This window comes from Salvelinus namaycush, chromosome 12 (genome assembly GCF_016432855.1).
Source record: "Salvelinus namaycush isolate Seneca chromosome 12, SaNama_1.0, whole genome shotgun sequence".
Taxonomy (NCBI): domain Eukaryota; kingdom Metazoa; phylum Chordata; class Actinopteri; order Salmoniformes; family Salmonidae; genus Salvelinus; species Salvelinus namaycush.
The window spans coordinates 31,104,310-31,174,298 of NC_052318.1; the positions used below are offsets into that span (position 1 = coordinate 31,104,310).

The window sequence follows — 69,989 nt, forward strand, 5'->3', positions numbered from 1 at the left end:
ACCCTAAAAATGATTATTCTTCAGCCTTCAGCCTTGCAGTAGGGCTATAGTAAATAATGTTGCATGGTCTAAAACTGTGTACAGTATATTCAATTAGCATCATTTTAGAATACAGAACTATGAACTTTACAGAAACTCTGCCAGATGTCTGTCTACAGTGTGAATGAGCGCTCAGTGTGTCTCAGGCTTTAGGACCTGGAGGGGGAAAGTCCCTCTTGCATAGCTGCTCCACAGTAATGGGATACAGTGGGAGGGCCCAGCTCAGCTCACTGTGCATGGAAAATCACTGCACCTCATTGAAATACTTATTTTCCCAACTTCCAGAAATTCATTTCCCACGGTTTATAGACCAGCTGAAGATCTGTTCGTGTGGAAGCTGAGAGAGAAACTAGAGTAAAACTGCTGAAAGAGCCTGGTAAGTTAAAGGGGGATGAGATGGGAGTGAGAGTGGGGGAGGGATATTCACTGAACTGTGTTAACTGAAGGAAAATGTCTGACCAGGAATGTGAAAGGTCCCTCCATTTTGGGTTTAGGGTTATAAAATGCCTTTAGAGAATGTAGTGCTGCATTAGAATACAGCTTCATGTCGTTGAGCATTTTGAAGGCCAGTTGAATGGAAAAGATGCATGCGAAAAGTTGCCAGGCTAAAACATACTTCTTCCTCCATCTTCAGTGTTCACGCTTAGTTAATGGATCACATAACAGTGAAAATGTTGTGATGATCAATTAAAAGTGATTATCATTTGAGTGGCAATGCTGCTTTGAACTGTGACTTGTCTGTAGAGTAGGCCTATCTTATTAGTAACGGCCCCACCCAGCAACAGACTATTTGTGCTCTGATCTAACGCACAATTTGCTCTGCCATGGGGCATCTCTCTTTACATGGTGGTAGAGAGTGTCGAGACTCGAGAAAGCATCCGATCGATTACGCAGAGGGAAATGAGCTGTGTAATTTATAAACATATGTTCAGACAGATATTAATGATGATGATGATGTAAACTTGAATATCCCTCCTCCTATAGACTTTCTCTCACACTGTGGCAGTGCTGATTGGTCAGTTTTTTGAAATGATGAATCCAAACGATAGATATAATGCAAACTGAGAATGTATTGAAATCATCTGTACTTCTAACAAAACTTTGAAAACATCATCCCTATAGTACAGAAATGACAGCCTGAGTAAGCTGAAAGATCAAACTTTCTGTTAAGACAGTGAAACATTTGAAACCCCGTACTTGCTTAAAAGGTCACTCATTCCAGGCCTCAGAGGATATATACAATCTTTTTGTTTAGATTCTGCAGCTAAATCTGATCCTGTTGCACACTTGTCTGTGTAGTCTTCCTGCAGGGCAACACTCCTTCTCAGAGTAGCAAGAGAAAAACAAAGTGATTGGTCCACCAGATGAAGCGAGAGCTTAATTGAAATATCATAGGTGTTCTACAGCTGCAGTATAAACATGGCTCTTGAGTCTTGCCTTGAACTTGGCATGGGCAAACCTGCTCTCAGATTCTCCACCAATGAATTACATTACAGACCGCATAATGAAAGCTTAGTATACCACACAGCATGTCTATTCTGCATCATCCAGGATGAATAAAGGACGAGTGGTATTCCACTTGAATCTCAGCAACGGGTTGGAGAAGTGGGTTATCTCCTTAACTCGTGCTATCACTGGCGAGAGTAAGGAGAGAAGTCCTACAAAAGGTTTTCTGTTCTCAAAATCCAGAGCAAATTTCATTTAATTTTCCTCTGACACTAAGGATTTGAGACTCTGTTGCTCTGTAATTGCTCTGATGCTCTATCATGTCCCCTCTCAGGTCTTTAATGATCGTTCTGACACTATGTGGGTGACTAACCTGGTAGCCATGGCCCTACTGGCCACCGCAGCCTCTGCTGCTACTGCCGCCTTGGCAGACAAGGTCCTAAGTAACCACGCCACCCTGCTGGCCAACAACAGCGCCAGCCTGGCCTTCAGCCTCTACCAGAACATGGTCAAGGAGAAGGACCTGGAGAACATCCTCATCTCCCCCGTGGTGGTGGCCTCTTCCCTGGGCCTGGTGGCCCTCGGGGGCAAGGCCTCCACCGCCTCCCAGGTAAAGATGGTGCTGAGTGCTGACAAGGTGAAGGACGAGCAGCTTCACGCCGGCCTGGCCGAGCTCCTAGAGGAGGTCAGCGACTCCAAGACCCGCAACGTCACCTGGAAGATAAGCAACCGCATCTACAGCCCCAGCTCGGTCAACTTCGCAGATGCCTTTGTCAAGAGCAGCAAGAAGCACTACAACTATGACCACACTAAGATCAACTTTAAGGACAAGAAGAGCGCTGTGAAGTCCATCAACGATTGGGCGGCCAAGTCCACCGACGGCAAGCTGCCCGAGGTCACCAAGGACGTGGAGAGGACCGATGGGGCCATGATCATCAACGCAATGTTCTTCAAACGTGAGTTCGATCTTACAAAGCACCAGCACTTGGTAGATACTCTTCTCTCTTTTGCCTTGTTTTTTCATCCATTCACATATTTACTAATTTACTGTAAATTGTATTTTACTTTCAATCTGAACAGCCCATTGGGATGAACAGTTCCACCAAAAGATGGTGGACAACCGTGGCTTCCTGGTGTCCCGCTCTCACACTGTTGGTGTACCCATGATGCACCGCACAGGTTAATCAATTACAACATGTCCCTCAACATAATAATAAACAGTATATTTAAACTGAACTGGGGTGTTTTCATTTCAGTGTGAAGGATGATGTACAGAAATGCTCTAGAAATGTCTCTGAGTCTGTACTCATACTGGCTGTACCTGCAGGTCTCTATGGTTTCCACGAGGATACAGTGAATAAGCTTTTAATCCTGAGCATACCCCTGGCCCATAAAAAATCCAGCCTGTTGTTCTTCATGCCCTACCACGTGGAGTCCCTGGAGAGGCTGGAGAAGCTGCTGACCTGCAAGCAGCTGGATGATTGGATGGGCAAGCTGAAGGAGACGGCTGTGGCTGTGTCTCTGCCAAAAGTCAGCATGGAAGTCAGCCACAACATCCAGGTACTGGAAAATCCTAGACATGGCACAAGTCATTGGTGAACACCACATTTATTAAGCATTTATTAAATGTTTATGAGATGCAAGTTTGAATAACATGTTAGTATATACTAACTATACAGTACACATCCCCGATGCTCTTAGGTGGCTGAACTCCTTTACAACTCTCTCTCTCTCTCTCGCTCTCTCGCACTCACACTCACACTCACACACACACACACACACACACACACACACACACACACACACACACACACACACACACACACACACACACACAAACACACACACACACAAACACACACACACAGAAACACCTTGGGGAGCTGGGTCTGACAGAGGCTGTGGATAAGACCAAGGCGGACCTGTCCAACATCTCTGGGAAGAAGGACCTGTACCTGTCCAACGTCTTCCATGCCTCTGCCATGGAGTGGGACACTGATGGGAACCCCATCAATACCAGCATCTTTGGCACCGATAAACTGAAAAACCCCAAGTTGTTCTACGCTGACCATCCCTTCATCTTCCTTGTGAAGGACACCAAGACCAACTCCATCCTCTTCCTCGGCAGACTGGTCCGACCTAAGGGCGAGAAGATGAGAGATGAATTATAACAACTTTGAGTCTTAGGTGAAGTGTTTTTGTATGCACAGGCATTTGTATGTGTGTGTATGTGTTTGTATTTTCCTATGCAAAAGAGAGGAGAGGGAGAAAATGAATTGTACATCTTATACCTCAAGAGTACATTCCCATTTCATCCTCTATGTGCCAACATTCGTATCTGTTGTTCACAATGCATGATTCAGAAATATATTTTGGTGTATTTTGTCCTGTGTTGTAAGAAACAAAGCATTGTGTACTCCAAAAAAACATTAACTTCACCTTAACATGGTATCATCATCAAGCCTGCAATCCAAACTGAATAGAGAGCGATATTCAGTTTGGATTCCAGGCTAGTTAGTAATCACCATCACCACGTGGCATGTTTGAGTATTTTAATTAAGGGCAGATCCCAGGATGGATACTTACATTAAGTATGATCTCCCAGACTATTGCCTTAAATATAAAATCAGCGTTACTCTCAGGGTTTCCTCTCCTGTCTCTCTGTCTGTCAGTCTGGGATCCCAACTGAATGCACGCTCTGTTTCATTATTGTTTCACTTCACTTTGAATTCCAGACTATTCGTTTCTACCAGTTTACTTGAGATTAAGTCAACATCAAATTACTATTGTCGGGGTATTCATACTCTTTATTCCAAAAATAACTAATTGTGTGATAATGTCATTCAAATGTGCTGAGCAAGTAAACTGTTTCTGTTTTCTTTACAGGTTTTGCTATGATTACCGTGTACCCGTCACCAAATATCACATTTTTAGTTTGTGAAATTCGTGTGGGTTCCAATATCTTTAATGTAAAAAGAAAAACATTTATTCACAAGCTTTTTCACAATCTTACTACCTGGTGCTAGCCTGTTGTTCACTCCCCCAAAGCACATTAATCTATGACCCGGGGGACGCGCCTCTGTTTGTTACTCTGTTTGGCTTTTTACTGATCTGCACTGAAAGCACTGCTCTGTACTCTTTAGCTAACTAACCTCTGAGTGAAAGAAAGGTAATATCTGTGGAAGGCTTTTGATTAATCAGCCTAGCCCTGTCTCAACACTGTCATGTTTTGCCACAAAAAAAATGCTTTTTTGGAACAATGGAATGGTATGAGATAGTTAGAAGTTTTCTCTTTTTCCAATAAAATGGTAAAACAAAATAATGTTGTAATGTGACTTGGTTCGAGGTCGAACTTATGGTGACAACTAGGATGGAATGGCAGGGTTTGTGAGGTCAAGTGCAGGAGCCAATAGGTGTTTCCAACTGATTGGCCAAAAGGAATTCCAGCTATAGGACTTCAGAAAATTCACAAGGTTGTGCTACCAAAGGAAATTCATACCTTTCAAATGTTATGCTAAAACACCATCTACTGTATGTATTGTGAGTGGCTTTGCATAACAGTGCATGTCATACTCTCCAGTGCCACATCTCCAAACCGTGACAACCTATGCAGATGTCTATAGCAGCTACTATGTCCAGATCATAGCCTTATATAATTATTGGTCAGATGGAGTGGGATGCCATAGGCAAAGAAGCCCACAGGATTCCCACCACGGGCCAATTGAGTGTTATGGGACCATTCACATATTATTGAATCCAAGATAGGTTTGCATCCCAGCAGCATACCACCCTGCATCCCACTGCTGGCTTGCTTCTGAAGCTAAGCAGGGTTGGTCCTGGTCATTCCCTGGATGGGAGACCAGATGCTGCTGGAAGTGGTGTTGGAGGGCCAGTAGGAGGCACTCTTTCCTCTGGTCTAAAAAATATCCCAGGGCAGTGATTGGGGACACTGCCCTGTGTAGGGTGCTGTCTTTTGGATGGGATGTTAAACAGGTGTCCTGACTCTCTGAGGTCATTGAAGATCCCATGGCACTTATTGTAAGAGTAGGGGTGTACCCTGGTGTCCTGGCTACATTCTCAAGCTGTCCTTCATATCACCTAATCATCCCCAGCTTACAATTTGCTCATTCATCCCCCTCCTCTCCCCTGTAACTATTCCCCAGGTTGTTGCTGTAAATGAGAATGTGTTCTCAGTCAACTTACATGGTAAGTTCTGTGTAAGATTATCAGGTCAGCCAGTTGTTGGGATTCAATGAGTTGCTCCTACACCTGTGTATTAACATGAAATATGTTGTGACTGTAGTAATTCATTACTGAGTTATTAAATAGGTATAAGAGCAAGTGTTTCCTAGTTGGTCAAAGGAGTAAATCGACAGCAAGTCCAAGTGTTTTATAATTCTAATAGGCTGCATGCATGCCTATCTGTAATCATGTGGCACTGGGGATCATTTAGGCATCTCTCTCCATCTAGTGGATTACATTGTAGGCAGACAATGGGCCTACTATTTCCCATGGGCTCAATGGGCCTACTATTTCTCCCTTAGATCAAGAATAAGTATTGTTTTGCTTACATTTATATTTTTTAAATTGTGGATAAAATGTGTCCAGCTTGTATTTTTTTCATACAAGTTCAAATGATGAAAAATGCTTTTGACATCTTCACTTATTAAATAGTTGGTTCTCATACAGGCTATATGAAAACATATAAAATATAAATATCTATAATGCAATTAAGATCACACATCAATCTCATGAAACGTGTTTTTTCAGGGCCTGGACTTATTTTTAGTTCATTTCTGTGTGTTGTTGAGCATCGGTCCCACAGGCTGGCTTTTGCATTAATGCACCATGGCACGAGGCCACAAAACTCTGCTCCAAAGTAATCTGACAAAAAAAAGATCTGAAAAGACAGAGGGTTGAAGCTAGACAGTACGGGTACACTGCTTGAGTCACAGTGGTTACACGGAAGGGACTGGCGAAATGTTAGGGAAGGGGGATACCTAGTCAGTTGCACAACTGAATGCATTCAACCGAAATGTGTCTTCCGCATTTAACCCAACCCCTCTGAATCAGAGAGGTGCGGAGAGGGGGCTGCCTTAATCGGCATTATTTATTGTTGCCCAGGGAGAAGTAGTTGCCGTTTAATCAATCATATTCAATCAAATGTATTTATTTATTTTTACATCAGCAGATGTCACAAAGTGCTATTCAGAAAACCAGCCTAAAACCCAAAACAGCAAGCAATGCAGATGTAGAAGCACGGTGGCTAGGAAAAACTCCCAAGAAAGGCAGGAATCTAAGAAGAAACCTAGAGAGGAACCAGGCTCTGAGGGGTGGCCAGTCCTTTTCTGGGTGGAGATTATAAGAGTACATGGCCATTAAGGCCAGATTGTTCTTCAAGATGTTCAAACATTCATAGATGACCAGCAGGGTCAAATAATAATTGCAGTGGTTGTAGAGGGTGAAACAGGTCAGTATCTCAGGAGTAAATGTCAGTTGGCATTTCATAGCCGAGCATTCAGAGAGAGTCAAAAGCAGCAGGTCCGGCACAAGGTAGCACTTCCGGTGAACAGGTGTGGGTTCCATATCCGCAGGCAGAAGAGTTGAAACTGGAGGAGCAGCACGATCAGGTGGACTAGGGACAGCCAGGAGTCATCAGGCCAGGTAGTTCTGAGGCATGGTCCTAGGGCCCACAAAGATCTCCTCCACCACACGAGTCCGAGGGGGCGCAAAACCGGACAGGAAGATCACGTCAGTGACTCAACCCACTCAAGGGACGCACCCCTCCTAGGAACGGCATGGAAGACCACTAGTAAGCCAGTGACCCAGTCCCCGTAATAGGGTCAGAGGTAGAGCATCCCAATGGAGAGAGGGGAGCCGGCCAGGCAAAGACAGCAAGGGCGGTTCGTAGCTCCAGTGACTTGCCGTTGACCTTCGCACCCCTGGGCCAGACTACACTCAATCATACTGAAGAGATGAGTCTTCAGTAAAGACTTAAAAGGTCACTCACATGGATAGGCAGACCATTCCATAAAAATGTAGCTCTATAGGAGAAAGCCCTGCCTCCAGCTGATTGCTTAGAAATTCTAGGGACAATAAGGAGACCTGCGTCTTGTGACCGTACGTGTTGGTATGTATGGTAGGTCCAAATCGGAAAGAAAGGTAAGAGCAAGCCCATGCTTTGTAGGTTAGCAGTAAAACCTTGAAATCAGCCCTAGCCTTAACAGGAAGCCAGTATAGCGAGGCTAGCACTGGAGTAATATGATCAAAAATGTTTGGTTCTAGTCAAGATTCTTGCAGCCGTGTTTAGCACTAACTGAAGTTTATTTTGTGCTTTATCCGGGTAGCCGGAAAGTAGAGCATTGCAGTAATCAAGAAGTGACAAAAGCATGGATTAGCTTTTCTGCAACATTTTTGGACAAAAAGTTTCAGATTTTTGCAATGTTACGAAGATGGAAAAAAGCTGTCCTTGAAATATTCCTGATATGTTCGTCAAAAGAGAGATCAGGGTCCAGAGTAACGCCAAGGACCTTCACAGTTTTATTTGAGATGACTGTAGATGCAACAGCAGATATCTTTGTTTCTTGGGACCTAGAACTAGCATCTCTATTTAGTCCGAGTTTAAAAATAAAACATTTGCCGCCATCCACTTCCTTATCTGGAACACAGGCTTCCAGGGTAGGCAATTTTGGGGCTTCACCATGTTTCATCGAAATGCACAACTTTGTGTCATCCGCATAGCAGTGAAAGTTGACATTGTGTTTCTGGATGACATCACCAAGAGGTAGAATATATAGTGAAAACAATAGTGGTACTAAAACAGAACCTTGAGGAACACCGAAACTTACTATTGATTTGTCAGAGGACAAACCATCCACAGATCTAAACCAGGAAAGAATGTGTCCATGTAGCCCAATTAGGGTTTCCAATCTCTCCAAAAGAATGTGAGGATCGATGGTGTAAAAAGCAGCACTAAGGTCTAGGATCACGAGGACAGATGCAGAGCCTTGGTCTGACAACATTAAAAGGTCATTAACCACCTTCACAAGTGCAGTGCTATGATGGGGTCTAAAACCAGACTGAAGCGTTTAGTATACATTATTTGTATTCAGGAAGGCAGTGAGTTGCTGCGCAAAAGCTTTTTAAATACATTGTAGAGGATATAGGCTCAAGGTTTGGCTTTTTCAAGAGAGGCCTTATTACTGCCACTTTTAGTGAGTTTGGTACACATCAGGAGGACAGGGAGCCATTTATTATTTTCAACATAGGAGGGCCAAGCACAGGAAGTAGGCCATGGCTATTTTCATAAATGAATGTGTCAAGAGATACAGCATTAAAAAACTTGAGTGTCTCCATCAATCCTAGGTCCTGGCAGTTCTGTTCAGACTCTGAGCTTTGGAGAAATATCAAATCAAATCAAATTTTATTTGTCACATACACATGGTTAGCAGATGTTAATGCGAGTGTAGCGAAATGCTTGTGCTTCTAGTACCGACAATGCAGTAATAACCAACGAGTAATCTAACCTAACAATTCCACAACTACTACCTTATACACACAAGTGTAAAGGGATAAAGAATATGTACATAAAGATATATGAATGAGTGATGGTACAGAACGGCATAGGCAAGATGCAGTAGATGGTATCGAGTACAGTATATACATATGAGATGAGTAATGTAGGGTATGTAAACATAAAAGTGCATAGTTTAAAGTGGCTAGTGATACATGTATTACATAAAGATGGCAAGATGCAGTAGATGATATAGAGTACAGTATATACAGATACATTATATTAAGTGGCATTGTTTAAAGTGGCTAGTGATACATTTTTTATCAATTTCCATCAATTTCCATTATTAAATTGAGCTGGAGTTGAGTCAGTATGTTGGCAGCAGCCACTCGATGTTAGTGGTGGCTGTTAAACAGTCTGATGGCCTTGAGATAGAAGCTGTTTTTCAGTCTCTCGGTCCCTGCTTTGATGCACCTGTACTGACCTCGCCTTCTGGATGATAGCGGGGTGAACAGGCAGTGGCTCGAGTGGTTGTCCTTGATGATCTTTATGGCCTTCCTGTGACATCGGGTGGTGTAGGTGTCCTGGAGGGCAGGTAGTTTTCCCCCAGTGATGCGTTGTGCAGACCTCACTACCCTCTGGAGAGCCTTACGGTTGTGGGTGGAGCAGTTGCCGTACCAGGCGGTGATACAGCCCGACAGGATGCTCTCGATTGTGCATCTGTAGACGTTTGTGAGTGCTTTTGGTGACAAGCCGAATTTCTTCAGCCTCCTGAGGTTGAAGAGGCGCTGCTGCGCCTTCTTCACAACGCTGTCTGTGTGGGTGGACCAATTCAGTTTGTCCGTGATGTGTACGCCGAGGAACTTAAAACTTACTACCCTCTCCACTACTGTCCCGTCGATGTGGATAGTGGGGTGCTCCCTCTGCTGTTTCCTGAAGTCCACAATCATCTCCTTTGTTTTGTTGACGTTGAGTGTGAGGTTATTTTCCTGACCCCACACTCCGAGGGCCCTCACCTCCTCCCTTTAGGCTGTCTCGTCGTTGTTGGTAATCAAGCCTACCACTGTAGTGTCGTCCGCAAACTTGATGATTGAGTTGGAGGCGTGCATGGCCACGCAGACGTGGGTGAACAGGGAGTACAGGAGAGGCCAGTTGAGAACAAGTTCTCATTTACAACTGCGACCTGGCCAAGATAAAGCAAAGCAGTGTGACAAAAACAACACAGAGTTACACATGGGATAAACAATCGTACAGTCAATAACACAATAGAAAAATCTGTATACAGTGTGTGCAAATGAAGTAAGGAGGTAAGGAGTTAAGGCAATAAATAGGCCAATAGTGGCGAAGTAATTACAATTTAGTAATTTACCCTGGAGTGATATATGTGCTGATGAAGATGTGCAGGTAGAAATACTGGTGTGCAAAAAGAGCAGAAAAACAAAAACAAATATGGGGATGAGGTAGGTAGTTGGTTGGATGGGCTATTTACAGATGGGCTGTGTACAGCTGCAGCGATAGGTAAGCTGCTCTGACAGCTGATGCTTAAAGTTAGTGAGGGAGATATGTCTCCAACTTCAGTGATTTTTGCAATTCGTTCCAGTCATTGGCAGCAGAGAACTGGAAGGAAAGGCAGGCAAAGGAGGTGTTGGCTTTGGGGATGACCAGTGAAATATACCTGCTGGAGCGCGTGCTATGGGTGGGCGTTGCTATGGTAATCAGTGAACTGCGATAAGGCTGAGCTTTACCTAGCAAGGACTTATAGATGACCTGGAGCCAGTGAGTTTGGCGACGAATATGTAGCGAGGACCAGCCAACGAGAGCATACAAGTCGCAGTGGTAGGTAGTATATGGGGCTTTGGTGACAAAACGGATGACACTGTGATAGATTGCATCCAATTTGCTGAGTAGAGTGTTGGAGGCTATTTTGTAAATGACATCGCCGAAGTCAAGGATCGGTAGGATAGTCAGTTTTACAAGGGTATGTTTGGCAGCATGAATGAAGGAGGCTTTGTTGCGAAATAGGAAGCTGATTCTAGATTTAATTTGGGATTGGAGATGCTTAATGTGAGTCTGGAAGGAGAGTTTACAGTCTAGCCAGACACCTAGGTATTTATAGTTGTCCACATATTCTAAGTCAGAACCGTCCAGAGTAGTGATGCTGGACGGGCGAGCGGGTGCGGGCAGCGATCGGTTGAAGAGCATGCATTTCGTTTTACTAGCATTTAAACAGTTGGAGGCCACGGAAGGAGTGTTGTATGGCGTTGAAGCTCGTTTGGAGGTTTGTTAACACAGAAGGGCCAGATGTATACAGAATACTTTGAGTTGCACCATCAAAAAGCCTGTGTGTGTGTGTGTGTGTGTGTTCTGTTATACATCTGTGTGATGTGATCAATCTGTTTATTCCAGTTCAGAATGAAATTATTTATTGTATTTTAACAGCAACAGTTCCAACCTAGACAGGTATGTAAGAGTGTTTTTAACGGGGAAAAATAAACATGAAAATATATTCATGGGTATTTCATTGTTATTTGTTTTTGTCTATATTGCATTTTTTTTAGGCATAATGGCAATGAAATGTACCGATATTTACTTATAGTTGCATATGTTCCTAAGCTTGGGTCCCAGGAAAACACGGAATTTCTAATTTGGGTCTCAGGCTGAAAAAGTTTAAGAACCCCAGCTGTAACGGATAGCAGTTCTCTGAAACATTTTAACGGATAGCATATCATTTCAAAAACATTGTAACGGATCGGTGATCACAAGCATACAATTTCTGTCTGTGATTCCCTGTTGTAGGCTAACGATCTGAACATGAGAGATTCCATAGCCTACATGGCTTACATTACTACTGTGTTGCAATAAAGGATTTAGTTTTTTGTCAAGTGAATCATTTAATGCAGAATCCTCAATGCAGTTCCCTTTCATTTGATGACCAAAAAGCAACATCTATCTGTGAAGATGATAATACAATGGCCCATACACAACTCTTGATCCTGAAAGAAAGGATACAGGATGTAGTTTAAATTAGTGATGCTGTGCACACATGTGAAATCAAATGGTGGTGGTGGGAGAATGGTAGAGCAGAGAAAGGAAAGGGATGAGGTAATTGTAGATGAGGTGATAACAACAGGTCTCCTCTATTGTGGTAAATTACTGGCTTACTCCACATCTATCTGTAGAGGCTGTGAAAGGAGAAATGTTGTCAGGACTGTCAAGATAATGCACTCTGTATATGCACTCATTTTAAAATAAGTCTGTTAATTAATTAAATGAATTTATACCCTTCAAAGTCAAAGATAAGGTTGCACTTAAAATTAGTGAACAAAGATACTGTGTCCATTTCCTAAATAAAAGCAAAATGCAGTTATTGTCTTAGTCATGCTGGCAACAAATCTGTCCCCCCAACATTGAGAACAACACCCTCCTGTTTTATGTTCTCTCTAGCGATTTCACTGCCAAGTGTGGTTTAAGGTTCCAAGTAGGAATATTCTATTGAAAGAGAAAAGGAAAAAGGCCTTTAGATCTATGTGTGCACTACTACAACAGTTTGAGTGTACCAACTTTTTGATCCAATATGTAACCAAATAATACACAAAGTAGTTTAATTGCTAATGCAAAAATACTAGGTGAATTTAGGAAGAGCTCATTCAAGTTCCAGAGTTCATATAGGGTTGGTTGATTTCAGTGAATAAGCTGTGCTTTGTACAGCCACACTTGGTGCCCCATGCTGCCCCCTGGGCAGGTATTTCCCCATGATGCCACAGAGCGTGCACACACACATACTGCACAGCTGATCTCTTCCAGGAACAGAGACTGGGACAGGTGTGACCACTCCGGTTGACATGATGAGACATCTGAGCAGTGTGACGTTCTCTAGAGCACAGGGCCACAAGAATGACACATGTCTAATGTGCTTTGTATTTACACTGCCCTTGCCTTTGAATGAGGACTCAACTCTTTTGCCAGTTCACTGGGTTTTTACAAAGTGCAAGCCATTCAATTAGAATGCGTTATCGGACAGCTAGATATACCTATGTTAAAATATGAGACATAATAATTGTAATCAGAAGATACTATTAACATTTACATGATTGGTAATAGAATACATAGAAATATAATAACTTCAGAATAAATAATGCTGTAATTGAAAATTGTACACCCAAAGTAGGCTACTGCCCCTTTAAGAGCTAGAATAGATTTTGTACCCTATGTTGTGAATCTCTCCAAATATGTTGTTTTCTTCTCACACTATTCAAACCCCACTATCAATAAACAGTTTATGAAGCTCTCTTAGGCTATAGATCACATATGGCAAACAAATAATCTGAACTAAAAACTCCATACATTTTGGAATTTCTGTGTATCCTTGACAATCGCTAATCAATATCTAGAAACAGCACGCATTTTTTTCAGGGAACCTGTACATCATCAACTTCTCTCTTTTTGTGGCACCGATGTGAGGGTTTATGGCAGGGGAAACAGTGTTGCGGTAGTCTAGTGTGGTACGGGAATAATGACAAGCGAACCTGGAGAGCTAAAAAAGGGAACCGACCGTGGAATTCAAACTGAACTCAGACCACCTCTGGAGATTGTCTCAGTTTGTTTTTTTTCCTCTTTGAGGGGTCTGAGTTCCATTTGGAGTGTTCACACTGCACAAAAAAGTAAGCGAACCGGACTGAGTTCAAAAATATTTACTGAAAGGGACCACGCTTGAAAACAACCTAAGATACATTGACAGCCAGCATATTAGTAAAAATATTTGCTAGTGTTAATTGATGATATTAGACTGATATGTGTTCTTTTAACAAAAAATATTTAGTGGCTCTAAATGTAATCCCTCCATGTGAGATTATGAGAGATGCATACATGGTGGATGAATGAACACAGACACTTTTTTGATTTACAACCATCAGGTTAAGCTCCTGCTTCACTCACAGACGTTATTTACTCTGACCAAATACCATATCACAATTTCTATTGAAAACCTACTTTCCTTAGCATTTCATATCTCCTTTGACAACAGAAATATAAAAACTTTTAATGTTAATTATCTCTGTGCATGTGAACATTTGATTGAACTTGACATTCAATTCATTCTAAGAGAAAAAGTGCTGATTTAAAGAGCATAATAATGTAGGTCTTCATAGACTCCTAAATAACCAAACTCTTGTGAAATACTTGAAGAAGAATGTAATGAACTAGTTAAATTAAAATAATATTTAATTAAAACATTTTGCTTCTTTGCAATGTCCAGTCTCCTGGGTGTGAGGGTTTGGTTCTTGCTCATCCTCCACTACGTGTCTGCAGTGACGGGCTGCCACCCGGGCTGTCTCTGTGAAGTGGAGAGCTTCAGTCTGTTCGACAGCTTCAGCCTGACCAGGGTGGACCGTAGTGGGGTGGGCCGAGGTCATGGTCTGGTGGTCCCCATTTCCATCCCTCTGGATTCCTTCCCCGGACCTGTCCTCCAGCGCCATCCACACCATCGTCTCTGGGCTAGGGTACACCACCCTGGTCAGCCTGGACCTCAGCAACAACCTCCTCTCCAGACTCAACAGCAGCACCTTCTTCAGGCTGCTCTATCTGGAGACCATGGACCTGAGCGACAACAACCTGGAGGAGCTGACCCCGGGCTGCTTCCCTGGCCTGCCCCTGGCTGATGTGGACCTGAGCAGCAACAGGCTCCAAGATCTCAGCTTGTCCAACAACCTGCTGACCACGGTCATGACTAGGGATCCACAGGTGCTGAGCCCTTCTAACATCCAGATCCTCAATCTGGCAGAGAATCGTTTTAGGGCCGTGCCCAAGCTGCAGGGCCTTCCATTGAGGATTATGAGCCTATGATTATGGCCCAGATTCACAAAACACTTCTTATGCAAAAACTTAAGCAACTTCTTGAGAAAAAAGAAGTTCATAAGATAGTTTGTAAGTGCAATTCCTCAACAATCTTAAGATTTCATCATTTTCTTTGGAACTTCTCAAATATCTTCTTACAAATCTTCTTAAAATGTTTGTTGCTAGGCAACCGTTTTAGCTAGTTATCTAGCTAGCAATGGCAATCATGCTAGCATATTTCTTACTGAGATTACTGTAAATAATCAATACTGAAACTTTCAGATGAAGTTTGTGTGAATTAAACATGTTCAATTGCTTTCATGAGCTTACTAAATAAAATAACAATAACGATGCTATATATAAGGGGTTCCAATACCGAGTCAATGTGCAGGGGAACAGGTTTGTTGAGGTCATTTGTACATGTAGGTAGGGGTAAAGTGACTATGCATAGATAATAAACAGCGAGTAGCAGCAGTGTAAAAACAAAGGGGGGGGGGTCAATGTAAATAGGCCTGATGGCCATTTGGTTAATTGTTCAGCAGTCTTATGGCTTGGGGATAAAAGCTGTTGAGGAGACTTTTGGGCCTAGACTTGGCGTTCTGGTACTGCTTGCCGTGCGGTAGCAGAGATAACAGTCTATGACTTGGGTGACTGGAGTCTTTGACAATTTTTTGGGCCTTCCTCTGACCCCACCTAGTATATAGGTCCTGGATGGCACGAAACTTGGCTCTAGTGATGTACTGGGCCGTACGCACTACCCTCTGTAGCGCCTTACGGTCGGAGGCAGAGAAGTTGCCATACCAGGCGGTGATGCAACCGGTCAGGATGCTTTCGATGGTGCAGCTGTATAACTTTTTGAGGATCTGGGGACCCATGACAAATCTTGGAAAATGTGTTGTTGTGCCCTCTTCACGACTGTCTTAGTGTATTTGGAACATGATAGTTTGTTGGTGATGTGGACACCAAGGAACTTGAAACTCTCGACCCGCTCCACTACAGCCCCATCGTTGTTAATGGGGGCGTGTTCGGCCCTCCTTTTCCTGTAGTCCACGATCAGCTCCTTTGCCTTGCTCACATTGAGGGAGAGGTTGTTGTCCTGGCTCCACACTGCCAGGTTTCTGACGTCCTCCCTATAGGCTGTCCCATCGTTGTTGGTGATCAGGCCAACCACTGTTGTGTCATCAAACTTAATGATGGTGTTGGGAGTCGTGCTTGGCCACGCAGTCGTGGATGAACAGGGAGTACAGGAGGGGACTAAGCTTGCACCCCTGAGTGTCCCCAGTGTTGAGAACTGAACTAAACCTGCAGAGAGTTATGTCAACTGAACTAAACTTGCAGAGAGTTATGTCAAGAATGTTGTAGAAGGCTTACCATTCATCAGATGTTGGTTGACTTACTTTTCTCAAGTTCAAGCTGGTCCATCTTAATACCATCTTGTTAACATCATGATGAAGATCTAGAAGGACAAGACAGAAATTATTACCTGCACTTTATGCAGATGTTTTGTACCAAGTTTTCAACCCCTCTACTATTTTTCAATGTACCTATAAACTGGCATTTCTGACTAGTATGTCACAGCTTCCTGCGTCCTCTATTTGTACCGGTCATCTAAACCTTTGTAAGGAACAAATCAGTATAGGCTAAATTTCACAATAAATAAATAGAATACACTTAAAGGGGCAATCTGCAGTTCAATCAATAAAAAATCATCACCCAGCCACTGTTTTGGTAAAGGGATAAGTGACGGGGCTGGAGAAATGTAACCGTTTTCAAATTCATAGACAGAGCTGTGGATGCAAGGACTGACCATCGATGATATCAAAATGATAGTTTGAACCATGTTTTAAGACTATACAGTGTTTGTTTACAATTAGGCCTGTATTGTTAACAAACAATAGAGTAAAACATGCCTATATTTTGAGTTCTGATGGGGAACAACAGTTGAACTAAGCTCATGGGGCATTTTAAAGTGTCAAAAATGATTATCGTATATAAATCACCTGTTTTTTAAAATGTATTTAATTACATGGTTTAAAGTTAATTACACAGTAATAACATGAATGAATTAAAAAGCACAATCAATTTTGTACCATTTGCCAGGATGAGTACCAGAAAGTGGCCTATACCACTGATACATTTAAGAAAACACTGTTGTGAATGTCAGTATGTTTCTGCAGTAACCTGCCCAAGCAAACCTCACCTGTACCAGTTTGGTTGTAAACCAATTATGTGTATAAACCCTGGAGTGCTTATGCTATGTAATGGCCAATGAGAGACTTCATAGCCACCGGCCACCATATTGGTACTCCTCAGTAGGAGCAGTCCGCCATAGGAATTAATGGAATTCTACAGTATTTCAATCAAATGTGTTTAGGTATTTTTTGTTGTTGTAGTGGGAACAGTAAGGTATTCTTACTATTCCCCAAAAATATATACACTACCAGTCAAAGTTTTGGACACACCTACTCGTTCAAGGGTTTTTCTTTATTTTTACTATTTTCTACATTGTATAATAACAGTGAAGATATCAAAACTATGAAATAACACATATGGAATCATGTAGTAACAAAAAAAGTTTTACACAAATCAAAGTAGCCACCCTTTGCCTTGATGACAGCTTTGCACACTCATTCTCTCAACCAGCTTCACCTGGAATGATTCTCTCAACCAGCTTCACCTGGAATGATTTTCCAACAGTCTTGAAGGAGTTCCCACATATGCTGAGCACTTGATGGCTGCTTTTCTTTCACTCTGCGCTCCAACTCATCGCAAACCATCTCAATTGGGTTGAGGTCGGATGATTGTGGAGGCCAGGTCATCTGATGCAGCACTCCATCACTCTCCTTCTTGGTCAAACAGCCCTTACACAGCATGGAGGTGTTTTTGGTCATTGTCCTGCTGGGGGAAAAAATGGTAGTCCCGCTAAGCGCAAACCAGATGGGATGTGCAGAATGTAGAGGTAGCCATGCTGGTTAAATATGCCTTGAATTCTAAATAAATCACAGACAGTGTCACCAGCAAAGCACCCCCACACCATCACACATCCTCCTCCATGCTTCACGGTGGGAACCACACATGTGGAGATAATCCGTTCACATACTCTGCATCTCACAAAGACGTGTCGGTTGGAACCAAAAATCTCAAATTTGGACTCATCAGACCAAAGGAAAGATTTCCACCAGTCTAATGTCCATTGCTTGTGTTTCTTGGCCCAAGCAAGTCTCTTCTTATTGGTATCCTTTAGTATTGGTTTCTTTGCAGCAATTCGACCATGAAGGCCTGATTCACGCAGTCTCCTCTGAACACTTGATGTTGAGATGTCTGTCGGTCTTCCTTTCCTGTGGCGGTCCTCATGAGAGCCAGTTTCAATATAGCGTTAGGTTTTTGCTACTGCACTTGAAGAAACGTTCAAAGTTCTTGAAATGTTCCATATTGAGTGACCTCCATGTCTTTAAGTAATGATGGACTGTCGTTTCTCTTTGCTTATTTGAGCTGTTCTTGTCATAATATGGACTTGGTATTTTACCAAATAGGGCTATCTACTGTATACCACCCCTATAGACTGAGGCCTATACCCGGAAGTGAGGCTGACCGTGACCCCAAACTTCTCCATGAAGGCTCTCCATACCCGTGATGTGACTTGGGGGCCTCAGTCGGAGACTATATCCTTCGAAAGACCAGAATGCCCGAAGACCTGCTGGAACAGCACTTCAGCGACCTAGAGAGCAGTAGGGAGACCAGATAGAGGGATCCCTTATCACCGTGGGAACGTAGATGCGCTCAGGAGGACCGGTAGTGGGTGCGGGTTCCCTCTCCAGAGCCTGGCGAATGTCCACATCTACGTCCTAGACCACAGGGGCTAAGACTCAAGAGGGGATGGGAAAGCAGGTCCCCCGGCATTCGGGTGACCAGTCCGTGATTCTCATCCTTGACCATGAAATGTTGGGGTTATGGCGTTGGAGCCTTGGGAGGCTGATCTTGTGAGCTGGTGCACTAATGATGAAGGGAATGTTTTCCTGATGAATGGACTCCACGGTTAGGGTGAGTGGTGTGGTTATGTGTGTGATGGTTCCGGATCTTAGTGGCCAATTATCAAGGGCTTGAAACAGAGAGGAGAGCGGGTATGAGGTGATGTTCAGAGAGGAGGCAAGGGTCTGGCCAATAAAGTTCCCCGCAGCACCGGAATCCACTAGCACTGTAGAAACAGTACATGAGGGACAGCCAGCTAGTGTGGTCAACACTAAAAAGGGTTTGTCAGAAAATGATGAAAATGGGATACTCACACCTGCCCCAGGAGGTGGTAAATCACTTGACTGTCCCTCTGCTCTCATGGATCCCAAGTTGGGACGTACTGGACAATGCTGAAGCTGGTGCCCCCCTTGACCACAATAGGGACAGAGCCCCAGCTGTTTCCGTCTGCGTCACTCAGCCGCGGGGAGGCGTGTGACCCCTACCTCCATGGGTTCAGGGTCTGATACAGAGTGGTCACTGAGGGAGGGAGAGAAGCGATGAGGGTACCGATGTTCCCGAAGTAGGTGGATGGCCATCACGTTCAAGGAGAGGTTGTCGTCTCTACATGCCAGTTCCGTCTGGACCTCCTCGTGCAGTCCTCTTCTGAATAGCATATGGAGCCCCGGCTTATTCCATCCGGTGGATGCTGCTATTGTCCGGAAGGTAAGCGTGTACTCGGCAGTGGTCTGGTAATCCTGCCGTAGTTGGAATAGGCGCTCACCCCCCTCTCTGCCCTCCGGTGGATGATCGAAGATACCTCTGAACAGAGCCATGAACTCCTAATACGAAGCCAGCTCCTCCTCTCCTCTCTCCCAGACGGTCGTAGAGTCAGCAAAGAAATAACCGTGGCAACCTTGGACCTCTTGTGGTGGGGAGTAGGAATCCACTGCATTTCGATGGGGTTCCGTCATATTTATCCGGGAGGGATAAACAGGCATTGCTGACCTGGGCGGACTGCTGAAGGGACTGGTGTACTGGCTCGCTGGGTCGGCCGGTTGGCAGAGTATCCTCCGCTAGTTGAAGGCAACGCCTCTCGGATATGTTCGAGACGTTGAAGACTGCGAAGAACCTCTTCCATAGCCTTCTCCAGTTGTGCCAGCTGGTCGTGGTGTTGACAAAGTAGGTATCCCTGTTCCTCGACTGTCTGGGAGATGTCCTGATTTCCTGCTGCTTCCATTTGTCAAGGCAATATTTTGTAAAGGAGACGCTGGGAGTCAAAAAGCAAGTGCAGGAGGTGAGTTTAATAATACAATAAACATGGAACTATACAAAACAAGAGTAGCGTCTGGACATGAAACACATAACTAATACTGCCAGGGAATGAAAGGGATTGACAGATATAGGGGAGGTATTCAGTGAAGTGATGGAGTCCAGGTGAGTCTCATAATGAGGCGCAGGTGCGCATAACGATGGTGCCAGGTGTGCGTAATGATGGTAGTCAGAGCCAGGGATTAGTAAACTGGCGACGTTGAGTGCTGGAGAGGGGGAGCGGGAGTAGACGTGACACCTACCTTATGACAACACAACTGATTGGCTCAAACGCATTAAGAAGGAAAGTAATTCCACAAATTAACTTTTAACAAGGCACACCTGTTAAATTAAATGCATTCCAGGTGACTACCTCATGAAGCTGGTTGAGAGAATGCCAAGAGTGTGCAAAGTTGTCATCAAGGCAAACGGTGGCTACATTGAAGAGTCTCAAATATATTTTGATTTGTTTAACAATTTTTTGGTTACTACATCAAATCAAATGTTATTTGTGACATGCGCAGAATATAACAGGTGTAGGTAGACCTTACAGTGAAATGCATACTTACAAGCCCTTAACCAACAATGCAGTTTTAAGAAAAATACCTCCTAAGTAAAAATAAAGTAAATAAGTAAAAAATAAAAGTAAAAAATAATTAAAGAGCAGCAGTAAAATAACAATAGCGAGGCTATATACAGGGGGTACCGGTACATGATTCCATTTGTGTTATTTCATAGTTTTGATGTCTTCACTATTATTCTACAGTGTAGAAAATGGTAAAAATAAAGAAAAACACTGGAAAGAGTAGGTGTGTCCAAACTTTTGACTGGTACTGTATATATTTTACTATGGAGTACCTAAATGGCGGCGCAGTGGCTTCAAAACAGCGCCCCCTGTCAGTCATCTAGGGTTAATACATACAATTGGTTGTAACTGAGGGGATGGAGGATCGTTAGTACTAAAGATTCTGCACTCCTCCTTAACTCACACACACACAAAAATAATTCCTTCCTCCCTCGCCCTGTAAGTGTATACTCGTCAGACGTCATGATACGTCATCAGAAGTGTCCACTTCATTTGAGGGCTGAGGGGATAGGGTGTGCCTTTTAAGTGTTTGGACTGCACAAACACAGAACTCCCCGATCGTTTTTTCCATCATGGCTCCATCCGCAGACAGGCTGGGATACTGGGGGCGGCCAACCTCAACGCTAGATTGGTGTGAGGATAATTATGTCGTCTCTTTCTACATCGCAGAATTCTGTAAGTACAGCTGACACCATGCTTATTGCAAACTAGTAATAGAAAACAAAAATTAATGCAATAAATACGGATGTGGCTCCGTGCGGAAAGCCGTCTCAGAAATAGCGTAAACATTATGCCTGGTGGTGCCATTCCCGTACGCTCGCGCCAGAAGGCTAGATCATGACTCTTATATCTACATTTAAATACAGCTTTGATGTTTTATACCGGTAAGGTAGAAGTTACCATTAGTGTCGTCATCTCGACCGTACTTCTTGCCTAGGACGATGCCAGACCCGCTAATGAGTCACAACTTCACTTGCACCTGCAGCAGCACCGCGCTCTTTCAAGTAGGCCTAACTGTTTATAAGTATGCTACTGTAATAGGCTATACGGCACATAAAAAAATCGCTAGTTTGGCGCATGTGTACAATGAAATGCGCCACAAGATATCTTCAGCTTCATTTTGGGACAGTATATAGACTCTTTCGGCAGGTAGCCTAGCGTTGGGCCAGTAACCGAAAGGTTGCTGGATCGAATCCCAGAGCTGACAAGGTAAAAATCTGTCGTTCTGAGCAAGGCAATTAACCCACTGTTCCGGGGCGCCGAATATGTGGATGTCGATTATGGCAGTCCCCCACACGTCTCTGATTCAGAGGGGTTGGGTTAAATGCGAAGACACATTTCATTTGAATGCATTCAGTTGTACAACTGAATAGGTATCCCCCTTTCTCAGTCTCTTGCAAACCTCACCGGTCACGTTGCGCGCTGGAACGTTGCAAAATAAATGTGCACATAGCCGACATGTTATTCAATGATGTATATAAACCCTGGATTGCTGATGCATTGGCCAATCAGAGGCTTTGAGGCCACCGGTTGGCCATATTGCCACTCCCCAGAAGGAGCAGTCCTCCATACAGTCCCTTCAGAAAGTATTTACACTAGTTAGTGGTGCGCCTGAGGGTCAGCTTCTTGTTCACCTGCACCCACCAGCAATTGCTAACAACCCATCCACAACCGCCCGACTACATGTGATAAAGTGAAAATCTGAGGCCCACACCTGAACAGATAGTGGAACCATTTTTTTTACTTGGGGATGCAGTATTTTTTTGTTGTTGCCTGATTTAGATTTAGATATGTTTCTGCTTTAATTTCTGATATTTTTGGTAGGCTAATTGTTAGTCAACTTGTCTATAATGAGATACATGCAGCTTCTCTTCTGTGATGTATATGTTGACCTAGAAGACTAAATAAATCCTTGCTCACCAGATTAATATCATAAATTAATAGAATGAATGAATGGTTCAATCTAGTTGACAGTTTTCCATGTCATCTTTCACAGAGCAAAGGTGTTTAGGGACCGTGGAGAAACTGCAATAGTCTAACAACAAAGGGAAATATTTCCTGTGCAAAATTTCCAAATTACATCAGTTTGACTGGTTGTAAGCAAATAGAAAGCTGTGAAAACGACCCAACATCTTTCTGTTAAGATTTCAGTTTGGCTTGGATGCATATGTAGTTGAAATACTATCAGCTTTGATGCTGATAAAGATAGCACCTCTACAGATGGTATCTAACTGAGCATTCACATTCTCTCAAGATGCTGAAAGAAAGAAATAATTTCTCCACTCATGTTCCCAAGTAAACATTTTGCCTAGATTTGGTGTATAATTGTACTGCAAGAAATGCTTAATTCTGCAGGAGTTAATATTAAGGCTAGTGAGAGGTTAAAGACCAGATTTCAGTTTCCATTTAACCCATCTGAACGGTAGGCTACAGTTCCCTATCTTGTGACTGTCGAGTTTGTATAGCCATCACAATCATCACACGTCCTCTTTTACCACTTCACCAAATCTTTCCCAAACATTACTTTTCTGGCCCTCTTCAGCTTTTCTCTTATTGAATTAAACTCCGACATTTTCCCTTTTGCCTCTGTGGATTGACATAAACTTTTTCTGCCCGTTCCCAAAAACATTTGGCGAAAGGCGTGTAGACTATTTGGCCTGCATACAGTTTGACCCTAAACCTTAGGCTTACGCACTAATGCCAGATAGCCTAAAATAATGAAATAAAAACCTCAATGTATCCTATAGATATAAATTGCACAAGAAATATACATTTATGGATTTTTTATTAAGGTACTGTTTTCTCTTTATTCAACATGCCCGCCACACACCCGCCCTTCATCCAAACAATATTGAATGACCCTAAACCCGTCAGCCCCGCGGATATAACTGGGGGGACTGCGGGTTATGAGTCAACCCACGCATCACTAATTCACACCCCTAGACTTTTTCCGTATTTTGTTGTTACTGCCTGAATTTAAAATGTATTAAATTAAGGGTTTTGTCACTGGCCTACACACAATAATCCACAATGTCAAAGTAGAATGATGTTTTTTGATTTTGTTCTTCAAATGCCAAAGAAATGAAAAGCTGAAATGTCTTGAGTCAATAAGTACTGTATTCAACCCCTTTGTTATGGCAAGCTTAAATACGTTCAGGAGTAAAAATGTGCTTAACAAGTCACATAATACGTTGCATGTACACAATAATAGTGTTTAACATGATTTTTGACTGACTACCTCATGTCTGTGTAACAGTTGAACTCTATGGCGTCCCCTCGCACCGACCCGGGCGCGAACCAGGGACCCTCTGCACACATCAACAACAGTCACCCACGAAGCATCGTTACCCATCGTTCCACAAAAGCCGCGGCCCTTGCAGAGCAAGGGGAACCACTACTTCAAGGTCTCAGATCAAGTGACGTCACCGATTGAAAGACTATTAGCGCTCACCACCGCTAACTAGATAGCCATTTCACATCTGTTACATCTGTACCCCACACATACAAGTATCTGTAAGGTCCCTCAGTCGAGCAGTGAATTTCAAACACAGATTCAACCACAAAGACCAGGGAGGTTTTCCAATGCCTTTCAAAGAAGGGCACCTATTGGTAGATGTGTGAAAATGAAAAAGCAGACATTGAATATCCCTTTGCGCATGGTGAAGGTTGGATGGTGTATCAATACACCCAGTCACTACAAAGATACAGGCGTCCTTCCTAACACAGTCGCCAGAGAGGAAGGAAACTGCTCAGGGATTTCCCCATGAGGCCAATGGTGACTTTAGAACAGTTAGTGTTCAATGGCTGTGATAGGAAAAAAATGTGGATGGATAAACAACATTGTAGTTACTACACAATACTAACCTAATTGACAGAGTGAAAAGGACAGAATACAAATATTCCAAAACATGCATCCTGCAAGAAAGAACTAAATGAATACTGCAAAAGATGTGGCAAAGCAATTCACTTTTAGTCCTGAATACAAAGTGCTATGTTTGGGGAAAATCCAATACAACACATTACTGAGTACCACTCTCCATATTTTCAAGCAGAGTGGTGGCTACATCATGTTATTGGTATGCTTGTAATCGTTAAGGACTGGTGAGTTTTTCAGGATAAAAAAGGAATGGAGCTTAGCACAGGCAAAATCCTAGAGGAAAAACTGGTTCAGTCTGCTTTCCACCAGACACTGGGAGATTAATTCACCTTTCAGCATGACAATAACCTAAAACAAGGCCAAAATCTACACTGGAGTTGCTTACCAAGAAGACAGTGACATTTCCTGAGTGGGCATGTTACAGTTTTGATTTAAATCTACTTGAAAATATATGGCAAGACCTGAAATTTTTTTGTCTAGTAATGATCAACAACCAATTGACAAAGCTTGAAGAATTTTGAAAAGAACAATGGGTAAATGTTGCGCCATCCAAGTATGGAAAGCAAGACTTAGAGACTTAACCAGAAAGACTTACAGCTGTAATCACTGCCTATCGTGATTCTAACATGTATTGACTCAAGAGGTTTGAATACTTGTTTTAATGAAGAAATATTAGTGTTTTGTAAAAATTAAAATCAAACTTTAGAATTTTTCTTCCACTTTGACATTAGAGTATTTTGTGTAGATCGTTGACAAAAAAAAGACAATTAAATACATTTTAATCCTACTTTGTAACACAACAAAATGTGAAAAAAGTCAAGTGATGTGAATACTTTCTGAAGGCACTGTAGGAATGATTGGAATTCTACAGTATTTAACTAAAATGTTTCAAGGACAAAAGTACATGTATTTAAGCATTTTTGTTTTAGTGTGGACATTAGCATTAGTACTTGAAAATATATATACTTAAAAGGTTTTTCATATATTAAAAAAAAAAAATGCATTTATATAGCTTCTAAAATCTTTTTTACATGGTGGGGGAGTACCAAGATGGAGGCACTGTAGCTTCAAAACAGCGTCCCCTGCTAGTCATCTAGTGTTAATATAAATCATTGTTTCAACCACACCACACAACCACACTCGCATGTTTGAACGAGCATCTGCGTAGCCAAGTGCTAAAATAAACTCTGGGTGAAAATTCTACAAAGAACTAGCTAAAAAGAGGACCATATGCATGTCAGGTAAAATACCAACTCAATGTTCATCTCCCAGGACAAACTAGCTAGAAACAGCTAGCTAGCTAATGTCTATAAATGTTTCATGTGCGTTTCGACCTGCCCCCAAATTAATATAGTTGATTCACAATTGGTTTTGATATTTTAATCTGCGTGTCATGATCGCGTCTGGTGTGGATGGACAAAATCAACATCCATGCGATGGCGCACACGGACGCATGTGCGGGGCTGGTTTAGTCAGCATGTTACACAGGCACCGCAACATTTTTCTATTCATGATAATTATCTTTAACACTAAGAGCTCCATTCCATTGCAAGATAAAAACTTGCAACTCAGCATTCGTAATTTGCTTTTGGATACCCTTTTGAATGATATGAGTGATAAAGGATTGTGAGTGCAGCAGTAAAACTATCTCACTCGAGTTATGAGGGGGTCCTTGTTCCTTAGTGAATTTGCTATTACAAAAGAGATCCCTGGCCCCAAAAAGTTTGAGAAACTGCCCTACAGGCTTTCCGAGAATCCCACGCCCACTGTCCTGTTATGGCAAAACTACATGATAATACAGTTGGCTTTATTATGTTTTTAATGATGCCAATTTTCAAAACTGCCAAGTGGGTCAGATTTAGCTGTGTTTAACTACTGCTCTTTTAATTTTCTCTCGCTATCTCTGACTCACACATGACCCACATTACACTGAGTGACCCAACACTCGTCTTCTCTTCTTGACCTTGGAAAGGTGAAAACACTAGATTGAATGACTATTCACATGCATAATATGAAGGAAAAAAATGCATTATTAAAAAGCATCTAACCTAGAACTAATACTCTGATAACAGAACACTTGCTCTTATGTAGCTCTTATAAATGTGCAGAACACTGTATTATTAAAGTGACCATGTCACTGATACTCCACACGACCAGTAGAGTTTGAAGCAATGGTTGGTTTGGCTCTTGGCTCTTAAATTGGGTCCCAAGTTGTAGAATAAAAGGCCTGGAATGTGCAACATCCAGTAAATCTAATGTGGAAGACGGACAAAGAGGCAACCACAATTTTTTACCCTCATTGTGTGGCATACATGTGCTATATCTCAGTTTTCAAAACCTCAGCAGAGCTGAACAACAGTAGCGCTGCTTGCAGCATCGAGTGAGGTCAGAATACATTAAACAGGAGATTCTCCTCACGTTTGCTTAAAGTTAAACTAATGAAAACGTTAAACAGGAAAGTTCTTGGCATTTTACTGACTACAGCACCTTGGTGAATGCCTAATGCTATTTGACCTGAAGTCAGTCAGCCTAATGTACAACACAACTTACTAATGTAGGGCACCAGCCTAATGTTAAACATAAATATTGTGCAACAGACATCCAATATTCCTTAGTCTTGTACATATATTTGTAAGAATATGATTTCAAGAATCCTTTACTTTTGTATCCAGCAGCTAAGCAAGCAACAAATACAGTACAGCAGTGTAGCAATGTTAACTGAACAAAGAACTGAGTTAGCCCTCAGAGCTCTTGCCTCTTGCATATAAGCTCCAACTTGAAACAACATTCTAATCATTAGCATCGTTGATCATTGATCATCAACCATCACTTGGTGTTGTGAAATCTTCAAATTAAATATGCTACATTTATTTAACCAGGCACCAATTCTTATTTACAATGATGGCAAAATGCCTCCTGTGGGGACGGAGGCTGGGATAAAAAAAACTATGGAAGACAAAACGGACAACACAGACAGAAGACACTGGCGACAGCACAAATACAACAGCAAACAAACAGTGGATGTGTGTGTGTGTGTGTGTGTGTGTGTGTGTGTGTGTGTGTGGTGTGTGCAGGCATGTTTGTGGTGTGTGTGTGAAGTAAAACAACATGCTTCCTTACATAAGTAACTAGTGACATCTAGAAACAACTACATGTCTTAACAACCTGTTCATCTATTTGTCCTTTGACCTCGTCCAGGGACACCAGGTCCTGTAGTTTTTTAGGTTGGCTTGGAGGAAATTCCAAGACCAGGGGGCTGAGATATTAAAGGACCATGCTTTTATGCATTTTCCTTTTGAGCCAGAAGACAGCAAAGATAAAATGGCAGTTTTCCTAAAATGGTCTTATAAATAAAAACGAATTTCACAAGTCTAAATCCTACTGATTTTATAAATTGGACCTGCTTACAGAATGTAAACACTATTCTTTCTCTAGTTTTCCATCTGCTAAGAGACACACTATTAGAAATTCTACCAGACATCAAATGATTGTGGTTGTTGTTTGCTATCATACACTACATGTTGTCTTGTCTTCCTTTGACAGTTGCTCTGTTTGTTATCTTGTTGTACAGGGAACACTGTCAGCAACCTGATTATGATCCTGCCTCCCATCTACGGTGCCATCCAGACGTATAAAGATGGCCTAGAGTTCCGCTACGTCTACTCTTTTCTGGGACTGGCAGGTAGGTGCTCCATACACATCAGGAATTATTAGTATGATTAATATGGAAGGCCAAGAAGATCAAGGCAGTGTGCCCCCGATGCGTTGGGCTGACCGCACCAAATCAAATCAAATCAAGTTTATTTTATATAGCCCTTCGTACATCAGCTAATATCTCGAAGTGCTGTACAGAAACCCAGCCTAAAACCCCAAACAGCAAGCAATGCAGGTGTAGAAGCACGGTGGCTAGGAAAAACTCCCTAGAAAGGCCAAAACCTAGGAAGAAACCTAGAGAGGAACCAGGCTATGAGGGGTGGCCAGTCCTCTTCTGGCTGTGCCGGGTGGAGATTATAACAGAACATGGCCAAGATGTTCAAAATGTTCATAAGTGACAAGCATGGTCAAATAATAATCAGGAATAAATGTCAGTTGGCTTTTCATAGCCGATCATTAAGAGTTGAAAACAGCAGGTCTGGGACAGGTAGGGGTTCCATAACCGCAGGCAGAACAGTTGAAACTGGAATAGCAGCAAGGCCAGGTGGACTGGGGACAGCAAGGAGTCATCATGCCCGGTAGTCCTGACGTATGGTCCTAGGGCTCAGGTCCTCCGAGAGAGAGAAAGAAAGAGAGAAGGAGAGAATTAGAGAGAGCATACTTAAAATTCACACAGGACACTGGATAAGACAGGAGAAGTACTCCAGATATAACCAACTGACCCTAGCCCCCCGACACATAAACTACTGCAGCATAAATACTGGAGGCTGAGACAGGAGGGGTCAGGAGACACTGTGGCCCCATCCGATGATACCCCCGGACAGGGCCAAACAGGAAGGATATAACCCCACCCACTTTGCCAAAGCACAGCCCCCGCACCACTAGAGGGTGCCACCAACTTACAATCCTGAGACAAGGCCGAGTATAGCCCACAAAGATCTCCACCACAGCACAAACCAAGGGGGGGCGCCAACCCAGACAGGAAGATCACGTCAGTAACTCAACCCACTCAAGTGACGCACCCCTCCTAGGGACGGCATGAAACAGCACCAGTAAGCCAGTGACTCAGCCCCTGTAATAGGGTTAGAGGCAGAGAATCCCAGTGGAGAGAGGGGAACCGGCCAGGCAGAGACAGCAAGGGCGGTTCGTTGCTCCAGAGCCTTTCCGTTCACCTTCACACTCCTGGGCCAGACTACACTCAAGCATATGACCTACTGAAGAGAAGTCTTCAGTAAAGACTTAAAGGTTGAGACAGAGTCTGCGTCTCTCACATGGGTAGGCAGACCGTTCCATAAAAATGGAGATCTATAGGAGAAAGCCCTGCCTCCAGCTGTTTGCTTAGAAATTCTAGGGGCAATTAGGAGGCCTGCGTCTTGTGACCGTAGCGTACGTGTAGGTATGTACGGCAGGACCAACTCGGAAAGATAGGTAGGAGCAAGCCCATGTAACGCTTTATAGGTTAACAGTAAAACCTTGAAATCAGCCCTTGCCTTAACAGGAAGCCAGTGTAGGGAAGCTAGCACTGGAGTAATATGATCAAATTTCTTGGTTCTAGTCAGGATTCTAGCAGCCGTATTTAGCACTAACTGAAGTTTATTTAGTGCTTTATCCGGGTAGCCGGAAAGTAGAGCATTGCAGTAGTCTAACCTAGAAGTAACAAATGCATGGATTAATTTTTCTGCATCATTTTTGGACAGAAAATTTCTGATTTTTGCAATGTTACGTAGATGGAAAAAAGCTGTCCTTGAAACAGTCTTGATATGTTCGTCAAAAGAGAGATCAGGGTCAAGAGTAACGCCGAGGTCCTTCACAGTTTTATTTGAGACGACTTTACAACCATCAAGATTAATTGTCAGATTTAACAGAAGATCTCTTTGTTTCTTGGGACCTAGAACAAGCATCTCTGTTTTGTCCGAGTTTAAAAGTAGAAAGTTTTCAGCCATCCACTTCCTTATGTCTGAAACACAGGCTTCTAGCGAGGGCAATTTTGGGGCTTCACCATGTTTCATTGAAATGTACAGCTGTGTGTCATCCGCATAGCAGTGAAAGTTAACATTATGTTTTCGAATAACATCCCCAAGAGGTAAAATATATAGTGAAAACAATAGTGGTCCTAAAACGGAACCTTGAGGAACACCGAAATGTACAGTTGATTTGTCAGAGGACAAACCATTCACAGAGACAAACTGATATCTTTCCGACAGATAAGATCTAAACCAGGCCAGAACTTGTCCGTGTAGACCAATTTGGGTTTCCAGTCTCTCCAAAAGAATGTGGTGATCGATGGTGTCAAAGGCAGCACTAAGGTCTAGTAGCACGAGGACAGATGCAGAGCCTCGGTCTGACGCCATTAAAAGGTCATTTACCACCTTCACAAGTGCAGTCTCAGTGCTATGATGGGGTCTAAAACCAGACTGAAGCATTTCGTATACATTGTTTGTCTTCAGGAAGGCAGTGAGTTGCTGCGCAACAGCTTTTTCTAAAAATTTTGAGAGGAATGGAAGATTCGATAGGCTCTCACCCTCTGGCTCACCCCCAAGGCTCTCACCCTCTGGAGAGCCTTGCGGTTGTGGACAGTGCAGTTGCCGTACCAGGCAGTAATACAGTCAGACCGAATGCTCTCAAAGGTGAATCTGTAGACATTTGTGAGGGTCTTAGGGGCCAAGATGAATTTATTCAGCCTCCTGAGGTCGAAACGGCTCTGTTCAGGGCTCTACAGGGCGACCATATTACTCGCAAATGGCCTAAATATCTTTCTGTGCAAACTGGAATTTTTATTTAGGCGCACCAGTGCCCCTAGAAGAATTAAGGATTCTAGCTTTATTACCTCACATTTTTCATTGAAATCCTACATTTCTTTGTGTGCGCCTACATTTTCCAACTTAGGCACACGTATGCTCCTTGTACAAAAAGGTCAGTGTAGAGCCCTGCTGTTGTGCTTTCTTCACCACTCTGTCGGTGTGGAGGGACTATTTTAGGTCCTCAGTGATGTGCACGTGGAAGAACTTGAAGCTTTTGACCCACTCCACTGCAGCTCCATCGATGTGGATGGAGGCATGTTCTCTCTGCTGTCTCCAGTAGTCCACGATCAGCCTTTTCGTTTTGTTGACGTTGAGGGAGATGTCTCTCTCACGCAGTCTCCTCTGAACAGTTGATGTTGAGATGTGTCTGTTACTTAAACTCGGTGAAGAATTTATTTTGAGGTGCAGTTAACTCTAATGAACGTGTTCTCTGCAGCAGAGGTAACTCTGGGTCTTTCCTGTGGCGGTCCTCATGAGAGCCAGTTTCATAATAGCGCTTGATGGTTTTTGCGACTGCACTTGAAGAAACGTAATGTTCTTGAAATGTTCTGTATTGACTGACCTTCATGTCTTAAAGTAATGATGGACTGTCATTTCTCTTTGCTTATTTGAGATGTTCTTGCCATAATATGGACTATTTTACCAAATAGGGCTATCTTCTGTATACCCCCTATCCTTGTCACAACACAACTGATTGGCTCAAACGCATTAAGGAAAGACATTCCACTATTTAACTTTTAACAACGCACACCTGTTAATTGAAATGGATTCCAGGTGACTACCTCATGAAGCTGGTTGAGAAAATGTCAAGAGTGTGCAAAGCTGTCAAAGCAAAGGGGTGGCTTTGAAGAATCTCAAATATATTTTTGTTTAACACTTTTTTGGTTACTACATGATTCCATATGTGTTATTTCATAGTTAAGGTCTTCACTAGTATGCTGCAATGTAGAAAACAGTCAAAATAAAGAAAAACCCTGGAATGAGTATGTTTCCAAACTTTTGACTAGTACTGTATATTTTTGCCCTCAGAACAGCCTAAATTTGTCAGGGCATTGACTCCACAAGGTGTCGAAAGCGTTCCACAGGGATGCTGGCCCATGTTGACTCAAACGCTTCCCACAGTTGTGTCAAGTTGGCTGGATGTCCTTTCGGTGATGGACCATTCTTGATACAAGCGGGAAACTGTTGAGCGTGAAAAACCCAGCAGCATTGCAGTTCTTGACACAAACCTGTGCGCCCTGCACCTAATACCATACACCATTAAAAGGCACTTAAATGTTTTGTCTTGCCCATTCACCATCTAAGTGGCACACATACACAATTGCACACATACGTCTCAATTGTCTCAAGGCTTAAAAATCCTTTAACCTGTCTCCTCCCCTTCATCTATACTGATTGAAGTGGATTTAACAAGTGACATCAATAAGGGATGGTGGTCAGCCTATGTCAAGGAAAGAGCAGGTGTTCTTTTATATTTTTTTTGTATACAGTATGTACAGTGGGGAGAACAAGTATTTGATCACTGCCAAAAAATCCAGAAAATCACATTGTATGATTTTTAAGTAATTAATTTGCATTTTATTGCATGACAAGTATTTGATCACCTACCAACCAGTAAGAATTCCGGCTCTCACAGACCTGTTAGTTTTTCTTTAAGAAGCCCTCCTGTTCTCCACTCATTACCTGTATTAACTGCACCTGTTTGAACTCGTTACCTGTATAAAAGACACCTGTCCACACACTCAATCAAACAGACTCCAACCTCTCCACAATGGCCAAGACCAGAGAGCTGTGTAAGGACATCAGGGATACAATTGTAGACCTGCACAAGGCTGGGATGTGCTACAGGACAATAGGCAAGCAGCTTGGTGAGAAGGCAACAACTGTTGGCGCAATTATTAGAAAATGGAAGAAGTTCAAAATGACGGTGAATCACCCTCGGTCTGGGGCTCCATGCAAGATCTCACCTCGTGGGGCATCAATGATCATGAGGAAGGTGAGGGATCAGCCCAGAACTACACGGCAGGACCTGGTCAATGACCTGAAGAGAGCTGGGACCACAGTCTCAAAGAAAACCATTAGTAACACACTACGCCGTTATGGATTAAAATCCTGCAGCGCATGCAAGGTCCCCCTGCTCAAGCCAGCGCATGTCCAGGCCCGTCTGAAGTTTGCCAATGACCATCTGGATGATCCAGAGGAGGAATGGGAGAAGATCATGTGGTCTGATGAGACAAAAATAGAGCTTTTTGGTCTAAACTCCACTCGCCGTGTTTGGAGGAAGAAGAAGGATGAGTACAACCCCAAGAACACCATCCCAACCGTGAAGCATGGAGGTGGAAACATCATTCTTTGGGGATGCTTTTCTGCAAAGGGGACAGGACGACTGCACCGTATTGAGGGGAGGATGGATGGGGCCATGTATCGCGAGATCTTGGCCAACAACCTCCTTCCCTCAGTAAGAGCATTGAAGATGGGTCGTGGCTGGGTCTTCCAGCATGACAACGACCCGAAACACACAGCCAAGGCAACTAAGGAGTGGCTCCGTAAGAAGCATCTCAAGGTCCTGGAGTGGCCTAGCCAGTCTCCAGACCTGAACCCAATAGAACATCTTTGGAGGGAGCTGAAAGTCCGTATTGCCCAGCGACAGCCCCGAAACCTGAAGGATCTGGAGAAGGTCTGTATGGAGCAGTGGGCCAAAATCCCTGCTGCAGTGTGTCCAAACCTGGTCAAGAACTACAGGAAATGTATGATCTCTGTAATTGCAAACAAATGTTTCTGTACCAAATATTAAGTTCTGCTTTTCTGATGTATCAAATACTTATGTCATGCAATAAAATCATAATTAATTACTTAAAAATCATACAATGTGATTTTCTGGATTTTTGTTTTATATTCCGTCTCTCACAGTTGAAGTGTACCTATGATAAAAATTACAGACCTCTACCTGCTTTGTAAGTAGGAAAACCTGCAAAATTGGCAGTGTATTAAATACTTGTTCTTCCCACTGTATGTACTGTATTCTAGTCATGGCTCATCTTATATAACTACTGTTGTATACACATTTTCTATTCATATTTTTTATTTTACCTTTATTTAACTAGGCAAGTCAGTTAAGAACAAATTCTTATTTTCAATGACGGCCTAGGAACAGTGGGTTAACTGCCTTGTTCAGGGGCAGAACGACAGATTTGTACCTTGTCAGCTCAGGGATTCGAACTTGCAATCTTTCGGTAACTAGTCCAACGCTCTAACCACTAGGCTACCCTGCCGTATACTGTCTAAACATTCTATATATTGCTCGATCTGATATTTCTTAATATTATTTTTCTTAATTTTTTGATTGTGTGTATTGTATTGCTAGATATTAATGTACTGTTGGTGCTAGAAACATAAGCATTTCGCTGCACCTGCGATAAAATCTGCAAATCTGTGTAAGCGACCAATACATTTTTATTTGATTTACTTGTACATTAAGCTGCCTCATACTCCAGAAACAGGAGATGGGCTCCTGCTCCTATGAGCCGTTCCGGCTCGTACAAGCCAAGGCTTGTGTAAGGCTACTTACAGTACTTACTCCTACTTCATAGTATTTTAAAAGAACATCATCAAGATGCCTTCCTGTTTATTTGAGTGAATTGTTTGAATGTCTATGCTTCCTGCTGCTTGTTTGATGTGATCTCTTCTTCTGTTCCAGCTGTTGGCATTGGTTCCTGGTGCTTCCATATGACGCTGCAATATGAGATGCAGGTGAGCTGACTTTTAGTATCTAAAAATAAATTGTGATTCGTCAGCACACTGTATGCATCCACCATTGAAGAGTTGTGTTCTCAAAATCACATGGACTTTTTCAGCTGTTAAGGACATAAAAAATGATACCTCATCATTTCCTGAAGAATGCACATGCAGTTCGGTCAGACACTGGAGTAAACAGAAAACAATAGTCCTGTCTTGGCTTGTGCCGACCATCCCATTGTACATCACTCTCTGTCTCTGCTGTCTGACCCCCACAGTTGCTGGATGAGCTGCCAATGATCTACAGCACCTGTGTCTTTGTCTACTGTCTGTAAGTACCCAACATAATGGATTTACGCTCTTCAGCTTTCACAGTGCCAATGCCATTGAGCAGCCCAGGTCAAAAGCTCACTGAAAGTAATTTGAGGGCAATATAAAATGTAATGTGATCAATGAAAAGTGAATCCAACCCTCCAATTGATCCACCCTAAGAAAGCACATATTGTGTCTCTCGTGGTTGTAGATGCCATGTAACTGAGCTGATGTCTATGGATTCAGCGGCACTTAGATTTCCTCCATTTTAACTGGGGCATCTTTCATCATCTTGCTCTCGATCCTTCTCAAAAGCCTTACTGTATATAGTATGTCTATAATTACAAATATGTGTTTCATGAGAGGAATGATAATTGAATTCATTTTGTGTTACAGATATGAATGCTTCAAGCAAGAAAACACTCTGAGTTTATTTTCTATCACATTGTTATTGTTCTTCAGTGTCTCAGTCAGTGTGGTGAGTGTCTCATAAATCCCCTTGACAAAAATTATATTATTCTAATACATTTGCTCAGACAAATATATTTATATATATATATACACCACTACAGATGTAGGATCTTAATTTGATCACTATTTTATTGCTGAGAATTTTCGTGCACAGCAGGAAATGCAAACGTGTAGGGTTCAAGGTTTAAAAAGGCAGACTTGATTTGCCCTAATGAAAAATGTATCAACCCCTACAACATTTTTTCATTAGTTATAATCCACATAATAATTCACATTTCCTGTTGCTGCAGGATTATTTTCCTGCTGTAGCAAACTGGCTCATATTTAAGATCCTACATCTATACCACTATTAGGGCAACAATTAAGTTTAAAACCACTGGAACAGTGGTAAACTTTCCTGGTATTGGACGCAAGTGTATCTTGTCCCCACGTACAGTAAGGAAGATGGTTCGGGAGGCAAAGGGCCAAAGTTGGAGAATTACAGATTTTATTTCATGTAACTTCCGGTGACCAAGTTTACGCCACCTCCATGCTCTCTGGAAGGGTTGCCAGAAAAAATACTTTATTGAGCGCAAACAACAAATGTAAACGCCTGGAGTTTGCTAAAATGCATTGGCACTTGGATTGGAACTGGTGTTGTGGTGGGTTTGGCATCGAAAGAAGGATGCATATGCAGATTATTTTAGATTTTTATTTTTTGCTTGTTGAACAAAATCTTTCTCTGAGCAATTGTATTAGTATAAAATAATAGAATTTAAAAAATGTGCATACAATATAGATCAGTATTTGTATTATTTATTTTATAAAGTATTTTTTCCTCTTCTTTACCAAGGGTGCCAATAATTTTGGACCTGACTGTAACTGTTGTGTCCATTTTCATTCCATTACTGTATGTCAATAATTAATGTCACTATCTGCATTCTTTTTTTCAATTTTTTCCCCCAGGTGTATTTACAATGGAAAGAGCCAGTATTTCACCAGGTAAGAGAGAGTACATTTGCACTCTTCAGTGAGCATGCTCTTTGTTTGGTATTAGGTTTCACTGTTTCATTAGTAAATATTGCCCCTGGCTAAAAGTGGAAACAGCCAGACATGAGGTCCTGTTAGATTGCTATTGTGGCATGTCACTTGAGATGTCTCTGTGCAGTTGTATTCAGCAATACAATATATTTCAGCGTTGTCACTTGTCGTACAACATGTCATACAACATGTCATACACCATCTTTTTGACTATCGCTTTGTCTAATCTTACATGCCCAGGTTACACTTATATAAACTCCTCTCTAGCATACCACCACAATAGCCAGTGTTGCTGTGGATATTGAGAGTCTAGAGAAGTGTCTGTGTTGCTCGACAACAACAGAAACAAAGTGACAAAGCAGCCTTTGTTTACACTTCAGAGCCCTCTCTGCTTAGCCTACTAAACCCCACTGCTCCATGGTGGCACACGTTCAGTCATAAACATGCCCTCAACAGTCTGTTTTGGAGGACGTTATATTGTCAGCATATTGTTTCAACCAGTTAGTGTTTCACACCAAGCTGATGCATGTAGTTTGATTTGCTACTCATTTAGATACAATACACCAACTGTGGCCATCCATTTATACGTCTCATCAACCATCACAAAAGAGCAGTCTTTATTTGAGCATGGTTTTAGCACAACCTCGTGTTTGAACCTTGCACATGCTGTAGTGTTATCCTTTTTTAGGGCTTGAGCAGTCTGGTTGAAAACGTGTGCATTAAACACCTCATACTTAATTTCACCTTTGTTCTGGTGAAAACACCAGAATTAGGCTACTGTAAAATATGACACAGATCTGAATTTGGTTGTTTTTCAAAACTAAAGATTCTTCTTTTTGTGTCCTTAGGTCATGTATGGTGCGCTTGTAGCCTGCTTGGTGATGCGTTCTATCTTCATAGTTACATGGTATGTGGCAATGTGGTAGCATCTTGGCTCAGTAGTTTGGGAAACTAACTGATAACTAAGAGGTCAACAGTACATTTGTTATCCTTACAAAGTTTGAATTGTATAATAGCCACTCAACATTGGATACTGCTATTATGCTGATATTTGTGGTTCTGGATGACAACGTTTTCAGAAACCACAGTACGAAGTAGGGCAGAGGAGGCTGGTGGGAGGAGCTGTAGGAGGACAAGCTCATTGTAATGGCTGGAATAGAATAAATAGAACGGAGTCAAACGTGGTTTCCATATGTTTGATGCGTTTGATACCGTTCCATTGATTCCATTCCACCCATCACAATGAACCTGTCCTCCCATAGCTCATCCCACCAGCCTCCTCTGTTGTAGGGCTATGTTATAACATTGTTTATACATCTCATCTGACTTTGTCTTTTAACTGCAGGGTGTACCCCTGGCTCAAACCTATGTGTTACATCTCCCTGAGTGTCTTCCTGCTGGGGTTCCTGTTGTGGAACATTGATAATCTGGCATGTGACTCACTCAGGTAAATATACAAACAATTTGCACACGCTGACATCAGAATATGGACATCCATTTCCCTAGATGTAGGATCTTAATGTTGAAGGAGAACTTTCCTGCAATGCAAAAATGATTTTAACTTGGCCTGTATTTGAGGTTTAAAAAGACTTCTGAAGTTTGTAATTTCCACTTTAAAATTTCAGACTTGAATTTCCTTTAACATTTTTTATCAATCTCTACAAAAATGTCCAATATTTATAATCCATATAATAATTACTATTTCCTGTTGCTGCAGGATTATTTACCTGCTGTAGCAAACTGTCTCAAATTAAGATTCTACATTTTGTAGACAGAATCAAATGTAAAACCCTCTACTCCACACTCTCCTTTAGATCCACCAGGCAGAGACTGCCCCCTGTTGTTGGGGCGGTGACACAGTTCCATGCCTGGTGGCACATCCTCACAGGCCTGGGCTCCTACCTACACATACTCTTCAGGTAAACTATCCACTGAACCGTCTATATTCTATAGGTCTTATAAAGCTTTTACTGTGTTTGTTTGCTCATTGTATTTGTTCCCACTAAAATTGATTTATTCTGCTTGAAGAACGTAATTAGATTAAGAACAGACTGGTATCTTGGTCAGATGATTTCTACAAGAATGTGTTACTGAAAAATGTAATATGTTCTGTTGTCATGTAGCCTCCAGATACGGTCAATCTACCTCAAACACAGACCAAAAGTAAAGGTAAGCGTGCTGTCATCCTCCCAGTTCTTCAACACATCCCAGTTCTATGCTTGTGTATACAGATGTTGGCTCTACAAGTTTTACTTGCAACAGGGTGATCAAATTAAGACCCCACACCTAGAGAGCATGAGGTTTTGAGCAGAAGATGACGCTGCTATCTCCCCTCTTCAGTGTGTTGTTGTTAAGTTGTCCTGTACAGTCCAACAATATTTATACTGAACATTCCTCTTGAAGAAGTAGATTATTTATGTTGGGAATAGAAAATATAGTTGAGTATGTGGAGTGTGACATTCAGAATCAGTCATAACTCAAGTTCTATGGTATGCATTTATGGACTGACGGTTACGATAAGGACATTTTTTGGGATGCAATTTCTATACAATAGCTACCTTCATATACATAACGGCTGCATCCAGGGATGTATGTATGCCTGCCCACTGTTGGGCAGTAGGTTTGGGAGAGCCCTCCTCCATCCTTCTCTAATACTCATCATACCTGAAGATCATTCAGAATCAGAACTGCCTTCAGGTTATGATACACAATAGGTTTTTCAAATTAAGATCCTACATCTGTATGGTACCACAATATCAACAATAACCTAACACTTGTCCACAATGTGTTCAATCAGTTTATATGTGGAGTGTGGCCCATGTTGCACATGGAGGCTCAGAAGACAAGCTGAGTGGCTGGGGACCATGAAGGAGGGTGACTACCATACAACAGGCATCAGCAAAGGGACCTGACCTGCCAGTCTGCCAACTCCCCCTCTGCTGTCTCTGGGACACATACTGTACACCCCACTACCAGAGGTCTGGCAACCTACCACTCCAGGGACCCTTTTGTTTAGCACTGTGTGGATTTGCCAAGTACAGCATAGCATTGAGTGTTGATATGGAATGGAATGATTTTTCTCTTTCATCGATCACAATCGGATTTTCATGGTGATGTTGTAGTGTTTTTGTTTTTAAGTTCTCAAACATTTTGAATGCATTAATGTACATACAGTATAGTATGTCGATGCAGATATGATATGTAGCTGCCCTGCCCGAACATGGATATTTTCTGGAATATGATTAAGAAAAAAGGCAGTAGTCATAAAAACACATGTAAATTATATTAGTGTATGTATTATAACATTCAATATAATACTTTAGCATATTCACAAGCCATAATAACGTCAGATGGTCAGCTTGAGCTGGCTGTATTTTTCATTGGTTATGTTTAGACACGGGAACTGTTTATACTACCCTATTTTTTTCAATATAAATTAGCAGACACTCTTATCCAAAGAGACTTAAGCCTTCCGCATGCTTTGGTTCGGCTGATGCTTAGCCGAATAAGTGTTCATATACTCCCTTAAAAGACCTTCGCTTGGGCCTCCCGAGTGGCGCAGAGGTCTAAGGCACTGCATCGCAGTGCTAGCTGTGCCACTACAGAGCCTGTTTCGAGTACAGGCTATGTCGCTGCTTGCCGCGACCTGGAGACCCATGGGGCGGCGCACAATTGGCCCATCGTTGTCCGGGTTAGGGGAGGGTTTGGCCGGCCGGGATGTCCTTGTCCCATAACGCTCTAGCGACTCCTGTGGTGGGCCGGGCACATGCACGATGACACGGTTGCCAAGTGTACAGTGTTTCCTCCGACACACTGGTGCGGCTGGCTTCCGGGTTAAGCAGGCATTGTGTCAAGAAACAGAGCGGCTTGGCTGGGTCGTGTTTTCGGAGGACACACGGCTCTCGACCTTCGCCTTTCCCGAGTCTGTACGGGAGTTGCAGCGATGGGACAAGACTGTAACTATCAATTGGGGAGAAAATGGGCAAAAAAAATTAAGATCTTTAAAAAAATAAATGCCCTTCGCTTGAAAAGCTTGAAAAAAGCAGCAATACTACTGTTTGTCCATATTGAAACGCCGTAGCCAGTATACACTTTATCAAAATAGTCCAAAATTAATGATAACTCAATAAATGTTTCATTCATTTTGACTTTTTTTCTGAGGAGATCTTAGTTGCTCAACTTTACATCTAAGTGGTGCAGTTTGGTGCAGTATTTCTCAAGTGAAATAATTAGCATGAAAACGATTCATCTCTAGTTGAATGACAGCAAACATGAAGCATTAACAATGACAGCATTGAAGAATCCCTACTGTTGACCAATCACCGACGAAGGAGCGTAAAGTTTGGCTACTGACTTTGGCTTCCATCGAAAAATGTTTGTGTGCACTAACAGCCCCAAAAAACCTTGCCAAAGACTAAAACAAAGAAAAAAGTCATAAAACTGTTTTGGATGGGAAGCCTGCAGACACCTTTACAGTTAGTGCATTCATCTTGAGATACCTAGGTCAGACAACCACATATCACAGTCATAGTAAGTACATTTTTCCTCAAAGAAGTTATCAGCAAATGTCAGTGCTAGTAGGAAAACACAAGTGCATAGCATGAATTAAATGTCTTATTTAAGATACTTTTTGAAGAGGTAGTGTTTCAGACATTTTTGGAAAATTGGCAGGGACTCTGCTGTCCTGACGTTAGGGGGAAGCTTGTTCCACCATTGGGGTGCCAGGACAGAGAAGAGTTTTGCCTGGTTGAGTGGGAGCTGACGCCCCATAGGGGTGGGAGGCCCAAGACACCTGAGGTGGCAGAGGTTCCCTTCTCTAAGGGAATCTGGTCTAGATGATACAGTGTGCTGGTTACAGACAGGACTGAAACAGACAGCAGGGAAAGGTATAATATATAAATTATATTGACTACAGTATATATATGTCCTCTGCAACGTCTTGGTAACACAGGAACACTCTGACTTCAATTACATTTATTTTATGTATGCCAAGACTGCAACTGCATTATACTTGCAAAATGTGAAGTTGTTTTGATATTTTTACATTTACATGTCCATGTGTTTTTTTTATGATTAACAAATCAAAGGGAGATTATACAATTTATCTAAGGATTGTTCCATTTAAAAAAATACAGTCACGTTATCATAGTGGGAATTTCAAGGATACAGGGTAATTATTTTCATGTGTATGTCTTTTTATTTGCCAACGCAAAAGATCATGAAGAAAGTTTACCTGAAATAAAGATATCTGCACAAGCTTTGGTGTTGCTGCCAAAAGGAGGAATGAGAAAATAGTGTTTCGACTGACCACTGAACATTTCTGACCACTGTTCTACAGACTGGATCATCTGGACATGTATGTTTTCAGATGGATTCGCCAATTAATATCCATTATTTAACTCTATCTAGCAATGAATACAGGTATCTGCATGTCTGCAATTAAATTATCATTGTCCTGTATTACCACACACACATATTTGCTTCAAGGATGAGACCTCTGAGCCTGTCTGTATGTACTGTACCAGTCTGTTCATGCACTGCAGTCTAGTGATGGATTCCAACACGCTCTCATTCCTTATGGCCACTAGATGGCATGGATTGCCATATTTCAGTTTTAGGTTATATGTACATTTACCAAAGGATCCTGTTCTGTGAAACCCTGGACAATGGCTGTAATTTATAATGCAGTATTCTGGGGATTTATCTATGTGAAACTTCATGTGAATTTGATCTTAAATGTAATGTACTTATAGTGCCAGTCAAACGTTTGGACACCTACTCATTCAAGGGTTTTTTCTTTATTTTTACTATATTCTACATTGTACAATCATAGTGAAGACATCAAAACTATGAAATAACACAGAATCATGTACTGTAGTAAACAAAAAAGTGTTAAACAAAAATGTATGAGGTTCTTCAAAGTAGCCACCCATTCCTTAATGACAGCTTTGCACATTCTCCAGCTTCATGAGGAATGCTTTTCCAACAGTCTTGAAGGAGTTCCCACACACGCCGAACACTTGTTGACTGCTTTTCCTTCACTCTGCGGTCCAACTCATCCCAAACTATCTCAATTAGGATGAGGTCGGATGATTGTAGAGGCCAGGTCATCTGATGCTGCACCATCACTCTCCTTTGTCAAATATCCCTTACATAGCCTGGAGGTGTGTTTTGGGTCATTGTCCTGTTGAAAAACAAATGATAGTCCCTCTAAGCGCAAACCAGTTGGAATGGTATATTGCTGAAAAATGCTGTGGTAGCCATGCTGGTTAAGTGTGCCTTGAATTCTAAATAAATCCCTGACAGTGTCATTAGCTAAGCAACCCCATATCGTGCTCGTGTTTCTTGGCCCAAGCAAATCTCTTCTTCTTATTGGTGTCCTTTAGTAATGGTTTCTTTGAGGTAATTTGACCATGAAGGCATGGTTCACGCAGTCTCCTCTGAACAGTTGATGTTGAGATGTGTCTGTTACTCTGTGAGGTGCAGTTAATTGCCAATTTCTGAGGCTGGTAACTCTAAGGAACTTATCCTCTGCAGCAGAGGTAACTCTGGGTCTTTCCTGTGGCGGTCCTCATGAGAGCCAGTTTCATGAGAGCGCTTGATGGTTTTTGTGACTGCACTTGACAAAACTTTCAAAGTTCTAGACATTTTCCACATTGACTGACCTTCATGTCTTAAATTAATGATGGACTGTCATTTGTCTTTGCTTATTTGAGCTGTTCTTGCCATAATATGGACTTGGTCTTTTACCAAATAAGGCTATCTTCTGTATACCACCCCTACCGTGTCACAACACAACTGATTGGCTCAAACGGATTAAGAAGGAAATACATTCCAGAAATTAACATTTAACAAGGCATACTTAATTGAAATGTATTCCAGGTGACTACCTAATGAAGATGGTTGAGAGAATGCCAAGAGTGTGCAAAGCTGTCATCAAGGCAAAGAGTGGCTACTTTGAAGAATCTCAAATATAAACACTTTTTTGTTTACTACATGATTCCATATGTGTTATTTCATAGTTTTAATGTCTTCACTATTATTCTACAAAATAAAAAATAAACCATGAATTAGTAGGTGTGTCCAAACTTTTGACTTGTACTATACATATATACAGTGGCAAGAAAAAGTATGTGAACCCTGGAATTATCTGGATTTCTGCATTAATTGGTCATAAAATTTGATCTGATCTTCATCTAAGTCACAACAACAGACAAACACAGTCTGCTTAAACTAATAATACACAAATTATTGTATTTTTCTTCTCTATATTGAATACATCATTTAAACATTCCACAGTGTAGGTTGGACAAAGTATGTGAACCCCTAGGCTAATGACTTCACCAAAAGCTAATTGGAGTCAGGAGTCAGCTAACCTGGAATACAATCATTGAGATGAGATTGGAGATGTTGTTTAGAGCTGCCCTGCCCTATAAAAAACACTCACAAAATTTGAGTTTGCTATTCACAAGAACCATTGCCTGATGTGAACCATGCCGCAAACAAAAGAGATCTCAGAAGACCCAAGATTAAGAACTGTTGACTTGCATTAAGCTGGAAAGGGTTACAAAAGTATCTCTAAAAGCATTGATGTTCATTATTCCATAGTAAGACAAATTGTCTATAAATTGAGAAAGTTCAGCACTGTTGCTACTCTCCCTATGAGTGGCCGGCCTGCAAAGATGACTGAAAGAGCACAGCGCAGAATGCTCAATGAGGTTAAGAAGAATCCAAGTGTGTCAGCTAAAGACTTACAGAAATCTCTGGAACATGCTAACATCTCTGTTGACTAGTCTACGATACGTAAAACACTAAACAAGAATGGGGTTCATGGGAGGACACCACGAAAGAAGCCACTGCTGTCCCAAAAAAACATTGCTGTACGTCTGAAGTTCTCAAAAGAGCATCTGGATGTTCCACAGCGCTACTGGCAAAATATTCTGTGGACAGATTAAACTAAAGTTGAGTTGTTTGGAAGGAACACACAACACTATGCGTGGAGATAAAAAGGCACACCAACATCAAAACATCCCAACTGTAAAGCATGGTGAAGGGAGCATCATGGTTTGAAGCTGCTTTGCTGCCTCATGGCCTGGACAGCTTGCTATCAACGACAGAAAAATGAATTCACAAGTTTATCAAGACATTTTGCAGGAGAATGTAAGGCTATTTGTCTGCGAATTGAAGCTCAGCAGAAGTTGGGACAACGACTCAAAACGCAGAAGTAAATCAACAACAATGGCTTCAACAGAAGAAAATATGACTTCTAGAGTGGCCCAGTCAGAGTCCTGACCTCAACCCGATTGAGATGCTGTGGCATGACCTCAGAGAGTGGTTCACGCCAGACATCCCAAGAATATTGCTGAACTGAAACAGTTTTGTAAAGAGGAATGGTCCAAAATTCCTGCTGACCGTTGTGCAGGTCTGATCCGCAACTACAGAAAATGTTTGGTTGAGGTTATTGCTGCCAAAGGAGGGTCAAACAGTTATTCAATCCAAGGGTTCACATACTTTTCCCACCCTGCACTGTGAATGTTTACACGTTGTGTTCTATAAAGACATGAAAACGTTTAATTGTTTGTGTGTTATTAGTTTAAGCAGACTGTGTTTGTCTATTGTTATGTCTTAGATGATCAGATCATATTTTATTACTAATTCATGCAGATGTCCAGGAAATTCCAAAGGGTTCACATACTTTTTCTTGCCACTATATAAATACAGTGCATTCTGAAAATATACAGACCACTTGCGTTACAGCCTTATTCTAAAATGCTTTTGTGTAAATTCTTACACAGCGACACTCAAAGTCAGCTTAATGCACCATAGTACACGTCAATCAGGAGCTCTGCTTGGGCAGTCCCAGCAGTTGTCTTATATACAGCTATACACAGACAAGTTATATTTGCATGATTAAGCATAATTAATTTATCATTACCACTCTGAATTATTAATGTGACTGACCAATACTGGTTCATAACATGTGACAGACCAATACCTCACGAGGCTTCTTCTCTCTAAGCTGAGACCTTGAAACATATACAGTTGAAGTCAGAAGTTTACATACACCTTCGCCAAATACATTTAAACTCAGTTTTTCACAATTCCTGACATTTAATCCTAGTAAAAATTCCCTGTCTTAGGTCAGTTAGGATCACTACTTTATTTTAAGAATGTGAAATGTCAGAATAAGGGGTAGAGAGAATTATTTATTTCAGCTTTTATTTCTTTCATCGCATTCCCAGTGGGTCAGAAGTTTACACTGAATTAGTATTTGGTAGCATTGCCTTTAAATTGTTTAACTTGGGTCAAACGTTTCGGGTAGCCTTCCACAAGCTTCCCAAAATAAGTTGGGTGAATTTTGGCCCATTCCTCCTGACAGAACTGGTGTAACTGAATCAGGTTTGTAGGCCTCCTTGCTCGCATACGCTTTTTCAGTTCTGCCCACACATTTTCTATGGGATTGAGGTCAGGGCTTTGTGATGGCCACTCCAATACATTGAATTTGTTGTCCTTAAGCCATTTTGCCACAACTTTGGAAGTATGCTTGGGGTCATTGTCCATTTGGAAGACCCATTTGCGATCAAGCTTTAACTTCCTGACTGATATCTTGAGATGTTGCTTCAATATATCCACATCATTTTCCTGCCTCATGATGCCATCTATTTTGTGAAGTGCACCAGTCCCTCCTGCAGCAAAGCACCCCCACAACATGATGCTGTCACCCCCGTGTTTCACGGTTGGGATGGTGTTCTTCGGCTTGCAAGCGTCCCCCTTTTTCCTCCAAACATAACAATGGTCATTATGGCCAAACAGTTCAATTTTTGTTTCATCAGACCACGGGACTTCTCTCCAAACAGTACGATCTTTGTCCCCATGTGCAGTTGCAAACCGTAGTCTGGCTTTTTTATGGCTGTTTTGGAGCAGTGGCTTCTTCCTTCCTGAGCGGCCTTTCAGGTTATGTCGATATAGGACTCGTTTTACTGTGGATATAGATACTTTTGTACCGGTTTCCTCCAGCATCTTCACAAGGTCCTTTGCTGTTGTTCTGGGATTGATTTGCACTTTTCGCACCAAAGTACGTTCATCTCTAGGAGACAGAACACGTCTCCTTCCTGAGCGCTATGACGGCTGCATGGTCCCTTGGTGTTTATACTTGCGTACTATTGTTTGTACAGATGAACGTGGTACCTTCAGGCGTTTGGAAATTGCTCCCAAGGATGAACCAGACTTTTTTTTCTGAGGTCTTGGCTGATTTCTTTTGATTTTCCTATGATGTCAAGCAAAGAGGCACAGAATTTGAAGGTAGGCCTTGAAATACATCCACAGGTGCACCTCCAATTGACTCAAAGGATGTCAATTAGCCTATTCGAAGCTTCTATAGCCATAACATAATTTTCTGGAATGTTCCAAGCTGTTTAAAGGCACAGTCAACTTAGTGTATGTAAACTTCTAACCCACTGGAATTGTGATACAGTGAATTATAAGTGAAGAAATCTGTCTGTAAACAATTGTTGGAAAAATGACTTGTGTCATGCACAAAGTAGATGTCCTAACCGAATTGCCAAAACTATAGTTTGTTAACAAGAAATTTGTGGAGTGGTTGAAAAACAAGTTTTAATGACTCCAACCTAAGTGTATGTAAACTTCCGACTTCAACTTCCGACTTCAAATCTTTCGTTCCCAAAACAAGGTCTGGGCATTCTGCCAAATTGCAGCTACTGATAGTGAGGTTTTGTTCAGTCAGCCACTTGCACGAACACAGAAATTGGATTTTAGAACAGCATATGAATAGAACTGTCACGTACTGACCTTAGAGATCCTTATTTATTCTCTATGTTTGGTTAGGTCAGGGTGTGACTCGGGTGGGAAAATCTATGTTTTCTATTTCTTTGTTGTTTTGCCGTGTGTGGTTCTCAATCGGAGGCAGCTGTGTATAGTTGTCTCTGATTGGGGATCATATACAGTGGGGAGAACAAGTATTTGATACACTGCCGATTTTGCAGGTTTTCCTACTTACAAAGCATGTAGAGGTCTGTAATTTTTATCATAGGTACACTTCAACGGTGAGAGACTGAATCTACAAAATTACCATTACAATGGATTAAATAATTTTTTCCCAATCATCAATCGACACAAAATACCCCATAATGACAAAGCAAAAACAGGTTTTCAGACATTTTTGCAAATTTATATTTTAAAAAACTGAAATATCACATTTACATACTGTAGGTATTCAGACCCTTTACTCAGTACTTTGTTGAAGCACCTTTGGCAGCGATTACAGCCTCGAGTCTTCTTGGTTATGACGCTCCGGTACCGCTTGTCGGTTGGTAGCAGACAGAAGTTTATGACTCTGGTGGCTGGAGTCTTTGGCGATTTTTAGGGCCTTCCTATGACACCGCCTAGTATAGAGGTCCTGAATGTCAGGAAGCTTGGCCTCAGTGATGTACTGGGCTGTACACACTACCCTCTGTAGCGTCTTGCTGTTGGAGGCCGAGCAGTTGCCATACCAGTCGGGGATAAAACTAGTCAGGATGCTCTCGATGGTGCAGCTGTATAACTTTGAGGAACTGAGGACCCATGCCAAATCTTTTCAGTCACTTGAGGGGGAATAGGCGTTGTCGTGCCCTCTTCATGACTGTCTTTGTGTGTTTGGACCATGATAGTTTGTTGGTGATGTGTACACCAAGTAACGTGAAGCTCTCAACCTGCTCCACTGCAGCCCCGTCAATGAGAATGGGAGAGATTGTTGTCCTGACACCACACTACCAGGTCACTGACCTTCTCCCTATAGGCTGTCTCATCATTGTCGGTGATCAGGCCTAGGGTTGTACATTTTGGGGAATATTCAGAGGTAGAAACTTTCCGTGGGAATTAACAGGAATATATGCAAATTAATATGAATTCCATTTAAATGTAGATGTTTTTTGCATTTGATATATTCACCATATCATATGGAGACAGAAACATAAACATTTTACCTTATCATAAGTAGACATAATTGCAAATTATTAATACCTTCCAATAGAAATGAACAATTTAGTTACGAATTTAACTTTAATTAAATGAGTTGACTCTTCACATGGGATGATTTCACTGAACAACAAAAGGGAATATTGAATGATCCATCACATCTCCCAAAAATGTTTTTCAACATACATCTGTAAAATGATAGTCTAGAAACTAATGCTTTGGTTGTCTTCCTCTCAGACTTCAATGTCTTCTCCCTGGACCTCCTCAATGTCCACCTCTTGAACATCAGACTCTGAGGCCTCATCTTCACTGTCACTCTCAATTTTTCAACCCTTGTATTGGTCAGCCTGTTCCGTGCTTTAGTGTGTGTGTTCCCAAACAAGGACCAGTTGCGCTCTGAGACAGCTGATGTTGGTGGGATTTGGAAGATGATGGAGACAACGGGGGAAAGAGCCTCAGATACACAAAGTCCCTTCCATCAGGTGGCTGATGATACATGTTGGCACGACTGCCTTATTGCATCTCCATCCCAAAGCCCTTGCTTGGAAGTGTACTTCGCCAGCCTGCCAAGAACCTTGCCCTCATTCAGGCCAAGGTGGCGAGACACGGTAGGGATGACACCATAGTTCTTGTTGATCTCTGTACCAGACAGGATGCTCTTGCCAGCATACTTGGGGTCCAACATGTACGCTGTGGCGTGTATGGGCTTCAGGCAGAAGTCTTCAAGCTTTTTGATGTATTTCAGACCTGCAGTTTCCTCTGCTTGGAGCAACAGTGAAGTGGGCAGGGCAGTACAGATTTCTTCTCTTACATCTGCAAGCAGAGTCTGAACATCAGACATGATGGCATTGTGTCCCTCAATCAGTGAAATGGCTACTGCTATAGGTTTCAGGCTGCTTACCACTCTCTCCCAAAATACATCATCCTGGAGGATCCTCTTGACGGGGCTGTCCATATCGGCAGACTGGGATATGGCCATTTCTTGGAGACTCCTTCCTCTCCAGGAGACTGTCAAACATGACAACACCACCCCAAAGGGTGTTGTTGGGCAGCTTCAATGTGGTGCTCTTATTCTGCTCACTTTGCTTGGTGAGGTAGATTGCTGCTATAACTTGATGACCCTTCACATACCTAACCATTTCCTTGGCTCTCTTGTAGAGTGTATCCATTGTTTTCAGTGCCATGATGTCCTTGAGGAGCAGATTCAATGCATGAGCAGCACAGCCAATGGGTGTAAGTTTAGACCAAACATTTAGACCAAGCAACCTTCATGTTTGCAGCATTGTCTGTCACCAGTGCAAATATCTTCTGTGGTCCAAGGTCATTGATGACTGCCTTCAGATCATCTGAAATGTAGAGACCGGTATGTCTGTTGTCCCTTGTGTCTGTGCTCTTGTAGAATACTGGTTGAAGGGTGGAGATGATGTAGTTAATTATTCCTTGCCCACGAACATTCGACCACCCATCAGAGATGATTGCAATACAGTCTGCTTTCTCTATGATTTGCTTGACCTTCACTTGAACTCTACATCTAGCAAATGAGTAGATAAAGCATGTCTGGTTGGAGGGATGTATGCTGAGCAAAGAACATTCAGTCATCTTCCAATACACATTGCCTGTGAGCATCAGAGGTTAACCAGTTGCATACACAGCTCAAGCAAGACATTCATCAGCATTTCTCTGACTACGTTCCTCCATTGAGTCAAAAAAACTTGATTCCAGGAGGACCATGAGCTGTTACTATCAATAAGGTGTCTGATTCATCATTTTCACCTCGAATAGAAGAAGAGGGACTTTTGTCAGAGGTTGCTTGTTGTGAGCGCTGAGGGAACTTTATGCACTTTGCCAGATGATTCTGCATCTTTGTTGCATTCTTCACATATGATTTGGCACAGTATTTGCAAATGTACACAGATTTTCCTTCTACATTAGCTGCAGTGAAATGTCTCCACACATCAGATGCTGAACCGTGGCATTTTCCTGTAAAGATTAGGAAAAAAATAGTTTAAAAAACAATTCCATGTACAGCTAAATAGTTAAGCAGTTAGATAAACAACTCCTTTGTAAGATAAATGTTTTAAAATGAAACATGTATGGAAACTGTCACGCTGGTGTAAAGTATTTGGAGACAGGCGCAGGAATACATCATCTGGGTTTTTAATACACCCTAAACAAACACGTATACAAAACACTGGGATGTATCCAAACAAAAGAGCGAGGGTAAACCTTGTAGAACGACACGGGACGAGACCCGTAATACACAATGCACAAAACACGCAGCACAGGCTGAGACAACGCATAGGTACTCACACGACCAACGGACATGGGAACAATAATCGACAGCCTAATGGGGAAACAAAGGGCACATTTATGCAAACACAATCATTGAGGAATTGGAACCAGGTGTGCGTAATGACACAGTTCAGTGCAGCCTAGAAGGCCGGTGATGTCGACCTCCGGAACTGGTGAACAGAATGAGCAGCAGTACCGGGGTATCCATGACAGAAACGGTTGAATTAACACTCCTCAGTTAGCAGGCTCAAGCAAGCTAAAACCCACATGGTATTTGTATTTATTATGGATCCCCATTAGCTGCTGGCAGCTACTCTTCCTGGGGTCCAGCAAAATTAAGGCAGTTTATACAATTTTAAAACATTACAATACATTCACAGATTTCACAACACACTGTGTGCCCTCAGGCCCCTACTCCACCACTACTACATATCTACATTACTAAATCCATGTGAATGTATAGTGCGTATGTTATCGTATTTGTGTGTGTGTATGCATGTGTCTGTGCCTATGTTTGTGTTGCTTCACAGTCCCCGCTGTTCCATAAGGTGTTTTTTTATCTGTTTTTTAAATAAAATGTTACTGCTTGCATCAGTTACTTGATGTGGAATAGAGTTCCATGTAGTCATGGCTCTATGTAGTACTGTGTGCCACCCATAGTCTGTTCTGGACTTGGGGACTGTGAAGAGACCTCTTGTGGCATGTCTTGTGGGGTATGTATGGATGTCCCAGCTGTGTGCCAGTAGTTTAGACAGACAGCTCGGTGCATTCAACATGTCAATACCTCTCATAAATAGAAGTAGTGATGAAGTCAATCTCTCCTCCACTTTCAGCCAGGAGAGATTGACATGCATATTATTAATATTAGCTCTCTGTGTACATCCAAGGGCCAGCCGTGCTGCCCTGTTCTGAGCCAATTGCAATTTTCCTAAGTCCTTTATTGTGGCACCTGACCACACGACTGAACAGTAGTCAAGGTGCGACAAAACTAGGGCCTGTAGGACCTGCCTTGTTGATAGTGTTGTTAAGAAGGCAAAGCATCGCCTTATTATAGACAGACTTCTTCCCCATCTTAGCTACTACTGCATCAATATGTTTTGAACATGACAGTTTACAATCTAGTGCTACTCCAAGCAGTTTAGTCATCTCAACTTGCTCAATTTCCACATTATTTATTACAATATTTAGTTGAGGTTTAGGGTTTACTGAGTGTTTGTTCCAAATACAATGCTTTTAGTTTTAGAAATATTTAGGGCTAACTTATTCCTTGCCACCCACTCTGAAACTAACTGCAGCTCTTTGTTGAGTGTTGCAGTCATTTCAGTCGCTGTAGTAGCAGACGTGTATAGTGTTGAGTCGTCCGCATACATAGAAACTCTGGCTTTACTCAAAGTCAGTGGCATGTCGTAAGTAAAATTGAAAAAAGCAAGGGGCCTAAACAGCTACCCTGGAGAATTCCTGATTCTAACTGGATTATATTTGAGAGGCTTCCATGAAAGAACACCCTCTGTGTTCTGTTAGACAAGTAACTCTTTATCCACATTATAGCAGGGGGTGTAAAGCCATAACACATTTTCCAGCAGTAGACTACAGTATGATCAATAATGTCAAAAGCTGCACTGAAGTCTAAAAAGACAGCCCCCACAATCATGTTATCATCAATTTCACTCAGCCAATCAAATCAAATCAAAGTTTATTTGTCACGTGCGCCGAATACAACAGGTACAGTGAAATGCTTACTTACAGGCTCTAATCCAAAAGTGCAAAAAAGGTATTAGGTGAACAATAGGTAAGTAAAGGAATAAAAAAAACAGTAAAAAGACAGTGATAAACAGTAGCGAGGCTATATACAGACACCGGTTAGTCAGGCTGATTGAGGTAGTATGTACATGTAGATATGGTTATAGTGACTATGCATATATGATGAACAGAGAGTAGCAGTAGCGTAAAAGAGGGGTTGGCGGGTGGTGGGTGGCGGGACACAATGCAGATAGCCCGGTTAGCCAATGTGCGGGAGCACTGGTTGGTCAGGCCAATTGAGGTAGTATGTACATGAATGTATAGTTAAAGTGACTGTGCATATATGATAAACAGAGAGTAGCACCAGCGTAAAAGAGGGGTGGGGAGGCACACAATGCAAATAGTCCGGGTAGCCATTTGATTACCTGTTCAGGAGTCTTATGGCTTGGGAGTAAAAACTGTTGAGAAGCCTTCTTGTCCTAGACTTGGCACTCCGGTACCGCGTGCCATGCGGTAGTAGAGAGAACAGTCTATGACTGGGGTGGCTAGGGTCTTTGACAATTTTTAGGGCCTTCCTCTGACATTGCCTGGTGCAGAGGTCCTGGATGGCAGGCAGCTTAGCCCCAGTGATGTAGTTTGTGTAAGTGCTGTGCTTGTTGAGTGTCCTTCCCTATAAGCATGCTGAAATTCTGTTGTCAATTTGTTTACTGTAAAATAGCATTGTATCTGGTCAAACACAATTTTTCCCAGAAGTTTACTAAGGGTTGGTAACAGGCTGATTGGTCGGCTATTTGAGCCAGTAAAGGGGGCTTTACTATTCTTGGGTAGCGGAATGACTTTAGCTTCCCTCCAGGCTTGAGGGCACACGCTCTCTAGTAGGCTTAAATTGAAGATGTGGCAAATAGGAGTGGCAAAATCGTCTGCTATTATCCTCAGTAATTTTCCATCTAGATTTTCAGACCCTGGTGGCTTGTCATTGTTGATAGACAATACTTTTTTCACCTCTTCCACACTCTTCCACACTGACTCAAAAGTACAATTCTTGTTTTTCATAATTTGGTCCGATATACTTGGACGTGTAGTGTCAGAGTTTATTGCTGGCTTATCTTGCCAGTGAAAAAGTCATTCAAGTAGTTTGCAATATCAGTGGGCTTTGTGATGAATGAGCCATCTCATTCAATAAATGAAGGAGCCGAGTTGGCTTTTTTTCCCAAAATTTCATTTAAGGGGCCCCAAAGCTTTTTACTATCATTCTTTATATAATTTATCTTTGTTTCATAGTGTAGTTTATTTTTATTTTTATTTAGTTTAGTCACATGATTTCTTAATTTGCAGTATGTTTGCCAATCAGTTGGGCTGCCAGACTTAATTGCCGTACCTTTTGCCTCATCCCTCTCAACCATACAATTTTTCAATTCCTCATCAATCCAAGGAGATTTAACACTTTTTACAGTAATTTTCTTAATGGGTGCGTGCTTATTAGTAACTGGAATAAGTAGTTACATAAATGCGTCAAGTGCAGCGTCTGGTTGCTCCACATTGCACACCACAGACCAGCAAATATTATTTTCTTTATCATCAACATATGAATCACTACAAAAATTAACTAGCAGAAATTGTTAACTAGTTAGAAATTATTTAAGCACACTTTGCTGTAGGCTACTACTTACTAGTTAACAAAAACCCATGACGTTGACAGATCATTCTTGTTATTTGTAGCCATTGGCAGGGGGAAGGCCGACAGAAACGCATTGTTATTGAAAAATATTGTTGGCTGCAGCTGTGATAAAGCCGGTTAAGACAGTGTACAGTAAGTGTATATTTTGCATTTCTGAAATTATTTTGATGTGACATGAACGTTAAGGGCTTTACGTTTCTAGAGCCGCATCACAGTTGAGAATCGATTCACGTTTAGTCAGTCTACCCCTAGACTAGCCAATATTGGACTAAAGGAGCCCAACATTACTCCTTAGTCCAAGGACCTTACATGTTCTGTTAAAAAAGTTAAATTGGCTCTGGAAGCCAAAACAGCCAAATACTCCATCAAACGTAAATCAATCAACTTACTGTACATGGTTTTAACCAGTTTTAACACAATTACAGCCAAACAGTATTTTTCAGTGACAACACGTTTGTGGCATCTGCCTTACGTTTACACACAGGTTGTTTGGAGACTCCAATAGCTAACTATCACAGTAGGCCTGCCAAGGTTTTGTATGGTGGGATTGGCCATGTATGAATCATTCAGGTTCTCTTGTCTGATTATTAAACAATATATTCCAAACTAACATTATACATAAATTATAATCTGTCTTTTGTTTTATGTCATCTGTTATCAATAGCCAGAACCTGTTTAGTTTTACATACATATAGAGGCTCAAACTGATGATTGTAGTTGATGGAATCACAATCGTCTATATATTTTGTGAACATGTTTAGTTGGTTAATGTAAAAACCTTTAGCAATTAATGCTCAGAAGATGGGATGGGTCATGTGTTATGTTATTCCTAACCTAGGCTCAGGGTGGCAGTCAACAGATAAAATATCAGATTTACAACCCACCCAGTGCTTCTAGAGTAGCACGCTATGCTTGTGTAGTGGTGAAAACAGTGACAAGTACTGATCACTAAAGAAACACTCATGAATGACTCATGGTCTTGATACCATGTCTGCCACCAATTTTACATACAGTACAAGTCAAAAGTTTGGACACACCTACTCATTCAAGGGTTTTTCTTATTTTTTTAAACTATTTTCTACATTGTAGAAAAGTAGTGAAGAGATTAAAACTATGACATTACATTTACATTTACATTTAAGTCATTTAGCAGACGCTCTTATCCAGAGCGACTTACAAATTGGTGCATTCACCTTATGACATCCAGTGGAACAGCCACTTTACAATAGTGCATCTAAATCTTTTAAGGGGGGGGGGTCAGAAGGATTGCTTTATCCTATCCTAGGTATTCCTTAAAGAGGTGGGGTTTCAGGTGTCTCCGGAAGGTGGTGATTGACTCCGCTGTCCTGGCGTCGTGAGGGAGTTTGTTCCACCATTGGGGTGCCAGAGCAGCGAACAGTTTTGACTGGGCTGAGCGGGAACTGTACTTCCTCAGTGGTAGGGAGGCGAGCAGGCCAGAGGTGGATGAACGCAGTGCCCTTGTTTGGGTGTAGGGCCTGATCAGAGCCTGAAGGTACTGAGGTGCCGTTCCCCTCACAGCTCCGTAGGCAAGCACCATGGTCTTGTAGCGGATGCGAGCTTCAACTGGAAGCCAGTGGAGAGAGCGGAGGAGCGGGGTGACGTGAGAGAACTTGGGAAGGTTGAACACCAGACGGGCTGCGGCGTTCTGGATGAGTTGTAGGGGTTTAATGGCACAGGCAGGGAGCCCAGCCAACAGCGAGTTGCAGTAATCCAGACGGGAGATGACAAGTGCCTGGATTAGGACCTGCGCCGCTTCCTGTGTGAGGCAGGGTCGTACTCTGCGGATGTTGTAGAGCATGAACCTACAGGAACGGGCCACCGCCTTGATGTTAGTTGAGAACGACAGGGTGTTGTCCAGGATCACGCCAAGGTTCTTAGCGCTCTGGGAGGAGGACACAATGGAGTTGTCAACCGTGATGGCGAGATCATGGAACGGGCAGTCCTTCCCCGGGAGGAAGAGCAGCTCCGTCTTGCCGAGGTTCAGCTTGAGGTGGTGATCCGTCATCCACACTGATATGTCTGCCAGACATGCAGAGATGCGATTCGCCACCTGGACATAACACATATGGAATCATGTAGTAACCAATAAAGTGATAACCAAATCCAAATATATTTTATATTTGAGATTCTTCAAAGTAGCCACCCTTTGCCTTGATGACAGCTTTTCACACTCTTGGGATTCTCTCAACCAGCTTCATGAGGTAGTCACCTGGAATGCATTTCAATTAACAGGTGTGTCTTGTTAAAAGTTAATTTGTTACATTTCTTTCCTTCTTAATGTGTTTAAGACAATTCGTTGTGTTGTGACAAGGTAGGGGTTATCTACAGAAGATAGCCCTATTTGATAAAAGACCAAGTCCATATTATGGCAAGAACAGCCCAAATAAACAAAGAGAAACGACAGTCCATCATTTCTTTAAGACATGAAGGTCAGTCAATATGGAAAATTTCAAGAACTTTGAAAGTTTCTTCAGGTGCAGTCGCAAAAACCATCAAGCGCTATGATGAAACTGGCTCTCATGAGGACCGCCACAGGAAAGGAAGACCCAGAGTTATCTCTGCTGCAGAGGATAAGTTCATTAGACTTAACTACACCTTAGATTACAGGCCAAATAAATGGTTCACATAGTTCAACAGACACATCTCAACATCAACTGTTCAGAGGAGACTGCGTGAATCAGGCCTTCATGGTCGAATTTCTGCAAAGAAACCACTACTAAAGGACACCAATAAGAAGAAGAGACTTGCTTGGGCCAAGAAACACGAGCAATGGACATTAGACCGGTGGAAATCTGTCCTTTGGTCTGATGAGTCCAAATGTTATATTTTTGGTTCCAACCGCCTTGTCTTTGTGAGACGCAAAGTAGGTGAACGGATGATCTCCGCATGTGTGGTTCCCACCGTGAATCATTTGTTTTTCAACAGGACAATGACCCAAAACACACCTGCAGGCTGTGTAAGGGCTATTTGACCAAGAAGGAGAGTGATGGTGCTGCATCAGATGAGCTGGCCTCCACAATCACCCGACCTCAACCCAATTGAGATGGTTAGGGATGAGTTGGACCGCAGAGTGAAGGAAAAGAAGCCAACAAGTGCTCAGCATATGTGGGAACTCGTTCAAGACTGTTGGAAAAGCATTCCTTATAAAGCTGGTTGAGAGAATGCAAAGAGTGTGCAAAGCTGTCACCAAGGCAAAGGGTGGCTACTTTGAAGAATCTAAAATATGAAATATATTTTGATTTGTTTAACGCTTTCTTGGTTACTACATGATTCAACATGTTGTATTTATTTCATAGTTTTGATGTATTTACTATTATTCTACAATGTAAAAATAAAGAAAATCCCTTGAATGAGTAGATGTGTCCAAACTTTTGACTGGTACTGTATGTTATCATTATGGGGCATATTTATAACTAGTCAAACATACAGGTCATCAAAAAGAAAGGAGGACCAAGGCACTCTTCATATAATTAAAATGCCTTTATTTGTATGGCATGTTCAATAGAAACAAAGTTTAAAAAATCCAACGCGTTTCGGCTGCATGGCCTTCGTCAGGGAGTACAAAGAAATAATACAATGTCCTCTTTTGAACAGCTTTTCCAATTAGCCCTAATTTGAAGAGGGAGTGGTTACAAAATTGATTGGACACACCTAGTAAGCAATACTATACACATTAAAAAGTGAAATACTGTAGCTATGTTATCAAAAAACCTTAAGGTTAGAACTACCTTTCTAGGCGTTCTGATACTTGTAGCTTGGAGTTGAATTATTTGATAACATAGCTACAGTATTTCACTTTTTAATGTGTATAGTATTGCTTACTGGAAATGAACATCATTCAATATGTACTAAAGATACATTTGTCAGGGGAAGATTTGATCTTTATTGAATCAATAGTCTATTTTTCAGAGCTTTATATATAATTATAATTTGCAGTACATAGGCAAGGTGTAAATACGTCATGCAAGTGTCACTTCCTCCTGATTTGGCTCCCATCAAGGCTTGAAACCAGGACTTCTGCCTTCCTAACACACATGACTGCCCTCCTGAAGCATCTTACCAGTTGGCACCATGTGAAAAGCTAGTAATTTGCTGGCGCAAATGGGGACACTTCAGGCTGAGTAGTAGCCTAAGTGCTACATTGGCAAGGTTGAGTCACTGAATCCCATTTGAGTATGTAGGAGTATAAGGATCTGGCTCTTGTGCTCACACGAGAACATGAAACCACAAAGTGCTTTGAAATTCCCACAGAGCAAGCCACTGTTGCCCAAGGTAAACAAAGAGTGTGTGTTTGTTACGAATATGCGTTATTCAAGAGTCATCCAAAACACTTGATGCAATCCAAAACTTTACAATTACTATTTTCTTTGAGTCACCATGCCCTTAGTCTAATCAGACAAGTCTGAAACTTGCACTGGGTGACAAAAATATATGAAAGGGAAAAAAATGTGTTGTTGTGGAATATTTTCCTGCTCTGCAGGAAATGCAAACTTGTAATGTGTATAGGTTTAAACAGGCTTCTAAAGTTTGTAATTTCCACTTTAAAATGTCAGAATTGATTTGCCCTAACAAAAAACGTAGCAACACCTACTAAAAAATTCCATTAATTATATAATCCATATAATAATTCACATTTCCTGTTGCTGCAGGATTATTTTCCTGCTGTAGCCAACTGTCTCAAATTAACATCTCTCATCTGTACCTTATAAATGTTTGGTAGATGTATAGGGTTATATGGAAGTGTTTACAGTAACAGACTAGACTAGAGACAAGTCAGGACAAAGCTGTTCCACCAAAGAATGACAACACAGCTGATCTGCCCCAGCTCCTTCTCGTCTAATCAACAAGCTGTTCAACACTAAACACACACAAGCACTATCCAATTTTCCCTGGAGGTTCTCTAGTATTTGTTGTGTAAATGTGTGTATTACCTGTCTCAGTATTTGGAGTAGATTTGTTTGTTTTTCATAGATAGGGATTTTATCAGATAAACACTCAGTAGTTTGTGGTTTCTATGGGCCTTTTGCAATCAAAAAGGTTTCTGGGTTCAATGACTGAGAACATTATTTTTGGGCTGTGAGAATACAAGATTAGAATTATCTAACAAATTAGATACTGAAAACTTAATAATTGTAAGGGTGATAGGTTTATTTTAGATTGTACACAATTGCAGAATACAGTAGGCCTACGTAAGTAAGTAAATCAAATATTTTATTTTGTGTGAATTTACTGGTAATTGAGATACAATATTACAGCTAAGCAGCATTAAGCAGTCTCACAAAGGCATAGGGCTGTTGTAATATCTGTCAGTCTAAGTAGGGGGAAGCGTTTGTTTGTGACTGAATCGTGTGAATCTGCTAATGTTATGGCCTCTTGTCTGAGGCAGCCATTTTGCAAGCCAACTGACATTTACTCCTGAGGTGCTGACCTGTTTCACCCTCGACAACCACTGTGATTATTATTATTTTACCCTGCTGGTCATCTATGAACATTTGAACATCTTGGCCATGCTCTGTTATAATCTCCACCCGGCACAGCCAGAAGAGGACTGGCCACCCCTCATAGCCTGGTTCCTCTCTAGGTTTCTTCCTAGGTTCTGGCCTTTCTAGGGAGTTGTTCCTAGCCACCATGCTTCTACACCTGCGTTGCTTGCTGTTTGGGGTTTTAGGCTGGGTTTCTATACAGCACTTTGTGACATCAGCTGATGTAAGAAGGGCTTTATAAATACATTTGATTGACATTTTATTGAAAGGATCTGTAGAGGTGGTTGCGCTGGGACTCCTAGGTTTGCAAGCAGATTGGCAGGAGGTGTACCTGAAGGTGGGGCCCATGATGATTTTGATTGCACGCCTTTGGATCTTCTCAAGTAGGTTGTGTTGGTTGGCTGTGAGACCTGGGTGCCATACTCAAGCCTGGGCGGACAAAGCAGTTAAGGGCTTTAAGGGCTGTTGTTCCCTTAAGCAAGGCACTTTACCCCTAAGTGCTCCAGGGGCGCTGTTCGGCAGCAGGCTCCCAGCCTGTGATGTGTGTGTTATGTCAGGTTGGGTACTGTCTGTGACAGTATAGTCATCCTCACTGTACTGGTAAGAGTCTGACCTAACCAAAATAACAAAGAAAACATAGATAACTAACGTCAGGGCGTGACACACTTGATGCAATCCAAAACTTTACAATTACTATTTTCTTTGAGTCACCATGCCCTTAGTCTAATCAGACAAGTCTGAAACTTGCACTGGGTGACAAAAATATATGAAAGGAAAAAAAATGTTTTGTTGTGGAAATGCAAACTTGTAATGTGTATAGGTTTAAATAGGTTTGTAATTTCCACTTTAAAATGTCAGAATTGATTTGCCCTAACAAAAAACGTAGAAAAAATTCTACAAAAAAATTCCAATTAATTATATAATCCATATAATAATTCACATTTCCTGTTGCTGCAGGATTATTTTCCTGCTGTAGCCAACTGGCTCAAATTAACATCTCTCATCTGTACCTTATAAATGTTTGGTAGATGTATAGGGTTATATGGAAGTGTTTACAAGAGTCTGATGATTGTAAGACTGTAAAATTGGTATCTGACAGCAACCTTACACTCTAAAAATAAAGGTTCCTGGAAGATCTTTTAGGGGTTCTTCAAATTGAAACTCTGGGGGAACCTCTAAGTTCTTCGAATAATCATTTTTTACCCCTCCCCCCAATTATTATTATTATTAATCAGCATAACAACAATAACACAATATTTTTGTTTAGTGGCAAAGCAGAATTCAAAAATCTAAATATGAGGTAAACTCCAAGCAGAGCTCCAAGTTCAATCAGTTTATCCTCTGGTGTGTTAATGTGTTGATATCCTTCGTATCCATAGCCAGAATGATTTTACAGTGCATGGTGATCGAACAGGTTTCCAGTTTTATTCATCAGCGGTGTAGGGAGGGTGAAGTCTGTGAATACAAAAATAATAATAAATAATTATACAAATGATTAACAAAACATGCACACAACAGTATTCATACCATGGTTTTTGTGGTAAATGTGAATGAAAAAAAAGGTTGACTTTTGACAACGGTTTTCATACACATACCTTGTCCATAATGTAGAGACCTCTGGGATCATCATTGAAGAGGTCAGGGAGAAGGAAGATGGCTGCTGTGACTGAGTCCTATAAGGTTTTAGAGAAACAATTAATAAATGATAGCCTACATGTGATCTGCATAACATTATGCGACAAACCAATACCAATTGTACATACCTTTGTGTGCCTCATCAGTATACCTGCAGACACAGACACACACAAATAAGTGGGCAGTTCAGTCATCTGCGCCCAATGCAGCTATAGCCTTCAACATATTCTTACCTCTTTGTTGATTAACATCCCATTGAATCGTGTCCATTTTCTGTTTTAGAAAGAATTTTAAAAGCCACAGCTATTTGCACAAATATGAAAAGATAGATGGTATCATCATAAAACAATATCAATGTAGATCAGATAAGGGAGAAACCTTACCTTTAATTGAGGAGATCTTAAAAATGTTCAGTTAACAGCAGGTGCAGGCACTTTTCTCAAATTCAAATCCACATTTTTCAGTTGGGCAGTTAGGTTCCTGCAAGAACCCCCAAGCACTGAGGTTCCTCGATGAAGACCACCTTCTATGGTGTTCTTGGAAGTACCTTTTAGAGTGTGTCGTCTAAGAGGCCATCTAATCCAGCTCTTTCAGATCAGTGAGAGAAGGTGAGATGTAGAGGTTCTTTTAAATACACAGTAGCAGCAGCTCCTATAATGTGTACAATGTCAAAACGACTCGTTCAATAAAGAGCAGCACTTACACGGTACAGACTTACTGCCTCTTGGGGCTATCTTTGTTCACCTGAAAAACAAAGATACAAAAATGGGATTGAAATTAGATATTTTTTTGCCAATGACTTGGCTGCCTTACAAGTCTCAGAAATGTCTTGACATTGTCTGAAACATAGACAATAAAACAATTCCTCTATTTTGTTTTTCTGTTTTTTGCACAGTATACCTATAGCATGTAAAACTGCCTAGAAAGGCTTTTTTCATGTGATGTTCCACCATTTAGCTATTTCAAACTACTACCATGGTCCATTAGCCAACAATTCCTGCTACAGAATGCAGGATATGACTTCATCCCTAGGACGTAGGAACACTGATCCTATCATTCCATACCGTCCCTCATCATAATTGGGAAATTTCTGAGTCATCCTCAGGGTACAATGTCAGATTGTATCAACACCTGAAAAAGCAGTCACATATGGAGGGATATGTAGAGACATGTCCAAAGTGATTATGTGATTTTGACATGTGCGTACGTTTGTAAAAGTGTTTGCTTAGTCATTGCAAACAATGTCATGCTCTGTCCCATTAACTGGAAACTATAGAGCAGATCTAGAGCTAATATTAAAACTGTATAAAACTTTACATGAAGATTATGAAGCCTTCAGAAATACCCTTGTTAAGCCTACACAGATTGTTAATAAATAATTTATGACAAAATGACATATTATATACTACCATAACCACCTCTACCCATCATGGCCTTATTTACATCAACATTTATTGTATTCCACAAGTCTAGTCATACATCAACCAATATATTCTGGCAAATACAGCAGCAGCCAATTGGATTCTGATATGGGAATGTATACTGTTCTGTATCTGCGGGCTAAAGCCTAATCTCAGTTTTTACCCCATTATTATCCTGATAGCATACTTTCACAATGTTGCATACCTCTCTGTATGCTCATCCACAGATAACCACTTGTTAACATGTGGGTCGGTAAACCAAACATTTTGTGGTATCTTCACGACACCTGGCACATGTCTAGAGCTATTGTACTAGTCCTGTTGGGACAGGAACTCTCAAACTGTCATGCCTGCTCCCGCTCCCCCTCTCTGTCGCTCAAGGGCGTCAGGCTGTCCATCATTACGCACATCTGTCACTATCGTTACTCGCATATGCGCTTCATTGGACTGACCTGGACTCCATCACTTTATTGATTGCCTCCTCTATATCTGCCTATTCCTCAGTTTGATCCCCGTGTCAGCATTAATGTCGTTACGTTTCCCTTGTCCAGACGCTGTCCGTGTTTTGCTTCATGTCTGTTATTTATTAAATATTCACTCCCTGTACTTGCTTCTCATCTCCCAGCGTCTGTCCTCCCATAAACATAATTCACAGTATGATCTAGGTGGTCCCCTACTCCATACACTGTAGACACAGCACTGGAACAGATGATAACCAAGAAAGAGAGCAATAGGCCTCGCCTCGGCAGAGTTTGAGTTGGTGGTACGTCGTAAGGCAGGGGGACAACCTGGTTGACCGTCCTGGCTCTGATGCAGCCCTGCCTGATAGGAACTTTTCCCCTCCGACCCCCAGGTCGATCCCCAGACAAAGACCCAGGGCGACCCCTGAGAGGACCATCAGATGCTAACCTGGAGTTTGCGGAGGTATTTATGAGAGGAGGCATAGGCTGTTACCCCTGGTAAGACAAGACTCTTAGATTAACTATTGCATTTTAGAGTGCTGCTACTAATGAGAGGTCAAGTTTGAGATGGTTTTATTGGCAGGCTTTTAGAGGCTCCTACAAAGGCAGTGAGTGCAGCCTTGCTCAGGTGTGTGGCTGGTTCTACTGTTTGAACAAGAGATATTCCTTAATAGGTTGACCCTATTATTTCAGAGGTGATCTTGTGATTGACTGGGCTGTAGTGGAGCGGGTCGAGAGTTTCAAGCTCCTTGGTGTCCACATCCCTAAACAAACTATCATGGTCCAAACACACCAAGACAGTTGTGAAGAGTGCATGACAACACCTTTTCCCCGTCAGGAGACTGAAAAGATTTGGCATGGGTCCCCAGATCCTCAAAAAGTTCTACAGCTGCACCATTGAGAGCATCCTGATCGGTTGCATCACTGCCAGGTATGGCAACTGCTTGGCATCCGACTGTAAGGCGCTACAGAGGGTAGTGTGTGCAGCCCAGTACATCACTGGGGCCAAGCTTCCTGCCATCCAGGACCTATATACTAGGCGGTGTCAGAGGAAGGCCCAAAAAATTGTCAAAGACTCCAGTCACCCAAGTCATAGACTGTTCTCTCTGCTACCGCACGGCAAGAGGTACTGGAGCACCAAGTCTAGGTCCAAAAGGTTCCTGCTACACGCTGTTTATTATCTATGCATAGTCACTTTACCCCTACCTACATGTACAAATTACCTCGACTAACCTGTACCCCCGCACATTGACTCGGTACCGGTACCCCCTGTATATAGCTTCGTTATTATTAATTTATTGTGTTACTTTTTATTCCATTTTTTACTTTAGTTTATTTAGTAAATATTTTCTTAACTCTATTTCTTGAACTGCATTGTTGGTTAAGCGCTTGTAAGTAAGTATTTCACGGTTAGGCCTGTTGTATTCGGCGTATGTCACAAATAACATTTGATTTGATTTGATGCTGCAGATATAAGAACAATGCCAGCCAGTGTGATCTGGAGAGCATATGGCAGCAATTTATATTTTGTTATTTTCCATCTTGTTCTACTTGACGTGTACTTCACTTTTATTCGAACATAAAACAAGGTGTGTTATGCTTCATTATGTTTAGCTTCATGACATGTTTTACATCTGTGTCTTTGATTACAGTGAGAGCTGTGTACAGGTATCGTAACTGAACCTACTGAGAACAACCACAACTACAAGCTTACAGTCAAACTGCCTGACCATTCATTTAGATGTTAAGTCCCCTATATATGGGACTGAGTGGTTCTGGATTGGTTCCGACTGATATTTTAGCTCTCTCAACATGAAAAGATACTAAATCATTTCACAGATTTGAAACAAGACCACTTTCTCTTGGTCACAGACGGACAAAATGACTTAGTGCTTAAGCTGAAGTAACGCGTCTACAAACATTTGATTGGTGTTTCTGCGCCGCTCAGTGGATGTTGTCAATTATATGAAATGCTGCCAATATTGTATAGTAAATCATTTAACATTTGATTGTTACACTATTTAGAAAGCATGACAGTCTTTTCAAGCCCTATTGCCCCACTTTTGTTGAATAGGAAAAAAAGTATATATGATATTTCATATTTTCATAACATTTTTACTATGTACTTGAGCTTGTGTCCTCAAAAGTGAATACACATCAGCAATTTCTATATATTTTTTTTACCAGAATGGGGAGTTTCAGAGCTACAAGTGAGAAGCGCTACAGGTGAGAACAGCAACCCTGAGCTACAGGTGAGAACAGCAACCCTGAGCTACAGGTGAGAACAGAAACCCTGAGCTACAGGTGAGAACAGCAACCCTGAGCTACAGGTGAGAACAGCAACCCTGAGCTACAGGTGAGAACATAAACCCTGAGCTACAGGTGAGAACAGCAACCCTGAGCTACAGGTGAGAACAGCAACCCTGAGCTACAGGTGAGAACAGCAACCCTGAGCTACAGGTGAGAACAGCAACCCTGAGCTACAGGTGAGAACAGTAACCCTGAGCTACAGGTGAGAACAGCAACCCTGAGCTACAGGTGAGAACAGTAACCCTGAGCTACAGGTGAGAACAGCAACCCTGAGCTACAGGTGAGAACAGCAACCCTGAGCTACAGTGCCTGCCAGCTCTGTAAAAAAGCTGTTCCCTCCCCTCACCCCGAGGATCTCCAGCTAACATCCAGCCATGAGGTCCTCACAGATCAGGAGAGCCTTCAGAGGGGCCTGGAAGATCTGAGCTAAGGTCATCCCCAGCCGGTTCCGCCGGAGGAGCAGAAGGGACGCTGACATCGTCATCGTCATCGTCTTCCACAGTGAAGGTGAGCTCTCTCTAGGGAGGCCAGCAGTGTGCCGTCTGTACATACAGTACACTATGGGATGTTTTCCTGGACACAGATTAAGCCTAGTCCTGGACTAAACAGCAAGTTATTCTTTGTCCTGGACTAGGCTTAATCTGTGTCCTCAAAGCCCCTACATGTCCTATCCTATCCTAGAGTCATGCATTGAATGCAACTACATTGCCTTAAGAAAGTATTCATACCCCTTGACTTATTCCACATTTTGTTAAGTTACAGCCTGAATTCAAAATGGATTAAAAAAAATTAATCACACCCTTCTACACACAATACCCCATAATGATGAAGTGAAAACATGTTTTTAGACATTTTTTCAAATGTATTGAAAATAAAATACAGAAATATCTAATTAACATAAGTATTCACATCCCTGACTCAATAGTTTGCAGAAGCACCTTTGGCGGCGATTACAGCTGTGAGTATTTTTGGGTAAGTCTCTAAGATCTTTACACACCTGGATTGTACAATATTTGCATATTATTCTTTTTAAATCTTCAAGCTCTGTCAAGTTGATTGTTCATCAATGCTAGACAGTCATTTTCAAGTCTTGTCATAGATTTTCAAGCCGATTTAAGTCAAAACTGTAACTAGGCCACTCAAGAATATTCAATGTCATCTTGGTAAGCAACTCCAGTGTATATTTGGCCTTGTGTTTGAGGTCATTGTCCTGCTGAAAGGTGAATTCGTATCCCAGTGTCTGTTGGAAAGCAGACTGAAACAGGTTTTCATCTAGGATTTTGCCTGTGCTTATAGTTGTATTTTTTTTATCCAAACAAACTCTTAATCCAAACAAATTCTTGCCGATGACAAGCATATCCATAACATTATGCAGCCACCACCATGCTTGAAAATATGAAGAGTGGTTCTCAGTTATGTGTTGTGTTGGATTTGCCCCAAACATAACACTTTTGTATTCAGGACATGTTTTTTTAATTTCACCTTTATTTAACCAGGTAGGCTAGTTGAGAACAAGTTCTCATTTACAACTGCAACCTGGCCAAGATAAAGCAAAGCAGTGCGACACAAACAACAACACAGAGTTACACATGGGATAAACAATAAACAAGCCAATAACACAATAAACAAGTCAATGACACAGTAGAAAAAAAAGAAAGTATATATACAGTGTGTGCAAAAGGCATGAGGAGGTAGGCAATAAATAGGCCATAGGAGCGAATAATTAAAATTTAGCAGATTAACACTAGAGTGATAAATGAGCAGATGATGATGTGCAAGTAGAGATACTGGTGTGCAAAAGAGCAGAAAAGTAAATAAAAATAGTATGGGGATGAGGCTGAAGACATTCCTGTGTTGTCTTGGCTGTGTGCTTAGGATCGTTGTACTGTTGGAAGGGGAACCTTCCAGTCTGAGGTGCTCTGGAGCAGGTTTTCATCAAGGATCTCTTTGTACTTTGCTCTGTTCATCTTTCCCTCGATCCTGACTAGTTTCCCAGTCCCTGCCGCTGAATAACATCCCCACAGCATGATGCTGCCACCACCATGCTTCACCGTAGGGATGGTGCCAGTTTTCCTCCAGACGTGATGCTTGGCATTCAGGCCAAAGAGTTCAGTCTTGGTTTCATCAGACCAGAAAGGCTTCTTAACAGCTTCTACCCCCAAACCATAAGACTGCTGAACAGCTAATTAAATGGCTACACTGACTATTTTTATTGACCCCCCCCCCCCCTGTTTATTATCTATGCTTAGTCACTTTACCCCTACCTACATGTACATATTACTTCATATACCTCGACTAACCTGTGCCCCCGCACATTGACTCGGTACCGGTACCCCCTGTATACAGCCTCGTTATTGTTATTTTATTGTTGCTCTTATTTTTCTACTTTAGTTTACGTAGTAAATATTTTCTTAACTCTTATTTTTCGTAAAACTGCATGGTTGGTTAATTCAGCACACTTTGAGAAGAGTTTGTTGAATGAACAAACTTTAACACAGTAGCTCAAATTCTTGTCCATTTGAAGTCCACTCAATTCACAGAATAATGCTGATTAAGCAATTGGTTAACTTGGCTTTTTTACAGTGTACTGTGTATCATAACCTGAGGGCAGTTCTGATTCTGAATGATCTTCAGGTAGAATGTCATCACACTCCACATATTCAATTATCTTTTCTATTCCCAACAGAATTAATCTACTTCTTCAAGGGGAATGTTAAGTAGAAATATGACCCCAAACTCAAACATGTCACTGCCACAGGGCCTGCCAATGAGTTGTTGGAGTGTACTGGACAACTTAACAACAACACACTGAAGAGTGGAGATAGCAAAGTCATCTTCTGCTCAAAATCTCACGCTCTCCCTTAACCCCAGAGACGGTTGTCCAGATTAGGGAAGACTCAATAGAGGAACTGAGTCAGATGCATGAAAGAGAAGTGTCATTTTGATCTGGAAACAACCACAACAAGTTGGTTTACATCATCAAATAGACTCTGCAATGTCTTATTACAGAATCGCACAGCTTTTAGCGATGAAACATTCTGTAAGCAGGATAGCTATTGAAATCCTTGGTTGAATTGACAGTATGCTGTCCGCTCAGGGAAGTGATGAAAGGTGTTGCATGGTTATTTGATGTGACACAACCTGATTGTCACGCCCTGGCCTTAGTTATCTTTGTTTTCTGTATTATTTTAGTTAGGTCAGGGTGTGACAGGGGGGATGTTTGTGTGTATTTATCTCGTCTTGGGTGGTTGTATTGTATAGGGGGTTTTGTTGAGTGTATGGGGTTGTGTTCAGTATAGATGTTTAGGAAAGTCTATGGTTGCCTGGTTTGGTTCTCAATCAGAGACAGCTGTTTATTGTTGTCTCTGATTGGGAGCCATATTTAAGGCAGCCATAGGCATTAGGCTATTGTGGGTAATTGTCTATGTGATGTTGCATGTTTGCACTCAGTATTATAGCGGTCACGTTCGTTTTGTTATTTTGTATTGTTTGTTAAGTGTTCTTCGTTATTAAAAAGAAGAATGTATTTCTCTCACGCTGCACCTTGGTCTCCTCACTACGACGATCGTGACACTGATAATGATGAAATGATATAATAAATAAAGTATAATGCTATAAAAAGTCTAATCAGGGTTAAACCAGATTACAAGATGTCTAAAAGCCCAGGAACTACTGTCTAGCATTGTTACACCTACTGCCTAATGATTACTGTGCATTGCCTCTGATATAAAACATTTATAAACTATACAATTATTATATATTAAGTGTGAAATGCTCTGTCACTATATGAAACAATAATTCCAATCTTGCGGGAAGCCTTCATCTAATGGAAGTGGCCTCCGGAAGTGTTTTGCTCTCATGAAGTTCACACAAAGCTTTCCCACCGGCAGGCAGTGTCATACCATAGCTACGGGATTGCTTGCTTGTGTCTGTGTCATTCATAGCACTAGAACCCCCCCCCAGGAAAAAATATATATACTTTGGGGAACCATTTACCCATCGATATTGATTTAAAAAATACATAAATGTATATCTGTCCTATAAACAGTGCCACTTGCCTCACCAGGCGCATTTGTTTTTGTTTAGTTTTTTAGGAAATGAGCATCCAGTATCATGGTTAAAAAAAAATCTTAGTACATACTGCTGTTCTATCACACATGCAATGATGTCTGTGTGAAAAAACATTGTTTGAAGTAACATCTTTGTTATTGTAATATTGCAAACGGATGTGTCAGTTTCACAGCTATGGATTACAGTTCAAGGTTGACTAATGCTATTGACTATCGCAATTACCTGAGACCATTGAGTCATACAGTACAGTATGTGGGAAGGATAGTTCCTCTTGTTGCCCCATGTTGGAAGATTGCAGATGCTGACTGAAACATAAGAAGTATTTTTTCACAGCTGAATTGTGTACCAGGTAACAATGA

General features: G+C 41.7%; 2 protein-coding genes and 1 pseudogene across 4 annotated transcripts; all 3 read left to right on the forward strand.

Moving 5' to 3' along the window:
- The first annotated feature begins 237 nt into the window (after positions 1-237).
- serpinh1a (serpin peptidase inhibitor, clade H (heat shock protein 47), member 1a) lies at positions 238-4,807 on the forward strand. Of its 2 annotated transcripts, XM_039005495.1 has the most exons (6): positions 238-415; positions 1,820-2,441; positions 2,566-2,664; positions 2,813-3,045; positions 3,354-3,672; positions 4,372-4,807. In XM_039005495.1, the coding sequence occupies exons 2-5, from the start codon at positions 1,844-1,846 to the stop codon at positions 3,654-3,656; spliced, it is 1,233 nt and encodes a 410-aa protein (XP_038861423.1). In that variant the 5' UTR covers positions 238-415; positions 1,820-1,843; the 3' UTR covers positions 3,657-3,672; positions 4,372-4,807. The 2 variants fall into 2 exon arrangements, with proteins under 2 accessions (XP_038861423.1, XP_038861422.1); XM_039005494.1 differs by having other exon boundaries at positions 3,354-4,807.
- A 9,437-nt stretch (positions 4,808-14,244) lies between these two features.
- Positions 14,245-14,839, forward strand: LOC120057465 (annotated as a pseudogene).
- Positions 14,840-21,247: 6,408 nt separating this feature from the next.
- On the forward strand, positions 21,248-39,505 carry acer3 (alkaline ceramidase 3). Of its 2 annotated transcripts, XM_039005498.1 has the most exons (11): positions 21,248-21,350; positions 28,124-28,234; positions 34,705-34,757; positions 35,021-35,073; positions 35,451-35,532; positions 36,471-36,506; positions 37,394-37,452; positions 37,891-37,992; positions 38,360-38,464; positions 38,669-38,714; positions 39,343-39,505. In XM_039005498.1, the coding sequence occupies exons 1-11, from the start codon at positions 21,248-21,250 to the stop codon at positions 39,394-39,396; spliced, it is 804 nt and encodes a 267-aa protein (XP_038861426.1). In that variant the 3' UTR covers positions 39,397-39,505. The 2 variants fall into 2 exon arrangements, with proteins under 2 accessions (XP_038861426.1, XP_038861428.1); XM_039005500.1 differs by lacking the exon at positions 28,124-28,234.
- The last annotated feature ends 30,484 nt before the right edge of the window (positions 39,506-69,989 follow it).

What these genes read in the sequence shown, in the direction of transcription:
- acer3 (XM_039005498.1), top strand. Translation starts at nt 21,248, where the DNA reads ATGGCTCCATCCGCAGACAGGCTGGGATACTGGGGGCGGCCAACCTCA. An exon ending in CGCTGCAATATGAGATGCAG is followed by an intron (nt 34,758 to 35,020) that starts GTGAGCTGACTT and finishes TGACCCCCACAG; the next exon opens with TTGCTGGATGAGCTGCCAAT. An exon ending in AAGAGCCAGTATTTCACCAG is followed by an intron (nt 36,507 to 37,393) that starts GTAAGAGAGAGT and finishes TTGTGTCCTTAG; the next exon opens with GTCATGTATGGTGCGCTTGT.
- serpinh1a (XM_039005494.1), top strand. Translation starts at nt 1,844, where the DNA reads ATGTGGGTGACTAACCTGGTAGCCATGGCCCTACTGGCCACCGCAGCC. An exon ending in CAACGCAATGTTCTTCAAAC is followed by an intron (nt 2,442 to 2,565) that starts GTGAGTTCGATC and finishes CAATCTGAACAG; the next exon opens with CCCATTGGGATGAACAGTTC. An exon ending in ACCCATGATGCACCGCACAG is followed by an intron (nt 2,665 to 2,812) that starts GTTAATCAATTA and finishes CTGTACCTGCAG; the next exon opens with GTCTCTATGGTTTCCACGAG.